This window comes from Lemur catta, chromosome 5 (assembly GCF_020740605.2).
Source record: "Lemur catta isolate mLemCat1 chromosome 5, mLemCat1.pri, whole genome shotgun sequence".
NCBI classification, from domain to species: domain Eukaryota; kingdom Metazoa; phylum Chordata; class Mammalia; order Primates; family Lemuridae; genus Lemur; species Lemur catta.
Window position 1 is genome coordinate 102618352 of NC_059132.1, and position 60948 is coordinate 102679299.

General features: G+C 46.7%; 1 protein-coding gene across 7 annotated transcripts; it reads left to right on the forward strand.

The window, feature by feature from the left end:
• Positions 1 to 4017: 4017 nt before the first annotated feature.
• DCTD (dCMP deaminase) lies at positions 4018 to 60745 on the forward strand. Of its 7 annotated transcripts, none has more exons than XM_045552457.1 (8): positions 4018 to 4072; positions 5650 to 5764; positions 6168 to 6303; positions 24699 to 24815; positions 26165 to 26261; positions 27866 to 27940; positions 55391 to 55491; positions 59381 to 60745. In XM_045552457.1, the coding sequence occupies exons 2-7, from the start codon at positions 5657 to 5659 to the stop codon at positions 55464 to 55466; spliced, it is 609 nt and encodes a 202-aa protein (XP_045408413.1). In that variant the 5' UTR covers positions 4018 to 4072; positions 5650 to 5656; the 3' UTR covers positions 55467 to 55491; positions 59381 to 60745. The 7 variants fall into 7 exon arrangements, with proteins under 7 accessions (XP_045408413.1, XP_045408415.1, XP_045408416.1 ...); XM_045552459.1 differs by having other exon boundaries at positions 4022 to 4064; XM_045552460.1 differs by having other exon boundaries at positions 4069 to 4091.
• The last annotated feature ends 203 nt before the right edge of the window (positions 60746 to 60948 follow it).

Sequence of the window (60948 nt, forward strand, 5' to 3'; positions counted from 1 at the left end):
CCCAGCTGCCTTTGGTTCTGGGGCTATAGAGGATCATTTTCAGGCCAAGACCAAAATCCTACGACTGAGATCCACAGCTCTTGAAAATGATTCTGTTCACCCTTGCTGTCCTGACCCACCCACCCCGACGTCTCGCTTATCAAGATGTCTCTCCAAGGACGCAGATAGAGAAATGCAACTAGCATTTACAGACCAAGACTTATTTTTATGGGTTGGATGTGCCAAACAATTTGGCATAAAGCAATTGTTTTCTACTAATTCATTTGTTTAGTCAATAAATATTTACCGATATACAATAGCAAAGCACCCAGCTCTGTGCTTATGCTAAGTTAACATTTCCTTATTGACCTTATTATAATTTTGAAGATGTGTAATGATGAAGATAATTGGCAGCCTTAACTCATAACAAAAATCCTATTCAGGGTGCCGGGTGCCGTGGCTCACGCCTGTAATCCTAGCACTCTGGGAGGCTGAGAAGGAGGATTGCTCTAGGTCAGGAGTTCAAGACCAGCCTGAGCAAGAGCGAGATCCCGTCTCTACTAAAAGTAGAAAGAAATTAGCTGGACAACTAAAAATATATAGAAAAAATTAGCTGGACATGGTGGTACATGCCTGTAGTCCCAGCTACTCGGGAGGCTGAGGCAGGAGGCTTGCTAAGCCCAGGAGTTTGAGGTTGCTGTGAGCAAGGCTGATGCCACGGCACTCTAGCCCAGGCAACAGAGCGAGACTCTGTCTCCAAAAAAATCCTATTCAGGAATCCTGATTTTTTTCTGATAGGAATATTCTGGCATGTGCATGTCAATTTGTAGTCTGTACACCTTTCACTGACCTCCTGCTCTAATATCCGTATAAAAATGTGTATACAGGTTGAGTATCCCTTAACCAAGACACTTACCGACCAGAAGTGTTCTGGATTCCAGATATACTTTTTTTATTTTGGAATAGTTGTATATACAGGATGAGGCTTCTTGGGGATGGGAGCCAAGTCTAAAACGTGAAATTCATTTATGTTTAATATACACGTTATACACATAGCCTGAAAATAATTTTATATAAGTTCTTAATAATTTTGTGCAGCTATCACATGAGGTCAGGTGTGGAATTTCCCACTCTTGGTATCACATCAGTGTTCAAAAAATTTCAAATTTTGGAGCATTGTGATTTCAGATTTTTGGATTAGGAATGTTCAACCTATACTGTATAGACAAGGCCACATATTTCATTTGTTTCTAGAATTTTTATTGACATTTTTGTGGTTTAACAGATATTACAGTCATCCCTTACTTAAGGTTTAAACCATTCTCCCTCGTTTGGACTGCAGCACAGAAACATACACAATTATTCCTTTGCAAAACAGTAAAAGTGGTACTTTGCCTCTAAGTGCAGTTGTTGAGTTATGAAAAGAAGTTTTTGGTCGTGGCAACCACCCAATTAAGAGCAAAGATATTCCAACAGGCAACTTACATTTACTTGTTCACTGGGCCTCCAATGAGGTTCGTTTATTCTGCATTTATTTGGAGTAGGGGAGTACAGTGAGGGCAAGAATTGGTTTATCTTGTTCATTATGGTATTTGCAGCACTTAGCACATAGCAGAGAATTAAAAATGACTGAATGAATGAGTGACTGTTGTTGGTTTTACGGAGACTCCAAGAACGTAAGTTTCTTCTGAAGGTCGCTTGGCTGGTAAGAAGTGGAACCAGGGTTCAAAGTCTGGTCTGACTCCAAGGCCTGTGACCTTTCTTTATGACAAACTTGACGCACACATTGGCTACTTTCCAGACTCCCAGTTATAGGTCACCTCCTTACCGTGGCAGGAGAAATGGCAAGTGGCATCTTGGTAGGACAGACATCCACAAATGCCATCAACACCCCTTCTGAGGGAGCCCCAGAAGAATCTTACCGGGACTTCTGTCTTTTCAATGTGGACCCCCCACCTTTGACATACTGAAATATATTCTAGGTTTTGCTCTAGATCAGACACACATAACTCTGCAGTCCTGTAAATAGAAGGGCCAAGCCAAAGCCTTTGACAAGAGTCCTTACAAATGTGCCGACTGAGTTGAACCATGGAAGTGCCCTCTCCTTGCTCAAGGAAACACAACCTAGGTATGGCTGAAAACATAATGAACCTCTGTATCTGTGGTAGGTGGAGAAAGATCCTCAATTATAAACCAAAATACAAGGTATTAACAAGGGATTTAACACCTACAGTCACACTTGGAGTTACAAAGCGTTAATGAGCAGGATATGCTGAGGAATGTAATTTTTTTCCCCATTGGCTGCCTGCTCTCACTGTTGGTGCAGAATATTTGAAACCTCAAGTTGTGAAACTATGAATCAGGAGGGTTTCCTGTATTATGAATGAAGTCATCTTTAAGACAAGGGACTTTCGCTGAAATGTAGGGACATTCAGGGTAATGTGTTTGCAGCAAGCAGGAGCTTGAATTTATTGCAGAGGGGAGTGTGTGAGTTGACCAAAATGGAGAATGATGAGAAGTAACTAAATTATGTATGACAGTCTTTACTGAGCAGAGGAAGGAAAAAAGCTTAATGACACTGTGGTTGAAGAACCAGCAGCAATTGGTGATGTATTGGTCATAGGTTGGTAGGAAGAGAAATGGATCTACGACGACCCAAAGACTATATAGATGAGTGTGACAAAGACCAAGCAGTGGATTTGGGAGGGGGAGGGAAATCAGGGGCTCAGGATATAATACATTTTTAGTGCCAACAAGACAGCCAAGTAAATCCGACTTGACATTAAAAATCATCATCTTAATCTATGTGGCTCTTTCAAGCCTGAGTCTTATCAGGGCAAAAAAAAAAAAAATCTATAGTTAACGATGAAGTATTTTTCTCTTTTGCTTTCCCGGCATCCACCAAGAGCAGTACATAATTTAATTATTGAATCTACAAGCTGGACCAAGAGATGAAGAATGATGTGTCCCCTGTAGTGAGAAATTAGATAGAACCAACTGTTTATTCTCATCATTCTTCCTCTGTTAGGCTAAATTAATATAGTTAACAAGCTTTTGTTTGGATTAGCAGTTCAGATCTGGGGTGTGCAGATCAGAACTCATGATTAGGATGGTAGCTATTATTTATGGAGCGCTGACAATACCCTCCAGCCTCATGTGGAAACAGAAAGGGGTTCTTTTGTCATTCTCTGTGCTGGAACCAATGTTAGGGGCCAGACGTCGGAATAGGGTAATGAAGTCCATGAAAATCAGATTCAGTTCCTTGGGACATAGGACCACAGAAATATCACCGATGGTCTTTCCTATGGCTCTGTGTCCTGTTTTTCTGATCTTCTAACCGATTATGTGCACAATCTCAGTGGACAAACATTAGTAGGGAATATCAAAAGGGGTGCGTGTGCGGTGACAAGGGTTGAGGGGGGTTGGCAGGCTTTAGCCAGCACCTCTGGCCCTTCCACACGTTTTGAGTCCAAACTTTCAGCCGTAGGGCGTAGGGCGTAGGGCGAACCGCAGATGCAAACGCAGCTTCGAGGCGTCTGTGCCCCGAGGCACAGCGCCCCCGCCGGAGCCCCGGCCGCTGCCCCAATCCAGCCCCTCCACTGTGAACTTGCAGCCGCCAGCGGCCGCCAGCCCTGCGAGGACGCGGCCACACGGCGGGCTCATTCCAGAGATCAGAGCCACGTCTCACTTCCTGCCCCTTTCGGTTTCACGAAACTAGATTCTCTGGGTCGTCTTGTAGTCACACGTGGCACCAATTTATAGCAATAGTTCTCAGTAGCTGACTGCAGATCCAGACGGGAAAGCAACCCCCCCACCACCACAGACGGCCACGCAGTCAGGGTTCGCGAGCGCCGGTCGCTTGCGCCGCGCGGGGCGGGAGCTCCGGGCCTAGCCGCGGCCGGGGGAGCGCGGGCGCCGCGCCGAGCTCGGCCGGGCCGGGCCGCTGACCGCGCCCGCCTCGCCCTCGCGCCCGCCCGGCCGCGGCCCCCTTCCGGCCCCGCCTCCTCCCCGACTTCCTTCCCCCGGCGCGGCGGCGGCGGGACCGGCGGGGACGGGCATCGGCCTGCAGGCCCGCGGGCCCGGAGGTGCACGGGTACAACCCGGAACGCGGGGTGCGGGGCGCCCGGCTCTCGGGTCGGGGCCGGGACCGGGGGCGACACCGGCCACGCGGGGCCGGGGCGGGGCGCGGGCCTCTCGCGGCCACGCCGGGGTGGATTTCACCGCGCGCCGCGGCCTCCGTGAGCCGGGCCCCCCGGGGTGGCTGAGCGAGGCGACGCCGGGAGTCGGGAGGTCGCAGGCCACGGCTGCGTCCGCGTGCGGGTGGGGGGCGGGGTGTAGGCCCTCGATCGGAGTTGACGGAGTGCGAGGGGCGCGGACTTCGCCCGGGCCTGTGACTAGGTGTGTCTTCCTGCAATGGTTGTATCTGAGCCTCAGTTCCCTGTCTGTCTCTGCAGCTGGGTTCAGCCCTCACCGGGCTCCAGTGGGCGTCAGACCACGCTTAGGTAAAGCGCCCAGTGGACGAATGTGTTCCCGTCCCCTCCTGCCCATGCCCCTCCCTCCCTCGCCCTGCTATTTAATAGTTGCTAATCTAGCACCCTGCAGGCATGATGCTGACCGTGAAGCCTGCGGGAAACCAGTCTATCCAGCTTCTGTCTCTTCCCATTAAGAGGGTTACAGGTTTCCCAGAATTTGGGCGACATAATCAGTGGGTAACCATGGTTCCCAGTACCTACTGGTTCACTGCATGCTAGTCTTCTTGAAGCAGAAGTTTTGGGAAATTCTCACCTCCTTTAGACCGGTTGTCTAGCCTTTCTCAGGATTTCTGAGTGATGTCTACCCAGTTCTTGTGTTGGCCTCCTTCCTTGCCCTGGTTTCATTCCTTTTGAAAAGATCTCCTTACCTGAAGTTCTAGGGCCCCTTCGTGTGCTCTCCCACTTGCCCTTTGTAGTGCCTTAGTAGTAGCAGCACTTGGCACTTTTCCTAGTCTCTCCCCATTTAATTCAGTACACAAGAGTTGATACCTTCTGTCCCATCTGGGGAAACAAAAGGGAAAGGAAAGGAACAAATTATCTGGTTAATGTCAGAGTTGGGATGGCTTCAGATGCTTGCTTTCTTTAGAATCCAACTGGCATGGATAATAAATAATCCTGTGTGATTTAGGACAAGGTCCCTAAGTTCTCTGGGTCTGTAAGATGGGATGTTATTGTCTGCCTTAGCTAGGAGTGAGGCTCAAGTGAGGTGATGTGTATAAACTTTAAGTGTCTGGAATCTATTAGAGGATCAATAAATGTCTCTTTTCCTCTTTCTTCCCTCCTTTGCTGACTCTGTTTTGTAGGGGAAAGAGAGGGGAAGGAGAGACCAATTTGTAGGCCAGGCATGTAGAGTTACTTGAAAAACATCGTATGCAAAAGCAGTAAATAGATGAAATATTTGAGAATGTGAAGTTATGGGTACCAAATCAAAATTTCTTAAAGTTTCATAAATTTCTTAATATTTTTCTTAAGACCAGAGACTGTCTAGGGCCCATGCTTTGTGGTTTCTGTTTATAAATGTAGCTGAAGTTGCCTCTGTGTAGAGATCCAAAGTTTCAGTGTGGTTGGGTCGAACTGGAAAGCAGATTTACCAAAATGCTTTTCTCAACTGCTGTTTTGTCGGGTTTTTTTCTTCCAGACCCAACATGAGTGAAGCTTCCTGCAAAAAACGGGATGACTATTTGGAGTGGCCCGAGTATTTTATGGCAGTGGCCTTCTTATCAGCACAGAGAAGCAAAGATCCAAATTCCCAGGTAAGTGAATTTCACAGGAGAATGTTTGAATACTCACATATAATGAGATGCACATGAATGAGCAAATTACAGAAAGGGGAAACTCAACCTGTCAACTTCAAAATGCAGAGTAAATCTGCTGCTTTTTGTGCTGCATGCCTACATGCTTACATTCTCCTGTGACAGGGTAAATTGTCTCGTGTTTTGTTAACTGCCTCTTATTCCCCTCTGGGGCTGGAGGTGCGCTTTCTTTGGCTTGTGGGAGCTGCCATGGAAAACAGGCAAGGAGTCAGAGAGCTCTCGGCACCTGCAGCAGCTGTGTGTGTGTTTTGAGCCCTGTAGTCTCTCTGGTTTCATTTACTGCCTCCCCAGTGGCAGACCATCCACTTGCAGTCACGAGGCCTTTGGGAATATTTCCCTCTAGGTCGGAGCCTGCATCGTGAATGCAGAAAACAAGATTGTCGGGATCGGGTACAATGGAATGCCAAATGGGTGCAGCGATGACCTGTTGCCGTGGAGGAGGACAGCAGAGAATAAGCTGGATACCAAATACCCGTACGGTAGGGCATGCTTTCCTGTTCCGTTCTGCTTGGTGACGTAGCCTGGAGAGGGCTTAATTAAGGAAGTTGGTCAGAAGGCATCCTCTCTCTTTTTCAGTCATCAACAGCGAGAGAGAAAAAATGACCCATTGAACTACCCCGATTTCCTGTCCCCTTAAGTTCCAGAGAGAGCCACGAGTGGAAGCATGGCAATGGTCACAGCCTGGCGCTGAGGTCCAGGGCTCTGTTGGCCTGTGGTGGGCCTGGCAGGCATCATTGGCAGCCTGCCAGCCGGCGTGACACCAGAGCATTGCTGATGGCCAAGGGATGTGCGTGGTGGCTCTGCAGCTTATTTCTTTACTACTTGGAAGCAGGGTCAGCTAAGCAAGTGCTGGCCGGGGCTTTGCTCTGGTGAGAAGCAGGCGTCATTCAGCCCCGGGCCCAGTGAGGGTGTCTCACTCCAGCTCATCTCTGGAGGGTGGGATCAAACTGTGAGTAGAGCTACACGTCAAGAGAGGGATGAGGCAGGTGCCTCCTCCAGTTCCAGGGACTCTGCGGTCCCACAGCAGGCTGTGGCCAGGCCAGAAGTGTGGCATCAAAAACCTTTGGCTTTGCCATCTCTGGATTTTCCTCTTGAAATTGGTGAAGGGTGCTTCTTAGAATGTGTTGCCTGTCTGGGGCTCAGGGCAAAAATCCCTTCGGAGGCTGTCCGGGAGGGACAAGCCACAGCTTCACTCTTCCTTTTTTTCTGTGGAGAATATGCAACTAATGCCATTAAAGAGGCAAATTGGGCTGCACTTACTTGGTTGCTGATTTTTCTTAATGTTAAGCCCTGTATTTTATGTCTAAAAATGAATAGACTGGCTCTGCTGGAAGTAAAGTACATTAAGGCCATTCAAATGGGAAAGATTGTGCCTTCAGGAAGCCAAGTTCAAGCCATGATGTAAGACCTTTCTTCTTGGTTGACTCTTTCCTAGCAGGTTTCCTCTGGGTTTTTCTCATGAAGAATTCCTAGTCTACATTTAATCTCATTTATATATTTTCAGTAATGTTCCTGGACCTTAATCATGTTAAATAAGCCCCATAAATTTCTTTTTAAACGGCTGAGGGGCAGTTCCTCCACATTTGAAAGAATAAGGACAAGGGAACCTGGGGGAGAGGAGGGACTGGGGCCGGAGGGTGGGAAGGCCTGCCGGCACTCAGGGTCCCCAGGCTGTGAAGAATAGCTGGGTGACGAGGCGGACTGATAGTCAGGTGTCGGTCTAACTTCGCCCTTGTAGGAGTGGGGGAGGGGTCAGAGCTGGGGGCGTGTGAGCCTGTCTCTCAGCCCTGCTTTACAGCTAGTGGCGGTGAGCAATGTGAATATGTGCTGACCTATCCAGGGAAGTTTATTTCATCTCGATTTTGAATCTGTAAGCTTTCGATGGTGAGAAAGAAAGGAAACGATTAGTTGTTTTTAGGTCCACGCAAAGATAAGTTTTCACGGTGCAGTTCAATGTCCCATAACACTGGTGAAAGTGCGAGTCTGTATGTTGAAGATCTGCATTGAAATGTATGACTGCCACAGTCAATATTTCACCAGGTCATGACAGTGAAATATTGGTCCTTGTACTGCACTCTGATGTGGAGGAATTGTTAGATGTTAGTCTGTCATTCTCAGGCTGGTTGCAAAAGATACCAGTGGGTGGGTCAGTGTAGAGGGGTCCTCAGTGGTCACTGAGTGGCTCTCCTAGCTGGACCTGGGCCTTCTTCAGTCACCAGGAGCCCCGGGCAGATTTGTAGCAGTGACCTGGAAGCCAGAGCTTTGCAGTACACATGCAACACCACCGCACCCCCCCCCCCCCCCCCCCCCCCGCCGGGACTTCCCAGTGCTCCGTAACTTCTCAGGTAGCTGGTTGGTTGGTTATGAGACACTGCCTTTTTTTCAAGTTGGGGAAAATACCTTTCAGAGCCCCTTTCCAGAAGGAATTAAGAAAAAAGCCCTACATGAGCATTTGTCCAACTTCACTGATTGCTTTTTATTGAATAGTTGCTGAGTTTCTGGGCACTGGGTGTCCGTCTGCGTCATTGTTTATGGTACTTCCAGGTTTGCAAAGCTCCCTGCCTTTATCAATTATTCATTTTATACGTAGCCATGTTAGAATGTAGACAGTTTTCTTTCACAAGAGTAAGCTTGTAATTTGATGTGCCATAAAAGTTATAGAAGGTACTAAATGGTTTTTAAAAGGCATTTAGCATTACTACCACCATAATACTAGTAACGATGGGCTTTAAGTCTAAATAACGATGACTGCGTGTAAACTGTACACTCATTCTAGTATTTTCAAGGCTCTACAGGCCACTGAGAAGTAGATGTTTGGATTGCCTGGAATGTAATAGAAATGTTTGGTGATAATTGACTAAAATGCAGAGTCCTTTTTTTTTCTTTCGGTATTAAGATTTCAAAAATTAATTTTAAAAGATAAAGTGATACTGTCTGGAGTTGGGTAGCTTAACTCTTTCTTTTCTCATCTACGTTAATGGTGACTGAGCTGCTGCACCAGGGAGGATAGATTCGTAGGTTATGTGTTAATCCCTGTAAAGGAGCTTTAGAGATGATCTAGAGTTCTAGGCTAATGATTTTTAACTCTTTTGAATATATGGGACTCTTTTTTAAAGTCAAAAAAACCTTCTAGGACCCCTACATAACGCTAAACTCTTAGTATCTTTTGAGTAAGAAACTCCATGATGACAAAACCAACTTCATATCAGTAATACTTTACATTAATCTGAACTTTATTAATCAAAGAGCATTTATGGGTGTTTGGGAAAAGTTTATACATGTGCTAGACATGGTATTTATCCAACTTCAGACATGCTTTCACACCTTGGAATGCCTCAGTAGCCTCAAGGTTCTATGCCCGTAGGATCTAAGCCTACCCCTTCAAGTAACTTCTGTAATGCCACACATGCAGGGTGATGTCTCCTAATTCCAAGGTCAGTGCTCTTTGTGCTACCTGACTCTGTATCTCTGCTGTGGGGCCCTGGAGTTCAGCTGTTCTGAAGTGTTGATCATCTCATTTTGCAGTTGATTAGACTGAGGCTCAGATGGAGTGACTCAAAGCAGGGAGCTTGGGGAGTAGTGGCTGTGCTGAATATTAGACAGAAAGCCACATGCACATGACTAAGACTTCTTCCAAGGGGACTGCAGCGGGATAAATGTTTTTGTCTTCCCCAAATTCATATGTTGGAACCCTATTCCCAGTGTGATGGCATTTAGAGGTAGGGCCTGTGGGAGGTAAGTAAGCCCTGAGGGTGGAGCCCTCATGGATGGGATTAGTGCCCCTATGAAAGGTACCCCAGCGAGCTCCCTCAGTCTTCCCACTGTGAGAGGATGCAAGGAGAAGATGGCAGTCTGCAACCCTGAAGAGGGTGCTCCCCAGAACCTGGCCGTGCTGGCACCCTGATTTCCCAACCTCCAGAACTGTGAGAGAGCAATTCTGTTGTTCATAAGCCACCCAGTCTGTGGGACTTAGTTATAGCAGCCCCAGGTGACTAAGACAGGGAGCTGGAGAACTGTGTAAATTTGAATTTACCAATAACGTACAACTTAATTCTACTTTATTAATTCTGGAAGTTGGAAGTCATTAGTCTTGATTGACACTTTGTGGAGGGGAGGGAACAGACTGCTTGTAATGTAATAGGAAGACAGAGCCTTTTCTGGGCCGTGTCTCTAGAGAGATATTTTTAAAGGGTGTTTTTGTTCTTCCAGCTTTGGGATCAAAACTTCATGAAACTATTTGATTATAATGTAGTATTAATATGGAAAATGAAAATTCCCTCTGCTAAAGAAACTGCTTTTTATTTCATCCTTTTCCTGAAAAATCCAAAAGACAGGATGATGTCAGTAACATTAAGTGGCAGGAAAAAGGCAGTGTTATTATACTGAGAACGTTTTCAGATGAATGACAATTAAAAAACGAGGAAGCAGCAGATTTACCTAATTTACTATATTAAAAAACTTTGGAAGGTTTTTATTTTTATGAGGGGGTGGGTTGCTACACCTGTGATGAAGTATTCAGTTGACATTTTTAGTTCCTTTCTCTTTGTGAAATTCATTACAGTGAAGCACATTTAATCAAAATACCAATTTTATAAAATGGAGGTAAAATACTCTTGGTAATTCAGATATCACTCTTTCCTTGGGTTTTTGTAACCAATTTTGATGATATAGTTTACAGACTGGAGGGTTGGAGAATTAACTTCTTCCCATGGTTACTCTTGAGGGAAGTTTTAGTAATGCTGGCTTCCTCACCAAGCTGCCCGGCATGGCCTGCTGGCTCAGGTCGCACGGGGCCTTGTGTGTGAGCGCCTCTGTGCTCAGCCCGCTCCTCCCATCCAGGGGGATCAAGGAACCACACTTCTTCGCCTGCTGCATCATGGAAGGGACCACAGAGTCTTGACTCCCCAGGAGTGCCCAGTGCACTCTCAGGGCCTTGGGCAGAAATGGAGACATGGGGCTCTTACCAGAGTCAGTTCCTATATCTACAGGAATACCCTAAAAAGGATATAATGCTGAGAAGGAAAATACTGAAAACCTTGGAATTATTAAGGCAGGAGAGTTTAGCACGGCAGCTTTAAACCCTATTGCCAGCATGGGGCAGTGCTTCTTTAAATTCTGTATTTAAATTTCATCTTTATTTTTCAGACTTAGCATATTGTTAAGCACGCATAGATGTCATTTTTGTGATTACTGAGCCATTTACCTTAGCCCCTTGAACACTGACATTTTCCTGACTGCCATGCATGTGATATATTTCTTTGGCATCCAAAAGGTTAGTCTTGAGAAACTAATTTATCAAGAAGTTAGGAGGCTGATCCTTCTTAAGCTTTGACTTCCTCACAACTTGTGAGAGCTTCTTAGTAATTAAGATCAAATTTGTTCTTTCAGCCAGTTGAAATTGAATGCTTTCTGGTTTTGTTAGGCAGCCCCATGGATTTGATGACTTGCTGTTTCTTTTCCTGCAGAATTTAATTTCACTTATAGCTACCTGCCATTCTTCCCCTGCCTGGCCATCTAGTCGTTGTGGCCTGACAGCAGGTTTAATTAGGGACTTTTGGACAAAACAACTCATATAGTCAATGGAAAACCTTTGAGCAATTGTACAGAAAAGAAATTAAGTAGATTATTTTTATGAATTGAGGGCAAACTCAGGTTTGATTGTGTGGTGTTTTAGATAAACAGAGGAACGCAACAGTGTATGTGTAAGTCTTTTCCTGCCCCCTAAAATTAACCAGCTTGATATAAGAATATTTCATTTTAAGGCATGATTGTGTATAAACAGTCTTCAGAAAAGAATAAATCATGATTTTCTTGTTAATTTATTTGATTTTTATGTGTGTATTTTTATAGATGCAGGGCTAATTATTTTTAAAGCACTAGAAATTACTATTTCAATATGAATACCTACAAGGGATGTATAGTAACAAAATAACCTCTCATTCTGAAGAGCAGATGCAGGAAAAGCTAAAATGCTCATCTCTGGGGATCAAACTTACCCACGAAAAACACACATATGTCTGCTTTTTATAAAAGTGATTTTCACGTTAGTTCACCTCATAGAAGTTTGAAATAAAAACTGAATTTAAGGTGGTGGTTCCGAAGTTGGTGATCAGAAGTAGGCTGAAGGTTATCTTTGTGCTGTAATCTCTCAAAATAAAGGTTTTGTTGAAAAATGAATAGGGTCCATAAAATTTCAGGGTGGAATTCAACCTACCGTAGAAAACAGTTGTGTTAAGTATTTGAGCACATTAATGATCTGAATGCAAATGGACATTCCTAGTGATGAATGTAACTTTAATTCTTTAGGTTTGGTAAGCTCAGTGTGGTTACAGTGGGCACCTGAAAATGATGACTCATCGTCTTTATTCTGCTGATCTGCTTTGTGTCAGTTGTGCCGATTTTTACTGATCTTCTCTGAAATTGGTCTGAATCACTATGGTTTTATTTTGAGTTTTTTTCCATCAAGAATTTCCCTTTCATAAACGTTGTTAGTACTGATACATTAAAATAGAATATGTATATATTGTTTGTTCCCAGAAATATTCAGTAAAACCTGGTTCCTAGAGATTTTTGCAAAGGTTTATATTGCTTTTTACTTTTGCTTTCTGAGGACTATTGTTTGGATAAGGATATGCATGTCTGTAACATGCATTATTAGCTAAGCAGACCCCCACGATGCTTAGAACGACAGTGACCACATTATGGGCAGCGTCTGGGTTCCAGGTCTGGTGTGTTTATACCCAGTGATTGTGAGGCTGGTAGATATGTCACTTGGCATTTATTTCTCAGTATCTTTATGAAATAAATGATTACTGCGGACTCCTTCAGTTCTTGAATATTGAGTAAAAATATACATAATATAGCTTTGATTAGATTAGATTAGTGTCTATTTCTCTGTTTACGGAGTTCTGAAAGCATCTCAGTCAAAGCTACAGAGCCGTAAAAAGCTGTTGGCGTCAGTGACAGGAGAATGTGTATACGTACATACCGGCAAGTTAATAGATAGAAACAGGCTTCATTCCTTCCCTCCCTTTCAGTGATTAAAATCTGCCGCGGTTTTAGGCTGAATGTAAACCAGATAGAGACAGTGTGAATAAATGGGAGAGGGTGGTTGAAAACTGTATGTTATCCCACGAACATGAAGATTAAAAGACAGTGGATGAAAAAAGTTTGGATAACAGCAATAAAGAAAAAGATCCTGTGTCCAAGTGAAAGAGAATATATGAATGCATCAGACACACACAACTCTTTGGAGATGAGGTTATTTTAAGACAAATAGAAAGAAAGGACTTTAGAAACCCTTTTGTGAACCAGTCAATGTGACAGTGTGTATTGAAACATAGACACTTGCCTGGTATTGGAGATCCTGTGATAAACACGGGACGTTGGCGAAAGCAAGGGAGTTGGAATGTGAGCGAATGCACGCTCTTCTCTGCTGGTGCTTCTGAAGGGTTGGTGCCAGCCGATTAGTGGAGGTGTAACTTTTATCTCTGTGCTTCTTTCAAATGATAGATGCCATAGCAAATTTAAAATATTGACTATGATAACTGAGCATGAATTTTTTAATTCTGCAATTAGAAGACTTTGTTCAAAATGCCATTAATTTTGAGTTTAGGTGAATAAAGGGAAGCAGAATTCCTCTTTGTCGTTTTTTTCCTTCTGTGATCGAGTTATCACTTTTTTAGGAATTGAAATAAATACCAGTGAGTCATCTATTCTTTCACCAGTTTGAGTTGTCTACTGGGAATGGGGGTGTTCTCTTGAGTAGTATTGCTTTCTTTTTAAAAATTATGCCTATTGCCCGGGCGCAGTGGCTCATGCCTATAATCCTAGCACTTTGGGAGGCTGAGGCAGGAGGATCACTCAAGGTCAGGAGTTTAAGACCAGCCTGAGCAAGAGTGAGACCCCATCTCTACTAAAAATAGAAAAATTAGCCGGGTGTGGGGGCACGTAACTGTAGTTCCAGCTACTCAGTAGGCTTGAGCCCAGGAGTTGGAGGTTGCAGTGAGCTATGATGATGCCACTGCATTTTAGCTGGGGCGATAGAGCAAGACCCTATCTCAAAAAAAAAAAAAAAAAATTATAACTTTATTTTATAAAGTGTAGGATTTTTTTCAGAGCACTTTCACACACAGTCATTCATTCATTCAGTAGATACTTCTAGGGCATCTATTATATGCCAGGCACTCTTTCCTAGTAAACAAAATGTACATGGTCTGGTCTCTGTTTTCAAGGAGTTTGCAGACTAATTGTGGAGGAGGAAGGCTTAGTGAAATAAGCAGATATTATTAAATATTCCTTTCTGAAACAATAAGTGCCTTTTAAGGAGTAGATGGGTACCATCAGGTTAGGATGCGTGAGTGGTGCTGGGGTGAGAAGAGCATTCCAAGCAGAGAGATTGCTTGGGTGAAGGCCCTTGGATGGGAAAGTGCTTGCAGTGACTGCAAGAAAAGACGTCGGGTCAAGCCTAGTGGGTAAGGGGTGGAGTGGCAGGGTGTGGTTGAGGGCCTTGTAGGTTCAGGAGTTTGGATCTAAAAGATTGCTTTTGTTGTGCTATGGACAGAATGTTTGTGTCCTCCCAAAATTCATGTTGAAATCCTAACCCCAAGGTAATGGCATTAGGAGGTGGGGCCTGAAGGTTCTTAGGCCTCATGAATGGGACTAGTGCCCTCATAAAAGGGGCCTCAGGGGGCTGGTTTGCCCCTTTTACAATGTAATAAGCCATCACCTTGATCTTGGACTTCCCAGCCTCTAGAACTGTAAGAAATAAATTTCTATTGTTTAGAAGCTACTGGTTTACAGTATTTTGTTAAGAATAGTCCAAGAAGACTAGAACAGGTTGTGTGTGTGAACTGGATTGTTCCAGACAAGAGTGGAAACAGGGACAGCAACCATGAGGCCTTCAGGTAGGTGGCTGAGGGGCCTCCCAGGGTGGGGGTGCTGGGGTTGGGGGGACGTGGCTGGATATAAGGTATCTTTTGGGGGTGGCATCAGGAGGGTGGGGTGGCTTAGGCTGGGAGAGGGAGACTGACTCCCCCGAACAGTTCTGGCCACAGCAGCCAGATGGGCACACTGAGGTGGAGGAGATTAAAGGAGAAGCGAGGTTTGGAGGTTTGGGGAAGATCAAGGAAGATTTGGACACTTGTAGTTTGAGCTGCCTGTGAGAGTTCCCAGTAAAGGCGTCAGGTGGGCATATGAGTGGGGAGAAATCCAGGCTGGCGACGTCAGTACAGGTATGTTTGACGTTTGGATGCTGGAATGCCGTGGACGTGGGTGGAGGGTCAAGGCGTGTGTGCAGAGGCAGGAGGGGAAGGCCCTGGCCTGATCCCTGACGCTTCAGTGTTTAGAAGCTGGGCGCAGGAGGAAGGGCCTGGGAAGAAGGTGTCCTCAGGGAGCACCCGGAGCCGTGTTTGTAGAAGGGGTATGATCTGTGCCAGAGGCGAGGTCTAAGGTTAAAACTGTCCGTGGGGCTCAGCAACATGGAGGTTGTTGCTGACATTGGCAGGAGCGGTTTCAGGGGAGCGGTGGGGTTGGAAGCCGGGGTGGAGCCAGGTGAAGGAAGAACAGGAAGTGAGGAAATGGGGACAGCATTATTTAGATGCAGTTTTGAGATGTGTGGCTGTGAAGAGAGCAGAAGGCTGGGGTGGTGGCTCGAACTGAGATGGGGCCAAGAGAAAGGTTTAGGTTGTTTGTAAGATGGGAGAACCTAGGTTTTGGTTTTTTTCTTCTTTGTGGTAGACATTTGCTGATGGGAATAGTCGAGAGAGAGAGAGAGAGAGAGAGAGAGAGAGAGAGAGAGAGAGATAGAGGAAGGTGGGCATATGAGTGGGGAGAAATCCAGGAAGGGAGAGAGGCAGGGTGTTGGAGGATGTGTGGGGACGGCCCCAAGCACACTGGTTGGTAACGGGAAGGACTAAGTGGCGCTGACAGCACACACAGGCTGGTGACGGTGGCCGTGGGTGTGGTAAATGACCGCATTTCCATGGAGCTGTGGCTGAGCCGAGAGAGCAGGAGCAGCCTGGGTGCTGGGAGGCAGGAGGAGGATTGCTGGAGGTGGGAGAGGGGCTGCCAGGGAGCAGCGTCCTAGGAATGTAGGGCAGTGGCAGGCTCTGCATCTTATCTGAGAACCCGGGGTTCGGGTGGTTAATCCCCACTTTCTGCAGGCTGAAACAGGATCAGTGCGTTGCCCGAGGCGGGCAGTGCGGAGCTGGGATTAATTAGAGCACTCATGTCCTGACTCCTCTTCCAGTGCTCAGTCCTGGTTCACCCTTTAAGAACTATTAACACAAGGAGGAAGCTTTTAAGCTTTATAATGTACATTTGCATTATAATACTGTCAACTGATGATTAGTGTTCTGTGTCTATTTGGTGCTTTTTTAATACATTTTAGGCTTCGCACACGTATTTCACATGAACAGTGGGAAGGGAGTTGGGCATGGCTTACCCATGGACGAAATGCAGCTATTTCCCTACCCTCCTCCTCCTGACCTGATTGTGTGCCCTTAGCACATAGGCAAGCAGTGTAATTAGAGTTCTGGGGGCTTTATTATCAATAATGGGAACCCCACAGTCAGAAATCTCTTTAGCCCTGAGCACTACCATTGGGGCTAAGTGGCTCCCCTGGGTGCTCTGCGCTGCTGCCAGCAGCTCTAGCAAGAGGCGGTGAGCAAGGGGGCAGAGGATGGGAGACAGAGTGGGAGAGAGAAGGCAATGGATGTTCTGTAGGCAGGCTCGGCCGGGCAGCCCGGGACTGCCTGGTCTCCGGCCAAAGCTGGACAGAGAGCGGGAAGCGCCAGCATTTATCAGGTGGGCCTGATCAAAGTCTTGCAGTGGTTCTGGGTGAGGCAGTTTTCTCTCCATGTCACATGACAGGGGGCTGGGGCTTAAGAAGAGGCCTAAAGTCATCAAACTAGTGGGGGGGGGCACCGTGTGAGGAGGTGGCTGAGTGGACGTGGTAAGGAGGGAAGCTTAGGGGACAGGCAGAGCTGGCGGTGGCCCCAAGAACTGGGGCTGCACGGTTCCAGGAGTGGAGACAGGAGTTCACGCTGGTGGCCTGGGGATGGGGCATCCTGGGGCCGGTGTCCACGTGGAGCATGGCTTCCTCATCCCTTCTTCCCAGGCCTGGCCAGAATTCCTTGTTGCCATTGTTTTCTTCTAGCAGAGACCTTTTCTCTGGGCACAGGGAAGATTCCAGACATTTTCCAGGCATGGGGCTGGCTTTCTCTGCACACATGAACTTCACTGTGTTGGCTCTTGAGTGGGACGTGGCGGAGGCCTCAGTTCCTCTATCTTCTGAGTAGAAAGGCCTCTAGCTGTGTGTAGGGCAGGGCTGGGGGCACGCGTTGTTGATTGGTGGGGACGCACTCAGGTGAGGCAGCAGTGCTGTCACCTGTCATCTCTGTGCAGGAAGACCCCGTTCCCGTCATCATCCGAGGACCAGCTAGGGTTGAGGCTGTCCGCCCTGACTGCTGGTCCAAAGGCTGCATTTGCATAGGTCTCTCTAGTTCACAGAGCTTTTCCAACCATGTCCCTCCGTTGCCCCTCACGTGACCCTCTGAGATGGGAAGGGGAGGGTGTCTTTGTGTAGACAAATCCCGGGGTTTAAACCCCTTTGTTCTGAAAAGGCATTCGTAATCCAAATACATTTTTCTACAGAAATAACATTATCTGAAGATTCAATTCCCCTTCTACCTTTGAGCAGTGCATTTAACCCCTCATTGTCTGAATTTTCTCAGCACTTCCTCGGTAGTCGTTTTCTAGTGCTCGCGGCTGCGCTCGGTCTGGTTGTTTCCGTGCTTGGGTACCTCCGGCCCGGCTGGCGGGAGCTCTGCAGGGACGGGACCCCCTGCTACCTGTGGCCTGGCATCCAGCTCTTTGAGCGCCCGCAGGCAGTGTTTGCAACTAGAACTTACCAAACCATACATGGAAAACTCTGGAAGTTTTAACTGTTTTCTCTCCCTGCTGCAGCCCAGTAGTATGAAGGGCTGCTCCTCTGGCTGGGCCGGGCTCTGGGGAGGGGGCGGGCGCAGGGCTGAGCAGAGCAGCCCGGCCGACTGTGCCCATTTCGTGGTCACCTTGGAGAGCTGATGCATCTGTTGATTTCCACGTTGGCTCTCCCTTCCCACCTCCACCTGTATTTCACGTGAAAACCCTGGTCATTAACCAGGTTGCTACTTCACAGATCTGGAAACCAGATGTGGTAGAGAAAGGGTAGATGAGTGGCATTGTTGGGGACCACATTCCAGCAATGTTTGCTTTAGACCTGGGGGTAGCCGTAATCGTGGCCACTTTATAACCTCTTGGGGGAGGGGTGGGCTGAGGGGCTTGAATTTAGAGGCTCTTCTATTAAATTATTGACTTGAAGGAGAGGTGCTCTGGAGGCTGGCAGTGACATATGAGGCCCTGTCAGGACATCTTTCAATAATTAAGAAACAAGTAGTTGAAATTCCATTTTAGTTCCAGAAGCCGTGAGACAGTTCCTTAAATGGATCTGTTAGGGGAGTGAGTCGTGCCCCACCCCGCAGCGGAAGTTTCCATCAGGCCTCCGCTGGCAGCGAGTGCCCGTGCCCTGAGAGGTGTGCCCAGGTTTAGCGACTCTGCACCGATAGGGCTCCAGAAGTAAGAATACTCAGGCCCCATTTCAAGAAGTAATGACAAAAAGCTTTGTCATCAGAGTGGAAATGGAATATCTTGTAAATTAACATTGAGTTGTTTTTTAAGATGCACAGGTTAACCTTGAACTTGGGTACCCCATTTCATGTCAATTGTTAATTGCAGGGGGAACCCCGTAGAAAGGATAGAAGGTGATGGTTCCCACCTTTTCATCCCAAAAGGCCAGGAGCTCTTGAGTCCTGACCCCTGGCTTGTCAGTGAACGGAACTGTCTGTGCTCTGGACGCCCCAGCCCTGGCTGGTGCAGAAGGGGGTGCAGGTCTGCTCTCAGCAGCGGCAGGTGCTCTGTGCGTGGCCCTCTGACCCCGACCCTAACAAGAGCTGCCATGCCATCCTGCCTGCCTCCGCAGTCAGCCTTGGCAGCACACCCCTCAAGTCTGAGGAAGTTGTTTTCTTCAAGGAAAATCCCTACCACAAAAAATGAAGATTTTTAAATAATCTGGAGAGTTTCTTTGACTGGAATAGGAACTTTGTTTTCCTGACTCCGAATTTTATCAGGCCCCATATTTCCTGTCATGTCTTAATAGCAGATGAAGATCAGTTGAGGGTAGAGTAACACTATTACTGCTAAATTATTTGTGTAGCAGTTAGAATTTGTTTAGCATTATTCAGGGATTTTTTAAAAACGTATTTGAGTAACCGTAATAATGCTGGTGTCTAAAATAGAGACTCAATTAGTCTTATATCAAAAGAGATGAAAGTCAAATCTATAAAATGTTGAATCTCTTAAATCTAACCAAGGATGGAATATATCCTGTTAATTTGTCAAACTTCTAGAGAACCGCCTACATGAGACAGTAAGGATTAATCAAGCCCTAGTAAGAGAGAATTTGAAAAATACAGTTTTCTAATTATACAATCTCTTCTCAGTGGTCCAAGGTTAATGCAGTTCTGAATTCTGACAGTTAGTAATAGAAAAGAAAAAAAAAACGCCAAAGCATATGAATTGTCTTATAATTACCTGAAACAGAGGTTCTCCTCTGGCAATCAAGAACTTAATAAGCTTTAATCTGATATTTTCGGCATTCGATAGTTTTCCTTTTAAACTATGTTGGGAATAATTGGAGGGTTTTGTGTCACTCTCTGTGCTTATCAAATATACTTGTAGTATTTGAGATTTCTTTTGCTTATTGCTTAGCCATAGATGTGTAATTTAGGTAGTTGAAAATTGTATCTTTTTTGACAATTTAACTTATGACTATTTCCTAGGTACTATATGTCTTTGGAATACTTAGTCCTTATTCCTACTGTGAATATAAAAACCGTGCTCAAAACTAACAGCTAACTCCTTGGTTGATTTTTGCATTCAGGTATATTTGTGGCTCTTGCTGCAGTTCTTAGGCAATACAATAAAAATGTTAAATTAACACTAGAGAATGGGAAGTTTATTCTGTAGTTTGTTGCTGTCAGATAATCTGTGGAATGTTTACTGTACAGGTTGAAAATCCCAAGTCCGGAAATTTGAATTTCAAAATGTTCCAAAATCTACAACTTTTTTGAGTGCTAACATGACATTCAGTGGAAATACTCCTTGAAGCATTTTGGATTTTGGATTTTTGGATTGGGGATGCTCAACTGTTAAGTATAATGCAAATATTCCAAAATCCAAAAAAATCTGAAATCCAGAACACTTCTGGTCCCAAGCATATTTTGGATAAGGGTTTCTCAACCTGTCGTGAGAAAAGGTGCAGAGAAGCCCCAGACCAGTGGAGAGAAGACCTGGGAGAAGATGGGAAATTGGGCTAGATGTGTAGAGATGTCAGGGTTTTACAGATAGATCTGGTATCTGAGATCTGTGAATAGATGAATTCTTACAGTTGATGACTATAGGAGGAAAAGCGAAGACTAGGATTCAAATTTGGGGAAGGGCCCAGAAAGGCAGGAGAAAGAAAAGGACTCACAGAAAAGTAGATGGCCAACACCAAGGGTGGGGTGGTCCTGGGGGCCTTAGAGGGGAGAGTAGTCCAGTGATCAAGTCCAAGACAGCAGGGGAATCTGAAAGTTGCAACCAAACAGAGATTTTGGTTTTTGGTAATGATAGGGCCATCCAGTGGCATGTGGGAGGCGCTCTTACCAGCCAGCTGTGCACAGCTCTTCCCAGCTTTGTGTCACATTGGAGCTTGAGATTGGCCATGTGGGAATATCTACACCACAGAAATTGGCAGATGCTGCAAATGAGGGCTTTAAAAAAAAATTAGTTATAAACATTTATCAGCATATTACAGAGGTCAGTAGGTTTCCATAGAGTAGTGATTCTCAAACTATACGTGGTGACCCAGCATAGGTTACACTTGAAGCACACACACCTGAAGCAGTTGTTAGGAACAGTACTTAACCTTGCATGTGAGATGCATTCTGATCTCTACTCTTCCCTTCTTATCTATTTCATTAAAAAAGAAAAAGAAAAAAGCTGGTATAACTCACTGAACTGGTTGCATGACCTACAGCTTGAAGACCAGTGTTTTAGAGAAAACTAGAAGTTATATAAATGCATTGTAATGTCAAGACAATTATTTTAAAAATTAGAATAGCAGTTGTAGACAGGATGATTTCATCTTGAAAGGAAGAAGAAAAGAGACCTAAAAGGCTGAAAAGATGACCTTTTCAGAATGGGGACTAAGTACGTGCTTAAAGGAGAAGAAAGATGGAGCAGAGAGAAGCCGGGGCCTCAGAAGTGGGGCCTGCGGTGGGCGCCTGGAGGGCAGGCTCGTGTTCTGTTAGTCAGAGCTTGCTTTGGAGGTCAGCCGCTCTGGAGTGCTGAGGAATTAAACTGGAAGACTTAGGAAAAAGCAAAAAATCAGATGCACTTGGTATTTTTTAAATTGCTTTATTTATTTAGTTGGAAATGCACTCTCTCAGAGCCCGTGTTCTCCCGTGCACTGAAAGAGCACTCTTGCACCTTGTCCTGAGCTTCTAAGCGCCAGACTGGGCCCTGAACCCTGGTGCTGCCCCCGTGGCAAAGCTTTTCCTCCATGCCTGCCTGCACGGGTGGAGAGGACAGTGGAAGATGCCCCGCCTTGTTGTGGTCTGGCTAGCCGGGTCCTGCGTGCTCTTCGTGGCCTGGAGCAGATTTGGCAGTTAGCTGGTGATCAGTGTAGAGGGCCAGTCCGAGTAAAACGAGCCCCCAAACTCCACTCTGACCAAAAGGGCGGTCGTCGAGTTAGTCTGCCCAGCTTCCTCCTTGAGGACAGTCTAGGGGCGAGGCCTGATGGAGGAGAGCCTCCTTACATGGAACAAACCCGAGGGACGTGCAGGGCAGCTCTGGCGGGATGGAGGGCCAGAGCTGCAGGGGCTTGGAGATCCTGGACCTACGAGGCAAGTGTCAGGCCAGAAAGGTGAAGCCATGGACAGACAGCGCCCAGGGAGGTCCACGGTGAGAACAAGTGGGCTGGCCCAGGCCAAGGTGGCGAGAGCTCCTCTGGGTTGGAATTTCTCCCCTTGGCCCCTTAGGTGTGGCCCAGGCAAGCTGTTATTCAGAGAGGGTTTGGTGGGCTAAGGGGACCGCGGGGAAGGAAGTCGGTGTTGGCCGTGTATGCAGCTGAAAGGGTGCAGGAACCAGCGAGAAAAACTAGGGTGGAGTTGACCTTAATGCTCTAGACTGAACACTTGAGTTTTGTTTTCGTCATTGTCTGGTTTTTGAATTTGTGGGATAGTGGATTGTGGACTGTTCCTTTTAAAAGTCTCGTGTATGCCTGACACTCTGTTCCTATTGCCCGGCAGACTTCATCTTTTTTTAACAAGAAGCTTTATATTTTTCATCTTGAGATTTCTTAGTAAGGAGAGAAGAAGTCTGTTTATAATCACGTGTGTTATTTCTATAAATCACCCTTTATACACAGGAATGTCAGATGCTGCCCAAGAGAATCTATTTCATATGGTAATTTTCACTAATGAATCCAGACCTATAATGTTAAATTTTGCCCCAGACTGCCTCCAGTGAATTAGAGGAAGATGGTTGCAGTCAATGTGAGAATTCTTAGAGATACAAAAGAGGATGCCAGAATAGTGTTTCATAACAGCTTCAGAGACTCTGCAGTTCTGAATACTAATACCAACACCATCAAAAAATATTTATTAGATGGGAAAGCATATTTTTGATATTTGAATTTAGGAAGACTTTTAGTATTTTCCAACATCACCATCAATAATTGGAATCTGCATTTCCTCCTTTATTCATTCAATAAATATTTAACACCCCTATTATGTTCATGGCCTGGCATTAGACTCTGGGGGAGTTACAAAGAACCTAGAAGGCTGGGCTCTGCCCTCCAGGGGGAAATAAAAGAAACAATTACATCTAATTGTTTTTAACCCTGAACAGCTTTAATCCCAGCTTCCGAACATCTTAGTCACCAGGGAAGAAGGGGCCAGGGAGCCTCTCCAAGGCCAGTGCCACACGGCGTGGCCAGGCGCCCTTGTCCCCCTCTCTTCTCTCCCGGCTGTGCCTTCACAGCGTATTAGACCTGTTGGTCTCAGGGGTGCGGCTAAGGTCCCTCTGTGGCCAGTGAGGATTATTCTCTGATGGGCTGTGATCTGATTAAGCACAGATCATTTGTCTCTTTAGATTTTCCTGCAATGCCAGAAGAGACTGCTCATTTTTACACAGGACTAAGACCTCCTAAAACATGGTATTCATAGACTAAAACTGAGTAATTACTAACATTTCCTGAGAGAGCTTTTAGTCAGCTTTCTGCCTACGAAATTACAGACCTTGTGCAGGGGATGTGTACTTATAGATAGTTGCATTTCCACCCAAAAATGGGAGGCTGGCTGAGGAAGGCAGGCTGAGGTCTTCATCTGTCTGACCGAGGACAGGTGCTCAATAAATGTGCATTGACTAAGCCAGTGAGTCCAGTCTGAAATGTATGAGAGCCACGAGTTTAGGCCACTGTTCGTTTAAGGCCTCAAAACTCCCAGAAGAAGGTGTTAACTACAGAAGGTTGGTGGGTTGGAGAGGGCAGGGGAGACCCTTGAAGATCTCCATATTTCTATTCTAGGCGTTTTGTATGATGTGGACCACGGTTAGATAGTCATTCATTCGTTTGTTCAACAAACATTTATTTTAGCCGTTGTGCACATAGCACGTGCGTAGCATGTGGGGATACCGGAAGAGCCCAGAGGCGGTGCTTCTTGAACTTGTGTGCATGTTAGAGTCGTCTGGGGAATCTCTTAAACATTCCCAGTCCTGGGCCATAGCCCAGACCATCCACTTTCCAGGCGTGGGGCACAGATAATCAGTATTAATATTTTGGAAGCTCCAACGGGGTATTCCAATGTACAGACAAGTGTGTGAGTCATTGCTGTAGCAGTTTATAATACAGATTTCGATAACACACCCAGAAAATTCAGGAACGATACAAGATGGCCATACGGAAACCCCACAGAGCAGAGTGAGGGATTCAAACCCAAACCTGTGAGCACTACTCCTTGCTGCTGGAGGGGGAATACTGCCTGTGGAATAGAGGCGGGAACATCTACCCCAGCGGAGCCTGGGAAATGGGTCAGTGTTGACAGATTCAGGAGAGAGAGGAAGGTGCTCCCTTTGACTTTGAACTCAGGCAAGTCGGGGGGTGACCCCAGATCATCATTTTGGGATCGTTGGTAAAATGGGCCAATATATCAAAAATTTGACTCTTCCTTGCCATTAAGTGGATGCATGTTTTTCTTACACAAGACAAACTGCAGGCCATCACCTGGCATTTTTTCTTGTGTGTATGTGGGCCCAGAATGATGATGTGAAGTGGATCCTTCCGGATGGAAATGCTCAGCTGCTTCACTTCTTGATTCTCCTGCTCTTAAAATTGCTCCCTGCCCTCTTAACAGCCACAGTGAATGTCCCTGTGTGTGCATATCAACACACAAATGAGCCATTTTATGTGGGCAATTCAACACCCCAGGGTCTTGTGGAGCGCTGAGCTATAGCTGGTGCCGGGTGGGTGAAAGCACTTGACCTCGGCCCCTCTGGCTGCTCCAGGTGCTTACGGACGGGGCTGCTGCGCCAGCGGCTTGGCGGCTAATCGCCAGCCCGGGCAGGCCACGTGGGTCTCCTTTGGTAGTCTCAGTACTTGATGTTTCTAATCAATTTTTTTTATTAAGTCTGTTATATGTTATTTCAGAGAGGGGGAATGAAATGCTTTAACACGTAGTAAATTCTTCATGAGCTGCAGCCTGAGTTTTCCCTTCTTTCTCTTTCAAACCCACAGTGTGCCACGCCGAGCTGAATGCCATCATGAACAAAAATTCGGCCGACGTGAAAGGCTGTAGTATGTATGTCGCCTTGTTCCCGTGTAATGAGTGTGCTAAGCTCATCATCCAGGCAGGTAGGAACCGGCCTTTGTGTGTGTCACATTTGCAGTGCTGCCTGCTCTTCAGTAGCTCTTTGCAGATGTGTTTGATCTTAAATTGCTATTGTTTAGATCTAAATTAATTGCACTATCAACTTTGCAAGATATTTCCCGTGTTTTGTTTTTGAATGGTGCCAGGTATTTTAAGACTAATTGCATCCTCTGTGATTCTTAGCATGTTTTTAATTTAGTTTGCAACTTCTTAAACTGCAAGCTGCCAAAAAACAACACAGGCATTGCATATAATTACTGTCAATTTACTATTCTCTGACATATTGTGCATAGATTAGGGGGGAGGGAGAGAAATGAACTTCTGTCAGAAACAAGGTCAGCTGGGAGTCTGTGTATGAAATTTTAATTTGTATCTAATACGTGGTAGATATTTGAGTATCTAAACATATCTTTGCATATAAATGTCATAAGACTCAAATGGTGTACTGCTTTAAGTTTTTCTTATATTACAGTTACCATAAATCTATACCATTGTATTCTGAATATTTTACCTTTTTCAAACTGTCATATCTAAGATTCAGCTACACTTTATCTCTGTAAAACTCTCGGCTTGAGATTTAAAGACTTAGCATGTTTAGCCAGATGTGTGGTTTAAAGGGGCTGTTTATCACGAGCCCCTGGATCTCAGAGCAGAAGAGGTCTGCTGGTACCAACCCAAAAGCCGCAGTCAGGGAAGAGTGTGAGCTCCCTCCCCGTCGTTGCCGCAAAATCCTTAGGAAAGTTTCCTCACCGGCCTCGGCCTCGGGTGTGAAGCAGAGGCAGGTGCATGGGAAGAACAGTGTGTGCTCCGCACGGCCAGCCTCCCAGTCCCCTCCGAGGCTGGTGGAGCAGCCCTCAGTGCAGGGCCCTCAGACTCCTGGCTCCCCAGTTAGCTCTGCCTGGTGAGCTCAGGCAAGGAAAACAGACCTGCTCTCCGTAGCTGCTCTTGGACGCACGTGGTACTTGCCTCTTGGTTTGCCAGCACCCTCCACTCCCCTCGCTAGCTTCTTGAGTTAAGCGTAGTTGCCTCATGAATAGAGTATTTAATTACCTGTAGTAAAGAAAATTTGTTAATTGGATCAAAGCTTGACTACTTGTTTTCCCTTTGCATTTGTCAAAGATCCATAAAGACTGGAGGGGAGGCTAACTCTGATCCACCCTCTGCTGTATTAGGAAGTGGCAGATATGTATATTTCAGTGACTGGACGTTGTCTGCAGGCTCGCTCGGAAAAGGTCATTAATCATAGACGGTGCGAGGGCTCCATCTGCTTCTGCATGTCGTTGCAGTATCTGTATGTGCATGTACTAAGGAGACTTCCCTGTTACCTTTTAAGGTATTAAAGAAGTTATTTTCATGTCGGATAAATACCATGATAGTGATGAGACAAAAGCGGCGAGGCTGCTGTTTAATATGGCTGGGGTGACGTTCAGGTGAGTAGGGAGAACCTGGGGAGGGTGGTGTGATGTGCTGATGAAGAGACTTATTTGACCTTGGCTGATGTTTAGTTTCTCCTCTGGCACCTGACTTCCACGCTTGGAAGTGTCTTTAGAAAGGTAGGAGCATAAAAATCTAAAAATTATTTTAGGGGGGAGATTTTTAAGAGCAATGACAGGAGTATCTGAAGACAATTTGTTTAACGATTATACTTAGTGACTTTCCAGGGCTTAAACTAATTATTCAAGTAGCGAGAAATTTAAAAATTCACATGTTTTATAATAGTAACACCAAACCTTTGTAAATTTTGCAAATGTAACAACTCTGACATAGAAAATTTAGGCTGAAAGTAACCTGCCAGGTTGAAACACCATGAATTCTTTTTACAGCAACATTTTGAGATTTGAAGTCTTTTGGATTTTTATGATTATGTTTGCTGAGCAAAGATTGTGAGGTATGTTTTACTTGCAAGTAAGTTCAACCACCTTTGATTCATGGTGGAAAATTTCTCTGGGACAGTGCAGGTTTACAGAGTTTTATGGTATTCATGGTGAGCAACAGTGGGGCTGTCACGACAGGGGCACTGCTGGCCCCTGTGCTAGTCATTAGGGAGACAGGTTATGCAGACCCATCTCCTGAATGCCACTGTAGTACCTTATGAGACTTTAAATCCAGGTTATTTACATACTCTCTTGTTTACTGATTCTTAAAAAAATATATATTTAGTCTCCAAATATTTTGTTTATAATTTTTGTAGAGGTAACCAGTAAGTAGTTAATGAGGGCCAGGCTCAGTGACTATAATCCCAGCACTTTGGGAGGCTGAGGCAGGAGGATCGCTTGAGTCCAGGAGTTTGAGACCAGCCTTGGCAACATAGCAAGACCCTGTTGCTACAAAAAATTTTTTTAAATTAGCCAGTTAGCCGGGCATGATGGTGTGTACCAGTAGCCTCAGCTGCTTGAGAGGCTGAGGCAGGAGGATGGCTTGAGTCTAGAAGTTTGAGGTTCCACTGAGCTGTGATGCCATTGCACTCTAGCCTGAATGACAGCGAGATCCTGTCTGTAAGAAAAAAAAGGAAAAAGAAAAAAAAGTTAATGAGTAAAAAAATATAGTTGGTTTATTTTACATTTGGATTCTTAGAACATAATTTCAACAATTACTCCTCATTAAAGCTAGTTGTTTTTTGCTATGTATAAGAGGCAAAAGAAAATTTCCTGTTTTTTACATTAGTGTAACTCCAAGTTGGCTGCAGAAATTTCCTAGAAAATGAGATAAATCTGATGGGAAAACTAGTAATCGGATATCATGTTGTGCAGCTAACTTGTTAGAAATCCTTTGACTCCCTGATAATTCGTGAAACTCAGGTAGCTGAAGAACATACAAACCACGCCACCCCATGCATCTCTTTTTGTCTTGTCTCTTCTGCTCCGTGTCTCTCCCGGTATGGTGTGGTGTAATTGGCTCCCATAGAGATAAAATATCAAGCAAATCCCAGGACATTTATTTCTCCACATAGAAAATATAAGTTAAGCCAAAGTAAACAAATTGCTTTAACTACTCACCAGATAATACCTTTCTATATTTTGTTTTTTATGTTTAGGAAATTCACACCGAAGTGCAGCAAGATTGTCATTGACTTTGATTCAATTAACAGCAGAGCGAGTCAGAAGCTTCAGTGAGTTACATCTCATTAAATCTCCAGAAGATTGGGATTATCCTCTTCTAAGAAGCTGCTAATGCCTTTCATCTTGAAGTTACACATAACTTTTTAATAGCCAGTGCAGCAAAAGTAGACATCTAAAGAATATAAAGCCTCAAATCTTCCTTACTGTGTCTCCTGTCACATGGAATCCCCATCTGTCTGAACTATTGATTTAGGGTTTAAAATAAGGGAACCTGTCGGTGGCCTAGAGCAAGGGTGCCTGCCCCTCGTGTCCCGGCTCGTGGGATGCTGGTGGCGCTGCAGAGGGGCCCCAGCTGTCTGTCATCCGCCGCATTCCAGCAGCCGCTCTTGGCTACTGCATGTGCTGGAAGGACAAATAAAGAATTGTTGTTGTGTTCTTAGCGGGGATGAGCAGACACACTGATTTGAACATCTGGCCCAAATGAAGCATGACATGTAGTGCCCTTGGAAAAAAATTAGGACTCAGTGACGATATTAATGTATTTGCTGCAGAGAGTTGAGAGAAGCCCCCACCTACCCACCCTGAAAACCGAGATAGTGTGGCACATCTATAATGACAGATGATGAGCATAACAGAACCAGGGCCATTTCCTCTGTCCCTGCTGTCCTGCTGTACACAGGGTGGTGGCACATTAGTCCTTTGGGGGTGAGGACCCCTGCTGTTTTGGCTTATTTTTGGTTTGTTGGTCACGTGGAGACCCTGCGTCTATCTGAATAATGAGTTGTTCCCAGAGCAGACAGCCTGTCTCCCTTGGTGCCCCAAGACCACACTCTGCTGTGGTGGCAGCTGGGGTTGTGTGGCTGGGAGGGGTCTGTCACGTGGACCTCGTTGCCTTTCCTCTGAATGCCAACATGGTTCATTTCCAAGGCAGCTCTGCAACCAAGAATCAATTAATTCCTGTCCTGTAAGTGAATTGTGAGAAATTCCGCCCACTTGGAGGCAGTGGATTGCGGAGCTGTTGGTGGCTGGAGCTCGTTTGTGCTCCTGGTGCCATGCTGTCAGCCGCACAGATACGGCTTTCCTCACCACTGCAGTCGGACGTGGGGCCCAGCCCTTTGTCTTTAATCTCGTCTAATTGTTATTAAACACGCTCAGTACCTTTGTTGAGAAAGTTTATTACCTTTTTTAAGTGCTCTTATATTTTCATGAGTTTTTATTTTGTCTCCGAGGTTCTGTACTCCACATTCTAGGGCATTTTGTAATTTGGCTCCGTCCTAATATTAAAATCTTATTAAAGTCTACCCCCACTGAAGCATGTTCATTTTTATGTTGTTACAGTTATATGGTTAACTCTTGTGTCCTTTATGTATTGTCTGTGAAGTACATTACGTATGTTTTAATGCTCAAAGAACAATTTGAGATGCTAAAGCTGTGTGCTTGCCCAGGGCTGGGGGGTGGTGCTTCGTTATGGGCCAGATTTAAGATGCTGAGAAAGGCTCTTACCCCTCTCTGTGTGCCCTGTGTGTGGTGTCAGGGGGGCCATCTGGTGGGTCCCGGGCCTCCGCCCTCCCGGAAGGCTTCAGTCCCGAGTTCTGTCTTCTGCTGACCTCTCATTGTGCTGTCTTTCCTTCTTCTTTAGAGACAGGGTCTCGCTATGTTGCCTAGGCTGGATTCGAACTCCCGGGCTCAAGCGATCCTCCTGCCTCATCCTCACGAGTAGCTGGGACTACAGGTGCGCACCACCACGCCTGGCTACCTTGTTCTCCTTCTAAATCTCTCTTCTCTTCTCTCCTTGATTTCTTTCTCTTTTCTCCTCCACACCCCTTACCCTCTGTTGTTTGTTTGTTTTTTTTCCCCAGAAGGTATATGGAAGAAAGAAGTCAGTAAAGCGACTTAAAGATAGAAAATAAAAGATTTTTATGGGTTGTGAGCCCTGTTAACAAAGAGCATGGAATTTTTGTCACATCACGTTTGTAAATATGTCCAGGGGCTGAAAGCCAGTAGAACATCGAAATTTTTAAAATTTTGATACTATCATATATTTTGTCTGGTTGTTACATTGAGTTTTAGTGAAAAAAAAATTTTTCCCCCTTTTTCCTCTTTGGGAGGAGGTTAACGGGGAAGTTCCACGCTAGGAGGCAAGTCCAGGTCTTGACAGTCTGTGGCTGGGGGAACAGTGGGGTGATGCTGTCGCTGGCGTGTGTACGGTTCCACCGATGATGCTGTCGCTGACCCTGACTTCCTGGTGACTGGAGTGTAAGTAATTGTGGCTTAGTTTCTGGGATCATGGCGAGAGTAGCAGAATTGTCCTGTCCAGAGATTCTGCAGACGTCAGTGTTCCAGTTAATAGAGGCTTGCTTTGAACGGTTGCCTTTGGGAGAAGCATTCCAGAAGGAAGGAGTCTGCGCAGTGTTTTGCCTGGCGGGCATTACTAGATAATTGTGGGGAAGGGAGACTGTATCTGAGAGAAGTGTTGCTGCCTGTCATGGCTAATAAATGACAATAAGGAAACCGTCTTTCACGGAACCCTTGGTAGAAGGACTACATTTAAAAGGCAAAATTTGTGAGTGAAATGATAGGAACTCCATTTCCTTGACACGTTTTATGCTTTTATTCCTTTTTTCTCTTTTAGCACTCTGTCATTGAAGACTTCTGAAGTCCGATCTAATATATTAGCCATCGTTTCCTAAATTAAAAATGAAGCAAAATAAGAGAACAAGCATAAAAACTGAGAAGAGCTCATGAATAAAAACATAGGCTTGTATGCCCAGTGATCGAAAGTTCTTGAGGGCCAGATATAATTTTTCCAGTATCCATATCTACCTGAGGATTAAAAATATTTCTGTTGGAGAACAGATTGTTGCAAGAAGGCAGTTTTCTTTTGGTGACACTGACAAGAAGTTTTAATATTTATAGTTCACTCTTTGTTGTTGCTGTTAAAGTAAGGGCACCCTAAAAATGGTAGTTTCCCCAAGTCATTAACCAGGAGGCCTGCCTTGGGGCTCAGTGGAAGGACCAGAACTCGAGGGGACGGTGCTCGCAAACTTACCTCCTGCCAGGGAGCCGTGATGACGAACCTTGCAGCACACCAGCTGTGGCAGTGCAGGCATGACCACCATTTGGAATGAGGGCACCCAAGAATTCTGGAGGTCCCGATAGCCAGCCCTATTTTTTTTTTTAGAGCTGTTGGAGGAGTCTAAAGCCATTTCATCATAAGAGTATGTGAATCTCCAGATAGTTATTGATTGCCGACCATGTATTGGGTTCTCTGGTGCCTCCTAGGTTAGGGTTAGAATAGACGCAGATGGCCAGATATTAGAAATGTTAGTTAAGGCCAGGTGTGGTGGCATGTGCCTGTAATCCTAGCACTCTGGGAGGCTGAGGCAGGAGGATCGCTGGAGCCCAGGAGTTGGAGGCTGCAGTGAGCTGCACTCCAGCCTGGGTGACAGAATGAGACCTTATCAAAAAAATGCCCCCAAAACCTCCATACCCATTAAACACTAACTCCCTCTCGCTGCCTCCCCAGCACCTGCCACCACTGTTCTACTCTCTGCATGAATTTGAGCGCCCTAAATACCTCATAAGTAGAATCATATAGAAGTTTTTCCTTGTGACTGGCTCTTGACTTGGCATAATGTCTTTAAGGTGCATCCTTAAAGCACGTGTCAGGATCACCTTCCTACTGAAGACTGTCCCATCATGTGCTCACACCACATTCTGTTGCCATTCCTCCTCCGATGGACACCCGGGGGCTGCTCCCACCTCTGGCGGCCGGTGCTGTCCTGAGTGGGTGACGCTCCTCTTGAGCCCGGCGCCGCCCACCTCCGCCCCGGCCAGCAGCCTCCCTCCCCACACCAGTCACCCCGATGAAGACTTTCTCATAAGTTGGAGCTGGGCCCTTGGCTTCTTGGTGAACTCGCCCAGGCCCAGACCTTCCTGGGCTTGAAGTGACTTTTTCTTTGAAATCCTGCAGTTGTTACTGTCAGCAACAATCTCTTTGGCAATGAATCATGCCCTGTTTTATGACATCTCTTCTACTGTCTAGAACTGTTACTGAAACATTTCATTTAACTTTGTATGCTGATCTCTTCCTGCTCCAACCAGGCTGTAAACTCCACAAGAGCGTCTGTGGTGCCTTGTGAGTCCTTGTCCCCAAGCGCCCCTCATCCTCCTCATGTTGCATGGCACCTTATGCAAAGGGCTTCTGTACATGTTTTTAATATTTCTACTTAAAAGTTATGAGCCTGATTATACTTTAATTCAGTGAAGTAGCTGATCAGGAGCCAACTTCCTAAATTATTTTTTCCATGCTGATTTCCTTATGAATGGCTTGAAAAAATTGTCATATAAAATGTAAGAGAAAGAAATCTTCCTGTTACCACCCAGGGTTAATGGGCACATTTATCTTTGAGAGAGAAGGGAGATTGCTATTTAAATATCTTATTTTTAACTTCTGCATTTCAGTTAAAGCATTCTTATGTATGGTTTTGAATTAGGAATTCGGCAATAATATACGCTCTTGGCAGAACACCCAGAGATGGTGTTTCCACTGAAACCCATCTGATTAAAAGATACCTTGACCTTTTCAGGTCTTAAATCACTGTAGAATGCTGTTGTAGTTCTTTATCTTAATTTTTGTTCGTGAAAATTGTTACATTGTGGTATGGTTAAAAACTTAAACATGCCATTTGGTCCAGGGTTCAAGTGGGCATTTTGGGGTTGCTCCCTCTGCAGATAAGCAGGCGTCAGTACGATATGCAGCTGTAAATAACAGACACCTGACTCTCAGTGGCTAAACAGTATATTTTTCTCACATAATAAGTACCGCAGTGAGCAATTCCTGGAGTTGGTTCAGCTGCTCAATGATGTCTGCAAAGATTTAGGCTTTTTTCTTTATTTTCACTTGGCTATCTTTTGCTTTATGCCTTCAAGCTTGTTTTGTCAAACTTCAGGTGTCTCATTCATGCCAAATGCCAGAGGAGATGGGAGTGAGTGGGGGGCGGGGATAAGACTTCTGCCCTATTGCCTGTCCCTTTGATCAAGAAAGCAGAAACTTATCCAAAAGCCCCAACAAATATCCTCTTCTGTCCCTTTGGCCACAGCTGGATCACATGGCCACTCCTAGCTGCAGGGAGGCTGGCAGGGTACTTGGCATTCCAAGATCTACATCAGAGGCTGCAAGGGAGACGGAGGTTAGTAACTGCTGTTACTAATGCTACTGGCCACAGCATACCCCTTGCTTGGAAAATTGTATAATCTAATTATGTAATTTCTACTCACCGGCTCTTCACATCGTCAGTGTTAAAATATTTGTTGAATTGAAAAATGATACTTGCTTCATAGGAATTTTGTGATCTTTGTGTTGACTTTCAAACTCTTGTGCAAAAAAATCGTAGTTTCTTAGTTGGTCAGAACTCTCGAAGAGTAATACGCACACACCCTCCATGTGAGAATAAGTTACATCATGGCCTTTGGCCCCTAAATACTAAGAATGGGGATGTTTTCATATGTAAGTATAGTTATTGATGTTAGTAAGTTTAATACTGTTAGAATACTTTACCATTCACGTTCCAGTTTTGTCAGTTGACTGAATAATTTTCTTCATAGCATTTTCAGTACAGGATGAAGTCTAGGGTTTGGTACTTTTTTGTTGTTGTTGTGTCTTGTTAGTCCCTTTAATCTGGAACAGTGACAGTGGCACTGCTTCTTAAGAGAGCCTCTGTCTTCTGCTTTGTTACGCTAAGATTCTATAGAATCAGCAGTTTTCAAACATTTTTGTCTCAGCCCCCCTTATCCTCTTAAAAATTACAGAGGACCCCAAAGGAGCTTTTGTTTTTGTGGGTTATATCTATTGATTTTTACCACATTAGAAATTAAAACAGAAATTAAAAAAATATTTTCATTCATTTAAAATAATAAACTCCTCCCATGTTAATATAAATAACATACTTTTATGAAAAATAGTTATTTTTCAGGACAAAAACTATTTGGTGAAAAGAATAGCAGCTGTTTTTAATGCCTGGCTTAATAGAAAACAGCTGGATTCTCATTTCTGTGCATTTTCTATCTGTTGATATAAGTTGTTTTGGCTCCAGTATGTGAAGAAAATCCAGCCAAACAGATATGTAGTTGGAAAAGGGAGGTGTATTTCGATAGCATTTTCTGAAAAGTGTGGATATTCTTTGATACCACACCACAACTTGATAAGTGAAAGTTTCTTAAAAATTAGTTCCAATGTGAAATCTGAAACCATATCAATGAACATTTCATATTATATTACATTAAAATCTGTTAGTCTGTCTTGCATTTTGAATTGTTTTGCCTAAGCATATCATAACAAGTGCTGATCATTTAGAATCTACTGGTTTACTGAGTTATGCAGTTCTTCCAAATGTTGACACATTTCATTAGACAATATCCAAAAATCGCTTTTGTAAATATCACCACTGATCTCATCAGAAAAATCTTTTTAAGTATTGGGAAGCTATCAAGTTCACAGTGACAGACAATAAGTTTTCCAAACTTTCAATTTTATCCTGAAAGCTTGGGTTGTATCACTTGAACAAAGTAAGCCTATCACTTCACTTTCCTTGATGTGATAGGCTTACTTTGTTCATTTTCCAGAAAATGTTTTGTCATGTACCCACATCTGAGTATCCATAGTTTGGCAGTCTTTCTTTCAAGTAAAAATGGCAGGTTGGGCACAGTGGCTCACACTTGTAATCCCAGCACTTTGGGAGGCTGAGGATCGCTTGAGTCCAGGAGTTCAAGGTTATAGTGAGCTATGGTCAGGCCACTGCACTCCAGTCTGGGTGACAGAGCAAGACCCTGTCTCTGAGGAATAAAAATGGCCATCCCTGAACAAAGAGGCTAGTTTAGCTTGCAACAAAAACAACTGCACAGTTCTTTTCCTGAAGACAACCATTGTACTTTGGTATGTGGCAAAAGTGCTTTATTCATACTTCCTGTTTCATTCCAGGGAATGTTAAAAAGATGGTCAAGGTTTAGTACAAGTAATACTTTTTTGCAGGCATCATTAAGAACGCTCTTATAGGAAACATCTTTTTACTTTTCTTTCTTTGTTGTCTCCCCTGAGCGTGTGGCAGTGAAGAGCATGCGTGTGTGTTGGGGCCACTGCTGCTGATTCCTGCCTGGCTTCATTCACCCTCACTTGTACTCACCATTACTTTCGTTGCATCAGTGCAAATGTCGACACAGTGAAAAAGGCAGAGAAACGTCTTAGTATTATAATGGAAACAGTTTTGACAATGCAGACCCCCTGAAAGAGTCCACAGGACCATGCTTTGAGATGCCAGTGGCCTTAGATGTCAGTGTGGTTCCAGCACTTTGGAAGCGTCTGTTCACTGTTGACTTTGCCTCCTTCTATTTATGCATTTCTTGGCCTGGATGACATTGCCTAAGGGGAAAAAAAATTGGATTTTTTTAAAGAGTTGCTCATTTCCTTTTCACCTGTAAAATTATCTGCTATAATATAGTGAATATGCAAAGTATGATTAATATCATTGCTTTAAGAGAAGAAAAAAATAGACAAACTCCTGATATATACCAGGCTATCTTGGTTGGCTGCAGCTGAACAAATGAAACAGTCTGTTATGGTTTTACAAATTAGAATATCACAGACTCTCTTCTTATTTAAGGCCCCTGTGTTAAAATGTTAATAAGAGATGGCGAATTGAGTCAAGTCACAGCAGTATATTTCAGGAGGATGAAATGTTCAGCCGTAGTCCTCCAGCAGCCCAGGCGGACTGCTGGAACGGTGGGCTCTGAGTTCTGATTAAAACGGTGTCCCCATGCCGAGAGCTTCCTGTTTCTTGCATCCTTTTTGTTGAGAGGGGACAATAGACTTTCTTTCTGAGCCCAGCCGAGGCTGATTGGCCATCTTCGTGGTGGAGCTTTTAATTATCTGCGGCAGCCCTAGCTGAGGCAATGAGCAGCAGAGCAGTCAGCGCTTGGGCAGCACATGTTGGCGCTGATTAGCTCGGCTGGTTAGAGCCGGGACTAATGAGGCCGAGGTCACGGACTTGGCCCCGCAGCCCAGGTAGCCCGGCCACCCTCCAAACGGCCACCCCCCGCCCCGTCAGCTGCCTCGCAGATGCTCGCCGCGGCCTGGAAAGGGGCCAGGGATGCTCGCGCCAGCAGCCAACACGGGCTCTTTGTGCTTAAAACCAACAAAATAAAAACAGGTTCTCTAATGTACCACCCCCTGTGATCCCTCTCTAGGAATATCAGACTTAATGATTTAAATTTAATTTGTTAGCCCTTTGGTGGTTAATTTTTTTTTGAAAAAACCCTAATGATTTATTAGCATTTTTATAATAAGCAACATTTAATATCTATGCATGAGAGTTCAAATGGATCAACTATTTAATTTCTTAATAAAATGAATCAGAAAAGTATTACTTAGAAGAAACTCCATACTGTGAGCATGTTCTCTGCACGTTTTGTGACCTTGGCTCGCTCTCTGCTGTCATTAGGGGAGCCGGAACGGAGGGAAACGCAGGGGCTGCAGCCTTGCCACCAGCAGCTCTGGCTTCCAGGAGGGTGGGGCTGGGACAGGGCTCAGCGGGGTTTCCATTTAGTTCCCCAGATATCACAGACAGTGACCACCAGGTCTGCTGCTTCCCCTCACCTCCCCTTTGCGTGTGTCCCGGTGCTGTTGTCTGAAGCAGGCCGGCCCGCATCGCACCGGGGACACACGGGGGGAGGATGCACACTGGCTTGAGAAAAGTGCCTGGCAAAAATATACAGATAAATGAATCCAGCCCTTTACTACCTGCTATGAACATGGGTCCTCACTGGCACATGTTGATTAAGCAGCCATGACTATCTTTAAAGGGGGCAGGGCAGGGAGGAGAGGGTTCCGAAAGGTAGGCCCTGCTTAGGACATTCAGAGAAAGAAGAGGTCCAGAACAGCATTAACACAGGTGCCTCCCCCCAAAAAACTGGGGGTTCTTTACCAAACAGCAACAGCACTTTGATTTAAAAGCAGCATGACAGATTCTCACTGAGTAAAGGTAAGTGGGCACAGACAAGGGGTACAGTGGAGTGTGCCCTCCTAGGGTTAAACATGCAAGTGAGCAGGAGCGAAGTGAACGGTCCACACACCCACAGCCGTGCTCAGTCCGAGTGGCACACGCAGGGGCCTGGGCATGAGCTCCAAGTTCGCCGGGTTTGCAGCCCTGGGCCTGGGCCTCAAAGCCAGCACAGATCACCAGGGGAAGCCCAGCGGCCCCTCCAGGGAGGAGCAGAACGCTGCCTTGGACACGCATTTTAATTGATTAAAGGATTAGTTGGTTTAGCCATTGGTGGTGGTGCGAGCGAACTTCAGAACACCAGAGGTGCTTTGGCCCAATTAGGAAGTTAGCTGGAGCCTCCGGGCGCAGGCAGCCGTGTTACCTGCTGTCTGATGTTTTGCCAACCTGTGTTAGTGCAATCACTCCACTGCACCGGGATGATGTTTCAATTTAGACTCCTGCTCAGTCAGGACTCTTAAGAGGCTCATTGTCTGGGAGTGGGCTTCCTGCCTGTTACCTCTCTCCTCCTGCCTCTCCTCTCTTGGACACGGCTGTGACATTGCTCACTGGCCAAGTGAGTTGTTAGTGTCCCTCGGCTGCGGGTTGGCAGGTTTCCACTCTCGGAGGAGCAGCAGCAAGGTTTGCAGGGGAAGATCCCAGACTCTTTCAATGCAAGCTCGACTCCTTGGCATTTGGAGTCCTAAAGAGGGTCTGGGTGATGCCACCTTCCCAGCTGCCTGGCGTCACGTGGCAGGGGCCACACCATAGCCCTGCAGGGAATACCAGCCTGCAGCGTTCTCTGTGCATGACACCCCTGCAGCTGCCCCACAGAGCAGCCCTCGGAGGCCGCCCTGTCTGAGGGCAGGGCTGCAGACCTGATGCCTTGACCGTGGACTTGGAGCCTCTCCTGGGGGCTGGGGGAGGCGCTGGGGGACAGGTCAGCTCCAGCTGCTGAGAGAGGGCTGGCCTGGGAGTCAGGCTGAGATGTCACTAAGAGGAGACATTATTGTGGGGAGGGGTTGAGGGAAATGGGAAGTCTCATACTTTCCACTCAGTCATTCTGTAAACCTAAAACTTGCTCTAAAGAATAAATATCAATTTTTAAAAAAATCTTAAAGAATGTAGCCAGTGCTACAACGAACAATTTGAGTGAGAAGCTACTCAGAAAAATGCAAAGGGGTCACAGAGGAAGAGCACACGCTTTGTTTGCTGCTTTTTATCATTAGAAAGACACATTTTTAGAATAGACTGTGCTCAGGGGACAAACCCTTCACGTTGGTGCCCGATGGCAATAGCAATGCATTGCGCTATTTCTGGGGGTGATCGGTGTACAGATGTCTGAACAAGGGAACAAAAAGCACCAAAATGCTTGTTGAGATCCTTACAAATTGTCTTTTTGTCTGTTCGGATCTGTTTATCACTGGGTGTGAAATCGAGGAAATTCCAGCAAGTCTGCTTTGCTCATACATTAATACTTAAAAGAGACTCTTGGAGTGGAGAGAGTTTGAAGAAAACTTTGGGAGAGGACAGGACAGTGCTTGGTGACATTCAGCAGAAGCGCTTGGTGGTGAAACAAGCTGAGGGTGGCAGATAGTTTCCAGGTAGAGGGAGAAATGGACAGAGACAGGTATTGCTGCCCAAAGCAGGCGAGACGGAGCCAGGAGCCTCGGGGGGAAGAAGGCAAGGGCAGCTCGGACCAGGGTGTCCGGGGCTGAGTGCTGAGGACAGGGGAGCTCGTGAGAAAAAGTCAGTCGTCAGCCATTTTGGGAGGAGCTGGCCGGGCAGATGGGGCAGACAGGCCGACCCGAGCACCGTCACGGTGCCTGACATGTGCCCTTCGTGAACAGCTGGTCCAGCCCAGTTCGCAGCAGCACTGCACGGGTCAGGCGGATAAACCAGCTGTGGTGCGTGTGTGAAACGGAGCACTACTCAGCCTCCAAAAGGAAGGAAATGCCCACATGTGCTCCAACATGGAAGAGGCTGGAGGACGTTATGCTGAGTGCAATAGGCCAATCACAGAAGGACACATGCTGTCTGAGTTCACTCCTGTGAGGCCCCCAGAGTAATCAAATTCACAGACAGAGAGTAGAATAGTGGTTGTCGGGGGCTGGGGGAGAGGGGAAAATGGGAGTTGTTCAGTGGGTACAGAGTTTGAGTTTTGTGCAATGAGAAAGTTCTAGGGATTGGTTGCGGGCCAGTGTGAATATACTTAACACTGCTTAACTTAGAAGTGGTTAAGATGGTAAATTTTACGTGATGTGGTTTTTTGGGTCACAATTAAAAAAAAAAAAAAGGACAGCTCCCCTTCCCCTAGAGCAGTCACCAGGGCCACCTAAAGGGTGAGTCTTCTCATGAGTTGTGTTCAGTTTGAACTGTCCCACCTGATTTAACCCCCACCTCACCCCATCTCTCTACACTCACTCCCCTGTCCTCCTGTCACTGCCCTGTCATCCTATCCCTGTCTGCTTGGGCTGCCACAACACAATGCCATGGACTGGGTGGCTTAAACAACAGACCTTTATTTCTCCCAGTCCCAGAGGCTGGGAAGTCGGAGATCAGGGTGCCAGTGTGGTGAGGCTGTGGTGGGAGGTCTCTTCCTGGCTTGCAGACGAGACGGACGCCTTCTTGCCATGTGCTCACGTGGCAGGCAGTCGGGGGCAGGGAACAGGCTCTCTGGTCCCTTCTTACAAGGACACTAATCCCATTGTGAGGGCCCCATCCTCATGACCTCATCTAAACCTAATTCCCGCAAAGGCCACACCTCCAAATACCATCACACTGGGGGTTCAGGCTTAAACCTATGACTGTTGGAGACACAGTTCAGTCCATAGCACATCCTTTCCCCCAGCTCAAGAGGTCAAAGAAGCACATATTCATGCAGTTCCTTGCCTTGGAACCTCTGCCCCTCCTCCTCCATCTGAGTGTCCTGGGCTGTCTCGGGAACACCTGTCCTGTTTCAGCCAGCTCCCTCCGACCTGCAGTGCAGACACCCCTGGGGAGGCCCCTCAGCTCCTCTGGGCGTTTTACCCAGGGCCGGGGCCAGATGGCTGCTCTCTCGGCAAAATGCGATTGCAGTGTGGCTATGTGGAACCCGGGCCCACTCCGGACCCTGCGCTCCAGAGAATGCGAGGCAGAGCAGCGTTTCTATTATCACTTAGTAATTGGAGTTTTGCAGGCCTGGGATTACTGCTAATGGGAAGCAAATGGGCTAAGAATCAAGAAATAAGCACTTGAACAGCCAGCACCACTCAGTAAAGCGAAGAGGCTATTATGGCACTTTATGTGGATAGAGATCATCATTTGTAGAAAGATTTGCATGAGTCTTACCAGCCCATAGAAATGATGGTCACCACGCCTCCTGGTGGCTCTGTCCTCCGTGCCAGGGGCAGCCAGGTGGCCGCCCAGGTAGGAGGCCTCCCCTGCAGCACAAGGCCGGGCTCTCCCCCTTGGCAGGAGAGAGATTTGCTTTTGCCTTCGCTGCCCACCTTCTCTGTGGTACACAGAGCTCAGAGAAGCTCCGGGAGCCCAAAGCTGTCCCACATGCCCTCCTGCAATGTCCTCAGCCTTCTTGCCAACCACGGCCCAGAGAACAGGCGGTGACAGGCCTGCCGTGGGCCACTGAGGGTGAGGAGCCTGGAACAGTGGCTCTTGACCCAAGGAGAGAGCAGTGGCTGCACAGAGTGACGTTTCCCGGGCTTTGCTGACCCCTGGTCTGCCGGCTAATCTCGCCCTCTCTCCTCACGGGGTGGCGTCAGCCACCATACATTTACATGAGGGGCCTTTTCTGCATAGATCACCCCACCCGCTTCCCGGTGGCTAAAAGGCGATTTAATATGCAGAAGCTCTGCTGGAACAGCATTGGGTTATGACATGAGGAAATGGGAAAAAAAACATCGAAGCCCAAACTCTGCCCTTCAGTCGTCCTCCTGAGAGGCCGTGCTGCGGCCGGCCAAGGACAGAGCGGGCGCGTGGGGGTCCTTGGGCTCAGCAGAGAGGAAAACCGAGGCAGCTTCCGCTGTGTGCAGGACACTGCGGAGACACAGAGAGTTCTCAGGGTCAAGTCCGTCCAGGGGCTCGGGGTTTCCCTCCCTGGCGCTGGCAGGTGCTGGGACGTGTCCCGGAGGTGGAAGGAGAGAGAGGGGAGCAGAAACTCTGTAACTTGGCCCCGTCAGGAAGGAGTCTCTACTCACCGGTGACTCCCTCACTTAGCCATTAAATGTCACTGCAGCCCATCCACACAGGGGAGAGAATCTACACCCAGCAGAAAAAAAGGTGATGAAATGAAAGAAGTTGTGAAATGACATTTTTTTCCAGCAGGCCTGTCATATCTCCTGCATGGAGGAAAATTGCTTTCTGTAAATCTTGGTCCAACAGAACAAAACACCTATTTCTTTCCAGTTGGGGAGACAGCCATTCTCATCGGCATAATGAAGGTATTGTAAGCTGTGACTTTTACAAAGTCTGAGGGAAACCAATCTGCAATCTTGACAGATATGATCTTTCCAGGATGCACCGTTCGTTTACAGCGGCGAGAGACCTCAATTAATTTATGAGGAGGACAGCAGGATGTGACCCCTTGTGCACAGTCTAGGTGGAGCTGTCCCTGTCTGAATTTATGTTCTGGTAATTTAAAAAGATTTATATTAAGCTTTTCTTTCATTTTGAGAGTAGATTAAAATTCTAATGGAAACCATTTGTATGCATTTGTTGAATTGAATAGTATTTATGGCTGTGTAAAAAAAATGCTGCAAAATTCTGGTGATAATAAAGTCAGTGAAGCAGGAATAAGTGTAAAAATAGGAAGGAAATACTCAATAGAAACCATACTGTATTATACAAGTGTAATGAGGGAGGGAAGCCAAGCAGAACAGGGCAGGGATTAGGCCCCCGGATGGGATAGTTTTCCTTATTTAGTGTAAGGTTTTTATAGCCCTTTTATGACTTAAAACCAAATTTAAATTTCGAAACAGGCCGGATCAGTTCTCGCAGACCCCACAGCCACATCGCCCTTTCCCGACATCCCTGAACTCCTGCCGGTGTCCAGGACAAACAAGCAGGACAGAAAACCAAGCAGCCTGGCAGGGACACATGCCGACGGCAGGGAAAGAAGCCACGTTACACGGGAGGCCAGCGGGCAGTGAGCACAGCCAGACCCGATTCCGGAGTGTGGTGCAGGTGGGGGAGGGGGAGCTCCAGCCCCTCTGGACAAGACCAGGGAAGTCGCAGTGCTCGGGTCTCTCAGGTGCGCCCGTGTTCGTTGCCACGGCCACTGGACTTCACCGGGCTGGGAAAGGAGAGACAGTAGCATGATGATCTGCAAACACAGGACAGCATCCACGCCACAGTGACCAGAGAAGGCTCTCTCCCTGTCACCTCTGCCAAGGGAATCGGCCTCGTGGAAGGTTAGAGCAATCTGGCTTTCTGTCAAGATGCACCTTAGAGCCGAGAGAGGTTCCACTGGGAGACTGACATTCTCTCAGCACCAGAACCGGGGTCGCATCCTGCAGTCTGGCCGCACCAAGCACGATGATGGTTAACAGCACCGAGTGAGGAGAAGATGGAAATTTCCTGAGCGCCCCTGCTCTGTTCCTGTGATGGTGTTTCCCTCCTGGTGTGGGCATGTTCCTCACCAGAGCTGCACGGATGTCATAAAACGCCTTACGTACGATGCATTACAGCAGATCACGCAATAGCAAATTTCACGGAGGTAAAGTGGTATTGCCTGCGTGGAAAATAAGGAATAACAGAAGAAAGTACTGTGTTCTGTCAAAATTGCACTGAAGCCTGACACGCAGGAGTTCTGGCATTTTCTGAGGCAAATCACAGAGCCAAGCTGCCCAGTGCACAGCCCCCTCCTGCCCCATGAGTTTTGCTGGCCTCAGTGTCCGGTCACTTCTGCTGTAGTTCAATGTCATGTCTGTGAGGCCATGAAATGGGTCTGTCTGGTCAACTGTGTACCCCTGGCATCTAGCACAGTTCCTGGCACATAGTAGGCGCTCAATATGTATTTGTTGAGCTAAACATATTCTAGGCCCTATGGGGGGACACAATAGGAGCGAGACAAGGTCCCTGCTCTAAGGGGCTGAGGGCCCATGCTGGGGGCAGAGCCTGCCCTGAGCCAGCACTCGGTGCTGGGTGCAGCTTAGTCCTCAGTGACCAGGGACACGTTTTCATAGCTTCTTTCCTATTAACTGTTCTTCACTCCCAGTATTACAGCACACCTTTATGTAATTTAATGGAATTTTTCCTATAAGCCAAGCACTAGAAGTTTTGCCTATTTTTACAATTGTTGGATTCCCAAATTAGTCCTAGAAAGCAAATGACATCATTATTATCATCATCATCCCATTCACAGGTGAGGAGAGCTCTGTGGAGGGATGTAATATCTTGTGGGAGGGGCAGAATCAAATTCATATTTGGTTCCAAGTCCAGTTCTCCTTCATTTACTCATCTGCTCAGCAACTACTGACTGGACGTCTGCTGTGCCTGGCACCGTGCCGGGGAGGTGGAGGGGTCGCAACACCTCGCGTCTGCCCCGAAGACACTCATGAACAACTAGGGAAACCCCCGTATGTAAACAAAACATCTCCACCTAGAATGGCGAGCATCATGATGGTGGGGTCGGGTATGCGGACGTATTCTCAGCCACACTAACTCAACAGGGGATGTAGCGGGTGGAGCAAGGTTTTCCAGAGGAGGAACACTTGAACAAGTTCTTGGGAAATGAATACAGGACAACTACAGGAATGCCAAAGGTGGGAGGTTCTACAGTCAGTTGCATTATCAGTGAGGCCTTCCTGACTCCCTTGTGTACAGAGCAAACCCACTCCTCCTCGGCTACAGTGCAGCACACGGCCACGTGACATCACGTGTGGTAGGCTGAGCAGTGGCCTCCAGCATGTCCACGCTCCAGTCCCCGGAACCTGTGAGTATGTGACCTTAAGTGGAAAAATGGACTCTGCAGATATGATCAAGGTAAGGATCTTGAGATTTCAGGAAGATCACCTTGGATTATCCAGGTGGCCCGACACGATCACAGGAGTCCTCATGAGAGAGGCAGGAGGGCAGAGAGGAGAGAAGATGCCACCGGCTGCTTTGAAGTCAGAGGAAGGGGCCATGGGTCACCACTGGAAGCTGAGAAAGGCAAAGAAATGGATTCTCTCCTGCAGCCTCCAGAGGAACCAGCTCTGCTGACACCTTGATTTCAGCCCCGCCAGACTCACTGTGGACTTCTGTCCTCCAGAACCGTAAGAGCATAAACTTGTGATGTTTTTAGCACCAGGTCTGTGGTCCTGTGTTACGGCAGAAATAGGAAATGACACACAGCACATAGCTGCTCGTGTACGTGTCTGTTTTCTGCCCTCTTCTGCTGGAATATGAACCCTGCGGCCAGGGACTGTTTTGTTGACTGTTGTATCCTTAGTGCCTAGAACAGAGCCTGGCGGGAATGGCGCACAATAAATACCTGTTGAGTGAACAAAGGCAGAGAGGGGCAGTCGCAGGAAGAGGGCCTACTGTGTGGATAAGGCCTGTGGTGCGAAAGCTCTGAAAGGCTGGTGACGCGGTGCTTTGCGAGCTGAGCTGGGGACGGGACGGGAGAGGGTGGCGGGGGCAGGTGCTGGAGCATTTTCCGTTTTATCCTGCAAGTGAGGAAGATTGGTTGATGGGTTTTATGTAACTTAGAGACATGATCATATTTACTTATTGCTTTTTAAGTAGTTTTAAAAAATGACTTTCCTGTTCATTATTAAAAATTGGAAATATATAAAAACATAGACAAAAAACCAAAAATCAGTCCATCTCATTCCCTAGAGTTAGCCACTGTTCATATTTTGGTATATGTGTATCTCTCTCTTCGACATTGGGATTATACTTTATATACTTTTTTGAAACTGGCTCTTTCCCCTTAATGTGAATTTCCACATGTCATTAAATATTCTCCTAAAAACATGATAATATTTAATAACTACATAGTATTCTATTATACAACCATAATTAAGTTTATTAACCACTTCCCTCTAACTGGACAGTTCTTTTATTACCCGATATTTTGTTATTATAAGTAATAGTAATAGCATATAGTAGGCATTCCATATTTGTTGAATGAGTGAATGAATGAATGTTTCAGAGAATATTCTTAGATATAAATCTTTGTATGTGTGTCTAATTATTTCTTTAGAAAAAAATTCTTGCAAGTGAAAGTGCTGGGTCAAAGGCTGTATTTTTTTTAATGGCTCTTGATACCTGTGGGCAAATTGCCTTTCAAAAAAGTTGTAAAAATTATAACCTCACTGGCAATATATGGGTGCATAATTTCACTGCACCAGTGGTGGTACTGTACTTTTTAAAGGCTGTATTTGCATTTTAGAGAAGTTTCCATGGGGACAGGAAGGTAGCAGTTAAGGGGTCTTGTGAAGTCCAGGCAAACACTGGTAAGAACCTGAACTATAGCAGAGGAGGTGGCATCAGAGAAAGATCCGGGAGCTGTTCAGGGGGTAGAATCTGCAGCACATGAATGGCAGAAAGTTGAGAGAGATGTTGGAATGATCCTCAGGTTTCTACCTTAAGTAGAGGATTGGTTAGGATTCTTTGTTACAAGTGACAAGAAACCAGGCAGAACTTTATTGTAGGTCATGGGGCAGCTCCCAGAGTCAGAGCTAAGGCACAGGCTCCAGAAACACTGGGGCCAGCATCGTTTTGGGATCTGAGAGGCAGAAAGGAATGGACAACATCTCCACAGGACTCCACTCTCAGAGTATGTCTGTTGTGGAGTCATGTTGTTTAAGGTTCAAATTCTAGGGAGAAGGGGCAGTCTGTCCTACTTTGGGTCATGTGTCCATCCTGTGGCCAGGGCGGGGGCACCGTGATTGACAGTCCTACCCAGAAGCGGGAGAAGTCTATGCTGTTGCCAACACAAGAACATTTAAATAAATACCAGGCGTGCAAAATCCAAGGCTGATCTCTCCGCGTGGGGGTGTGTTCATGGCAGCAGGGGATCAGGAGATGGGGTATTTGGCGGGTGCTCCAGAGCACATGCGTTTGCGGCTTCCCATATTTAGCAGTTCCTACTCACATTTCAGTCTTTCCTCCAACACAAGGATAACTCCCTTCTAGGAGGAAGAGGAAATGGGAAGGAGAGAGGCAGAAATCTCCCCTTCTGACCTTGTTGGGATCCCGTGCCCTGTGGCGTCCAACACACGGCCTTCCCTGGCCCCGCGGAGACAGTCAGCTAGTGACTGCCAGCACTGTGCTTCCTCTCTCCGGCCAGAAAGCTGCTTCTGGGAGCAGCTGCCGGGCCCGAGACGATGTTTCCCAGCCCGACTTGCGCTGGGTGGGAGGCATGTGATGGGTTCTCACCAACAGCAGGTGCAAGGCCCGGGTTTTTTTGAAGCAGATGTGCTGGGACCCTGAATTGCCACATGGGGAAGGCTGCGAGCCAGCCAGGAGCTCCCTCACTGGACTGTTATGTGAGTGGGAAATAAATGGCGAGTGTGTGCACCACTGGATTGTGGGGGTTTATTTGTTACCACAGCTAATTAAAACCCCCCTAAACACCTCTAGGTGCTTGTTTAATAAAGGCCTGAGAAGAATTAAATGAGCCATGGGTGAAAAGGGCCCCATAGGATTCCAGAGTAACATGATTTCTAAAAACATAGGAAATAACCCTGCAATTCTACTGCCGGGTGTATACCCAAGAGAAATGAAAACATATGGCCACACAAAAAACTTGCACGTGAATGTTCACAGCAGCATTAGAAATAATAGCCAAAAAGTGGATACCGAAATGTACATCAACTGATGCGCAGATAAGTAAAATATGGTATAATCCTATAATATTATTTGGCAATAAAAGGAACACAGTGCTGATACATGCTATGCTATAGATGAACCTTGAAAACATTATGCTAAGTGAAGGAAACCAGTTACAAAAGAACACATGTTGTATGATTCCATTTATATGAAATGTCCAAAATAGGCAAATCTATAGAGACAGAAGTGACAGTTCCCTGGTGGTGGGGGTGGGGGGTAGCAAGTAGGTTGGGAGAAAATAGGGGGTATCTTCTAAGGGGAATGGAGTTTCTTTTTGGGGTGATAAAAATGTTCTCAAATTCACGGTGGTGATGGTTGCACAACTGTGAATTTACTAAAAGTATTATATGCTTTAAATAGGTGAATTGTATGGCATATAAGCTGTATCTCAATAAAGCTTTTTAAAGAGATCAACATAGGAAAGAACAACAGAATGTGATACGAGAAGAAGACACAACTACATGGGACGGATCATCCCCACTCGTTCTAGCAACGCAGGCTCTTCCAGGTCAAAGGAAAAGCAAAGTGACAGCTTCCAAATGAAAATAGAGATGTGTCTCATCTTGAAACAAACTCAGCACTTGCTTCACAGAGAGAGTGAAGACTCTCTGGATTCCACAGGATAACAAAGCTTTACTTCCAAAGAAAGTGTGAATATGAAGACCAAAAGCTGACCAAGGGCCAATCCCAAAAGGGTTCATAGAGGCCATAGATCTTTGCTGGCAAAAGTATTAAAACAACCAAACTGAAGACACTTTGCAAGAAATTGAAATGTAAAGAAAAATGAGCTCATCGGTAGCAAAAGAACCGAGGGGAGCTCCACGCCGGCTCACGGGCGTGTGTCACCAGGTGAGGGGCGGCTGAGCCGAGATGAACCCAGACGCCCATCAGAGGCGCAGAAGGAAAACCTGTTTGGAAAAAGCATGAAGTGCTCTCCCGTGGGTTCCGTGAGTGAAAGTTTTCATATGAATGGAAACAGAGAAGCAAAAACCAGCCAGCAGGCCTTTGAAATATTTTACCATGAATGTGTACTTGGAAGGGACAATAAGAAAACGGGGCCGGGCGCGGTGGCTCACGCCTGTAATCCTAGCACTCTGGGAGGCCGAGGCGGGCGGATTGTTTGAGCTCAGGAGTTCGAGACCAGCCTGAGCAAGAGCAAGACCCCGTCTCTACTAAAATTAGAAAGAAATTATATGGACAGCTAAAAATATATATAGAAAAAATTAGCCGGGCATGGTGGTGCATGCCTGTAGTCCCAGCTGCTGGGGAGGCTGAGGCAGTAGGATCGTTTAAGCCCAGGAGTTTGAGGTTGCTGTGAGCTAGGCTGACGTCATGGCACTCACTCTAGCCCGGGCAACAGAGTGAGACTCTGTCTCAAAAAAAAAGAAAAAAGAAAAAAGAAAACGGAATTCATAATGACTGATCAAAACCTTGCCATTGTTCCCCAATGAAGATAAAAATCTGGCAAAACGTTGGTGCCTTAAATTTTCTCTTACCCCCAGTCTACAAATCTGGGACCTCTTAATCCTGCCGGTCTCAAATGCGCGGGCCGGAGCCCCAATGTAAGACAGGCTTGTTGCACAGATTTTCTGGTTTGCAGTATTAGCAGCTATTTAGATGCTTACCAAAGCCTGACTGATTCTAGATAAGAAAACCTGGACGATTTCTGGCAGAAGACAGAGGCAGACAGCACTGATAGGGAATTTCAAGTTCGATGAAAGTCAGAAAGGGAAGGAGAAAGACTAGCTTTGATCCTAACAAGCACACAATTTTATTGGTTTTGTAGGTTTTTTTCCTCTTGAGAAGACGCTTCTCGCGGCCTTCCTTGGTGCAGGATGCCTGCGTTTTATTACGAAGGAAGGAAAGAGCACAATGCTGTGGCTTTTCTGTGCTCATGCACTCGGGCAGGTCAGGTATTATTTTATAGATGAGGGGATTGGGACTTGGAAATGTTTATTAACTCTCCCAAGGCCCCCATAGTGAGTGAGTACCAGGGCCTGACTTCCAAGTTCATTGTCTTTCCATTGCTCCCTGCAGCCTCCTGAGAAAAATGATTTCCCCTTCTTCCCCTGCCCCCTCCAAAAATGAGTTTCCCTTGTTTCCTCAAGCGGGGAAATGGTGGGAATAAAATTACGATGACTGTGTTTTAGTAGATAATTCATGCTGCTGGTCACACTGAATTATTTTGATGGACTTTCTGACTTCCAAAGACCTTTGTTTATGGCTCGTTTTCGTGTGCACGTTGAGGGGAAGTTGGTGTCAGTTCTCTTTGGTTCTTCCAGATGCTCAGCTGGACCAAAGCTGGGGGAGGCTGTGCAGTGCTCCTTGCTGGGGTATAACATGGTACTCAAGATTTGGGGAGAAGCCCCGGGCATGGGGACTAGTTTTCTCCAGCAGCTTTTCTAGGACTTGAGTGTCGGGATTAGAAGGAGCTAGAGAGTGGCGCACTCGGGTTTGAGGCTGGTGCATTTATTTGCTAAACATAGGACTGGTCGCTCCCTTCACGGAAACCCAGACAGTGTAACCAGCATGTCTCTCTGCCGGTGTTGGCTGTACCCAGCCTATTCTCAGGCCATTTCTCTAGTATGGGTGGTTATTTTTTTCTACCCCTATCCCCTGCTGCCTGCTGTCACCATTAACAAAGTATTTTGGAGTATGGTTTTAAAGCAGGGATTCTTAAACTTTTTTTTTTTTTCACACAAGGGACCCCTTTTCAGAATAATGTTTTTAAAAGCATAAAATATTTTATAACATTAATACAGAGGATTATAATGGAAACCAGTTATATTGATATACAGTTATCAAAATATTTTTAAAGCTCATTTATGATAGAGTATACATGTGCTTTTATTAATGTGTTAAATAAGATCTCGCACAGGTTTAATAACCACCATAATTTTGGAGTAGTGATAAGGGTAAATAATATTTCAAGATATTTGCAGCAACTAGTAATGGGATATGAAAATATCTGTGATTTCTACTGGGAACAAACCACAGGAACTGCTAATACTACTGTGGTTCAATGCCCACATTTATAATTAAAGGAAAATGCTAAGTTTCAGCTAGAGCTTAGTGAAAATGAAAATGTAATTGTTTTCCTATCCACGTCTAGGATCCCTCTGAATTCACAGATCTTCTGAATTCCAGCACAGAGAAAGCCTAGCTTTCTTCTCGCATAATTTTAAAGAGAAACAACTAATTTATTATTGCTGTTCTTGTTTTGCATGTCTTAGTTCTTTTAATTTCCCAATTACTTTGATTTCTCTTGTTTTTCCTCTCCGCATTCTCAAATTCATCTCTCCATCTTTCTAACACCTCACCTTTCCTTTTAGAAAGTCTTCCTCTCTCCCAGTGCTGTAAACTCAACAAGAAATCCAAAGGAACACTTTAAAATATACAACAGGCAGAAAATGGGGAGTAGGCGGGGAGCAGGCAGGGACCTAACGCGCATGTTTCGTGATCTCTCTGTAGCAAGTTGCCCTGGTGTCACATCTGGGCACCACTGGCTTATTTGTCCTCGTGGGTGCCTCACTCTGCACTGTCCCTTCTCATCACACACAGCAGGAGTCTGGGGTCCTCCCAACCACCCAAGGGCCCTCCACCTGTGAAATCAGGCAGTGGCCCCAACATTTTTGCCTGTATGGCCCCTAAAAGAACTGTGAAAAACTGTGTATCTCTTCACACATCTTTAAGTAAACAGCTCAAATTTTTTATTATGACTTTAAATCGTTTTAAAAGATTTATTTTCCTGCATGTTATATATTGAGTCCCTCCTTTAAATACATTTTTGTTAAAACCTTGGAGTTGCAGATTTAACTCATCCAATTTATGGAAAATGCCCTCCACATAACCAAAATGGTGAAACCAGTCCTCACTGAATCTCCTTTTGCCAGCAGTCGGAGTCCCCATGAGGAGCATCTCGGGTCTGCATGTGAATCCCATCATGGCCTCAGACGGACAGCGGTGGGCAGAGAGGGGTGGACGGTAGCGGGAGGGAGGGACGGTGCTGGAGGGTGAGGGAGGAGCTGTTTCTTCCAGGAGTCTTTCCAATACTCCCCATGCTTGACTTCCGAGTGTCCTCGAGAACAGTGCATTCTGGAATTGCCCCTTTTTTGGTTTCCCAGAGGTGTTTACACTCCAAGGCAATTCAGGCTGGCTGAGAGGAAAGCCTTTCTTTTGCTCAGGGAGAAGACTGTTGTGCTAGAGAGTGGACAAGGGGAGCAATCCTGCAGAATTCGGGCATGTCCTTGGGCCAGTTAGTTTTAGGAAGTTGAGAACCTGGAAATTGATTAGTGACTCTCTTAAAGCAGCCCATGTCCACTACAAAGTCTTTGTGGGCTTTGGTTTCATTGAAGACCCATGATATTAAGGAAGGGCTTATTCCCTTAGGGATGGATCTCTTTATATCAATCCTGATCAAGCATTTTTGTACTTCGTCCATCACCAGTTATTTATTGAGAACTTACTGTACCAAACCCTGTGCTGGCTGTTGGGGGAAATGCAGCAAGTTTCTGCGCTCTCTGCAGAGCCTGGGAGACAGGGCTGGCAGGGGCAGGGTGGGGAGGAACTCAGCTCAGGCTGGCGGCAGGGGTGGCCAGGGCACAGGGAGGACTTGCATGGTGAGACGTGCTCGCGGAGCCTGCAGGGGAGGCAGAGCCAGCCAGGAGGAGGGAAGTGGTGGGGGGGAGGGCAGGGGTGCTGGGGCACCAGGGCAGGAAGGGCTCTGCGGGCGGAGAACTCAGCATGGGCAAGAAATAACAGAATGTGCCTAAATTCGCCAATCCAAAGGCAAGAAGCCATAAGGCAGCTCAGTCAATTGCCTGCCTTGCAGAGAAACAGAAATGTCAAGACCACACACTAAAATGAGTGACTAATCTTGAATTATGATCCTGACATCTTAGCTGAAAGGCCAGGGCAGTGACGCCTCTTCATGAGGGGTGCTATTTATTCTAGAATTTTCCATTTCAAGGCATTTAATCACCGTCCATTAATTAAGCTTCTAAAGACACTAAGGTGGAATTATCTCCAGTTCAGAGAGGGGAAGTTAAGGCTCCGTGATACAGTCTGGCTCAGACAAGCTCCAGCCCCGGGGCAGGAAGCCCAGAGCCTGCCTCTTGGCGGGTGGGAACGCCGTGTGGCTCTGCCGTCCTCGGGTGCTGCCTGACAGAGCTGCCAGGTGCGAGTGTAGCCGTGTTCGTTGAGAAAGGGACAGGCCTGGCCGAGGCGCTGCCATCGCTGAGCGGCCACCTGCCCATCAGCAGGACGGCCACAGCCTGGCACCTTTGTTCTCCCACTTGCTTTTCTTTCCTGAACTTGGCACAGCAAAGCCAGTCCCAGGAGGAGAACTCCTTCCCAAGAGGAGGTTAAGCTTTTTGGCTTTAGTTTCAAATACAACTTGCTTTACCTTTTTTTTTTTTTCCACTTCACAGAGATAAGTGAAAATCCCACAGGTAGCATTAGATCTTGCCAAGAGGACGAGCGTGCTCAGGTCTTGCAGAGAGGGCGAGGGGAGAGCTGGCCAAGGGGCCAGTCCCAACCAGGGAGGCCACCCGAGCCACTGGTCAAGGACACAGCACCCCCCCCCCCCCGACCCCGGGAAGGCTGCGAGGATACCCAGAAGGTTGTGTGCTTGGATGGAGGGTCTCCAGCGCGCCAGCAGCTGTGGCTTTTGCCATTTTGTCTGATCAGGCTGTCAGCTGGTGCGCAGCATGTGTCTGCTTTCAGTTCTGGTTTGCTGGAGCAGCTGGCTTTTGGATGCAGGTGAGAGCTAAGAACTACCCAACTTCTGGTGGCTGTGCTAATCCGAGTGTGGCAGTCAGAGCCACGCTCTGCCAGGACTTGGTAGTCGGCATGGGGGCCTGGCAAGGAGGCCTCCTTTTAGCCAGAAAGATGCATTTCTCTCCATTAGGCTTCTGAGCTGCAGCAGAGCAGGCGGCCTTCTTGGGACCAGCCAGGCGGAGGCGCAGGCCCTAATGTGGCTGCAGACAGGTGGATGCCAGGGTGGTGGGGGCAACGGCAGGTCTCCTGCCTCTGCTTGCCCCTGGCTAATCATCACGATGTGCTTGCAAATGGTTCTTCACCATTTACCCAGGAGACGGGCAGGTTCTGAAATGAAACATGATGCCCAGCTCCCTTCTTTGCCATCCTCCTTGCTACTTTTCAAAGCTTTGACAAAAACATCCCACAGCACCTAGAGCAGAGTAGGTGGTCAATAAGCATTCATTGAACCAGTTAGCAAGTTAAAATAAATGGCATTGACACACTGGCCTTGGACTCCACATCCCAGAAAATAAGGGCCGTGTCTTTTGATCTGCCTTGGGAGCCCTGCCACATTTTAGTAGGAATTTTCTAATATATTTGATGATGATGATGATGATAGATGCTGTGCCTGTGCTCTCTGATCTAAAAGAATAATGGAATAGTTAAGCTTGAACAGTAAGAGTTGTGTGTATTCATCAGGAAAGTTGGGACAGAAAATTTGAAATCAGAGCATCCTTGCAGGGAAGCTCTGATGCTCTTCCAGAAACTTGCTGACACCACAGACCCTCCGCCTGGGAGGTCCCTAGAGAACACACGAGAGTCTTTCTCAGTGCCAGTTTACCCCTATGCATCAGAAAAGTGAGAGGAAGCCTGTATTTCAACATGGGCATTTTGAGGGGACACGACTCAACCTAGGACAGAGCATAACTAGGTGTCTTTCGGTAATAACATGGATAACAGGCTAAATTTTAAGGAGTGAATACAAGCTATTTTACGCAGATCCAGGTGGGAGACAGCCCAGCAGACAAAACTTCTGGGATTATTGGGTCCCTGAGGCAGAATGTGATAGCCAGTGCTGCGCTGGTATTGTCAGGGAGAGCGAGGGGGCCGGGATGAACCGGGAGGACGTGTGTCACCAGGGAGCAATCCCTGGGCTGTAACACACACAGCGGAGGTCGGGCTCGGTGACCGGGCGTCGTGCCGTGCTTTGTTGCCTGAATTTTAAGAGCAACAAAGTAAAACTGCAGCAAATCACAAGCAGAAATGAGCAAAGGTTACAAAGGAGCTGGAAGTTGTTTAACTTGTACAAGGGGAATGTAAGAACCGTATAACACGAGCTTCTTCTCAGGTGTACGAGAACCTAGGACAAGGAGAGTGGGGGCCGCTGCTTCTCCACGGAGGACGCAGAGGTGGAAACCGCCCAAATTCCTGATTGAAGGGATGATTGAACGCCGTGTCCCTGCAGATTGTCAACATTTTAATTAATAGCCGTCTCCTGTGGAGAGGTTAGGCTGTAGGCAGGAGCTTGCTCTGGCCGGCACAGCGCCTGGCGATAAGTATTTGTGAGTCTACGAATCACCGGACGTTCTCTTGAGATGCTCCCTATTTTCATGACTAACATCTCCAGCTGACCCACTGTCACCTGTCGCCTGCCTCGGGCAGAATACCTCTCCTCCACTGCTCATGCTCCTCCCACAGAGGAGGCTCAGTCAGCATGACTCCTGCGCCCCTTCCACCTTAGGACCGAATTTTGGGGATTGTGGGAAATTTGGGGATTATGACCTGGACACGTGCCGCGCTGCCTCCCCCTGGTGCTCCCTGCTGCCCCTCCAAGGCCGCTTCTTCCCCATCACGGGGTCGGGGGCCTGCCCAGTCCTGGGGGTCAATATCAGGAAGCTCTGGTTCTTATCCCTGGTTCTTATCCAGCCTTTTCAACACAGAGGCTATTTCAGCTCCACTGCCACCCCACTGTTTAATTGTTTATTCTCAAAAGATTCCAAACTCAGGCAAGAAAGAGGAGTACTGTTTGGGGGCCCCTCCAAGAGCCCCCCAGGCTGGTTGCAACAATATCATAAGGAGCTCTCCATCCCTGCACCCCTAGAATCCATTCTCAATGCCTGTGGGAGCTTTATACAAAATAGAAATCGGATCATGCCGCTTCTTGCTTAAAATCTTCCACCGGTTTCCCATCGCAAGCAACTGGAATCAGACTCAACTCCTCTGCACGACCCCGGGATCTGGCCTCCTGCTGTCCAGCTGTGCTCGGGCCACTCTTCCCCTTGCACACGGGGCTCCTGCTTCATGGACGCCGAGCTGGGCAGGGCCTTCGGGACCCCGTCTGGAGCGTTCTTGGTTGTCATGCATGCCTCTGCCTACCTCCCCAGAGCCTTCTCATCCCCTGCCCCAAGCTGGTCCCCGCCCCACACCTTCCCACCACCCTTTGTCCTCCAGATAGTGCACATCACCGTCACTGCCTGGTGCTGACACTGTCGTGTGCATTTGCTGGCTTCCTCATTTATCGCCTGTCTCACCCACTAAAAAGGGAGCCTCCCATGAGCGCCAGGATCTGGTCTGTCCCTATCCCCTTTGCATTTCCCGTGCTGGCACAGAGTCATCCCTCAATAAAAGCCCCTGCAATGAAGGAAGGACAGAAGTGTCTGGGAGAAGCAGCCTGAAATCTGAGCCGAAAGATGTGGGACCTCGGACCTTGCTCACTGCTAATGAATTGTGTGCCCTGCACTTGTCACTAACCTCTGTTTATTCATTTCCTTCATCCCTAAACGAGAGATTCAGCTGGCTCCTGGCTAAGACTACTGCATTGAGGGAGCCTTGGGAAGGACAGACAGAGGCCACTGGAGGAATCTCTTGCTACTCCTTCTCTCTGCTGGTTTGCAGCTTCCCAGGAATGCATGCCGTGATGGCCCTGGACTCCCGACGTCTTTCCTTCGGCCTGCCCCGCTCCAGTATTTAGTGTTGCAGCTGAATTATTTAACTATGTAAGTGTTTGGGGACAGAGTTTGAAGGGCAAATAAGATAACAAACAAAGCAGCACTGTTTGCATCATTTTTTCTGCTGCCGGGGATTCTCGAGCTTTTATTTTTCTCGGGCATTTTGACTTCACCAACATAAAGAGTAAAACAAATCACACACACAAAGCAACCCCCCAGCCCCGCCAGCACCAGTGTGGCCGAACAGGAGCGATTTTCAATGAGAAGATTATACCCGCAGCTAATGGAGCAGGAGCAAGAAGCACTTGTCCTGGGCTGGCAGCGCCAAATGCCCCTTATCACCCTCAAAGAGCGGATTATTTTAATGTTAAACACAGTAAATTGCAAACTAGTAAAGTCACATTCAGACTTTCCTCCCCTCTGGTTGTCCGGTGACAGGCGCATGCATTAATAAGTTCCTTCTCATTGTGAGGTTTCTGTGCAGAGCGTTCTGGAGCCTTTATCTGCTTTGGTACTTTGCGTTGAACCATGCAATAAAGTCTCCTTTTTACAGTACAATACATTTCCCCAACCCTATTCTTCTGGGGCTTTTATGACTCACAATTGACAAAGCCCTCACTAATGGAAATGCAAATTTCCTACCTGTCAAAAACTGAAAATGCTTTCTGAAAACACTGGTGGGGCAGAAAGTACATTAGCATCTGCATATTAGGGAGAGAAGCCGCTTCCAATAAATTTGCAGGATAAAAATGTTTATTGGATGCTAAGATATAAATAAAATGGTACTGATAAGATCTCCCATGCAGACGGGACAGCTTCTTGGGCATTTTGAACTTTTTTAATCTCTTTGGCTTCAGCACAAGGATTATTCAGATTCAAGTAACTGGACACTGGTTTGATAAAGGCTTTGATTTGGGGACCATGGGGCAGGTGGGTTGTGTGCCCCGAATCTCAGTGCTTGCTCTGCTGTCCGTCTTGCTGAGTAAAACCGCCGAAGGTCCCACCGATGTATCTACCACAGGATTTGTCATTTCTGAGCAGTCGAGTATCTTTCTTCCTCTGCCTGGTTCTTCACCTTCTGTTATGGTCATTATTGAAATGTGTGTGTATGTGTGAAGAATGGGGAGTGAAATAGGGTATTTGCTTGGGATTTTGGTGGAGAGCAGGCCCCGGGGACGGGTCCTGGAAAGTGGGGTATCCTCCTGTGTTGGTTTGCTCGGGCTGCCCTGACAAAATGCCACAGATGGGGGGCTCAGACAACAAGAATTATTGTCTCAGCTCGGGAGGCTGGAAGTCAGAAAATCACAGTATCAACAGTGCTGGCCCCTTCTGAGGCCTGTGAGGCAGGGTCTGCTCCAGACCTCTCTCCTTGGCTTGGGGACACGGCCGTCTTCCCCGGACAGCCCAAAACAAGCAACCGAGGCAAAGATCTCAGCCGATGGAGGTTTATTAAGCCAAAGTTTGAGGTTGCACCCAGGAAAACACAGCCCACAGACACATGTGCGACTGTTTTTTCCAAAGAGGGGTTTGGGAACTCGGTATTTAATGGGAGGGAGTCCACAGAAAGTAGAAAGGAAAGGGGGGGGGGGTGGGCAGTGAGACAAATGGTTACAATCTTGAGAGACTTCAGTTAGTGCTCAGGAAATCTACATTTACAAAAGATAAGGCAATGTTTGAGGAGAAAAGGGGAGTGAGGGAAGAATTAGGCAGATGTCTCTGGGTGGAGGGATGATTGATCCCATCTTGTGTCTGTTCTACACCTAGAGCAACAACTGGCACGTCCTTATTTATGGGAGGCCGACAAAGAGAATCCATGTGAGCAACCTGTGGGGGCCGTCCTTGTAGATGCCTGAGGCCTTTGGTCTTTCCTGGGCCCAGGCTGACGCAGAATGTTAGTGACAGCTGTGTTGCATGACTCAGCCTCCAGACTTGACCTTCGCTTTTGCATAAGGAGTGTTGAGGGGTGCTGAGATTTTTATTTTCCTTTTATAGCACTATTCCTGTCTCTTGTGTCCAGATTTCCCTCTTTTGAAAGGACACCCATCTTATTGGATTAGGGCCCACCCCAGTGACCTCATTTTCACTTGGTTCCCTCTGTAAAGACCCAGTCTCCAAATAAGATCACATTCTGAGGCGCTGGGGGTTAGGACCCCAACATATGAATTTGGGGGCGGGGGAAGGCACAGTTCAACCTGATGACACTGCACGTCTGGAAGTGTGCAGGGGCTCGGACCCACGGAGCTCTTCTTCTGGGAGAGTGGGGAGAGGTGAGAGACGGGCGGGCTGTCCCTGCCCTTGGCCCCTGTTTCTTGTCACTGCAGCCTGCCATCGAGGCGACTGACTCTTTCCAAGGACCCAATTAGGGGCTTCTCCTCAGTGGCCCAGCACAAGTCCTGATGTTCAACACATTTTAATTACTTTTTAAATGCACCCTAATCACAATACACTGCAGGAGAGCCCGGCGAGAGTGCCTTGCCCCGCAGAGGGCCATTCTCTGTGAAAGAGGGCTGCTCTCGGGGACGGCAGAGGGGCCAGAGCACAGGCATGTCTCGGGACACGAGGGCAGGAGACCCTCCCATCCTCAGTGGGGAGTAGCAGCGTTTCCATCTCTTCTCCCTGGTTCAAAAGTGGCGGGGACGTGGGACATGGTGCCACGCAATGCTGCAAACAGATGGGTCAGACGCGGTGTGTTCTCGGGCAGTGCACAGAGCAGGCCAGGGTGACCGGCTCAAGCCCCTGTTGGTGTCCTCTGAGGCAGAGTGATTTGTCAAAAATGTAGAGCTGACAGAAAAATTAATTGTATCTCATTTACTTGGCCATGGCCTCACAAATGGGAAAGAAAAAGAGATCAAGCCCTCCTTCAGTTCCGGAGTAGCCCCAGGAAGAGTTATAGGACATTACTGTTATTATCACTCTGGCTTAGACAACAGAAATGTATTGTCCGTAGTTCTGCAGTCTAGAAGTCCGAAGCCTAGGTGTCGGCAGGGCCCCGCCCACTCCTGGAATCCACCAGGGAATCTCTCCCTGCCTCCTTTGGTTTGCGGCAATCTCTGACATTCCTTGGCTTGTAGCTGTGTCCCCTGATCTTCTACCTCCACGTGGTGTTCTCCTCTGTGTCTCTGGCCTCACGTGGCTGTCTTTTTGTATAACAATATTATTTTAAAAGGCTGAGGTCAGAGGCTAGACACTTGTGACCTGCAGGCCCAACTGAGATACTGCTTTCATTTTGATGAAGTAAACTCAAATGTTTTTAGGATCTGCTCTGGTTTGCCGCAGTCACCACCACTCCCTATTGTCACTCTTTTGGGATTCTAACCTGTCAAGTTTTGGAGGTGGGCACTGCTGCTTGGGGCTGGAGAGGGAGGGTGAAGGAGAGTGTCCACCTTGCACCAGGACGTGTGCAGGGGTGAACTATGAGGATGGCAAGGCTCTGTGTCTGCCCCTCCCAAAGCTCAAGAGCAGCAGCACCATTCTGGGGGAGGCAACAGGGGGCCTGAGTGCTGCGTGGCCTCTGGGATGTCCTGCTGGGTGACTTGCATGTGGGGAGAGAGATTGCAGGAGCCGAGGAACCACATGCCTGGGGCTCGTCAATGAATCTCTATGGGCTGCAGAACAAAAGTCTTCTCCAAGTTTCCTCAATTGCATGAACTTGGAGGTGCTTATACCAAAGAAGGACCTGGCCCCAGAGACTGAGGTAGGAGGGCTGGGTGAGGCCCAGCCACATTTATTTATATGTATTTTATTGATTTTTGCCTTATGATATTTGTCTTATAGAATTTATTATATACAATGTATTTATTATATAATAAAAGATGTGTTTATTATAATATGACATTGGATTTCCATATTCAGACTATAATAATGTATTGTAAAATTAAATATGTGAATATAACTAAATAATATATTTATTTTTATTTTATGTTATCATTTCCCACAGGACTTTTGTTCGGGGGAATTTTGAATGAACAAAAACAGAAGAAAAGGTTGAGATTGACATCAAGTAGATAGTTAGGAGACATGCCTGTGGTCCAGCCAGGAGGCAAAGGTGACTTGGACTCGCTGGTGGCTCTGGGGGTGCAGAGAGATAACTGAGAGATAAAACCAGCAGGGCATTGAGACTGTCTGAATCCTGGGGTCTGCAACTCAGGAGAGAGATGTTGGGGAGAATAAGAGAAGTCATGAGCATAAAAATGGCAATCGGCACCTTTTGCAAGACAGAATGTGTACATGGAAGATGGCCAGACCATATGTAAACACAGAACTCTGGCCCAGCACCGGCAGCAACCTGCCCAGGGAACAAACCCAGTATCTGCAATAATCAGTCCAGGAAGCCGGCTCATTTCCAGTCAGGTGTGGAGGAAGTCAGAGTGGGTGCAGTTACCCCGAATGGCCAAAACCCGATCGACAACTGACAGCTGGCCTCATTTTTGTCCCTGCTTTGGACCAGAGAAAGCCACATATGCACCCTAAGTAGCCACACGGATGCTGCTTCTAGTCACCTGCCTGCAGCCCCCATCGGGGCATGATGGGGGCTATGCCTGAAGCCCCCCTTTCTCCCACTGTGGAGCTGTCCCACCCTCTGCCTGCCTTCCAGCCTTTGCCAGAGCACAGGTGACGGTGGCTGACTCCCTTGCTGTGGCAAACTCGGGACAAATAGCTTTTGCCTCTTCCCATTGCGTTGGTCTTCATTTACTCTCCACGCCCTGAGCTTCCCTTTTCCTTTGCGATTATTGTTTCCCGGGCAGGCGCAGGTGCGCCTTGACTCCCCAAGAGCTGTGTGCGGCTGCAGCTCCCAGTGGAATCTCTTTTCCTGGCGTCCCCATGTTCCTTGGCTCACTCTTCCCGTTGTCCCTTTCATGTCACTGCCCTTTTTCCTCTCCCTGTATTCCTTCCTCCCCTCCTCATTTCTCAGTCGTTACTGGGTTAAAGGACTAAAGAACTGGTGACTCCTTGTCAGGGCGGGCTTGCAGGAGGGGTGGGAGATCAGGACAGAGGAACAGAGAGGCCCTACCAGGACCGGTCAGCCCATTGCCACCAGCATGAGCTGGGCGACCCAACTGGACTTTGGTATCTCCAGTGTCTTTGGTTATGTGGATATTGATTTTAGTTTCCATCTGTCACTTATGACTAATGTGGCCCTGGTGATGAACATGTTTTGAAGAGAAAAACAAACTGGGGACAATTGACTTGTTACTGAAAATTAATTAAAGCTAGATTCCAGCAGAGGAGAAGAGCAGAAAGATGTCAGGATAATTTAGAGGCATGGTAAAGGTAAATCACGGAACACTCAATTTCACAGCATGTTCAGTCCTTATCATAAAGGAGAATAAACATGTCCTTGTTAGTAATTTGTGGGCAGAGCTGACTTGGGCTTCCAGGGCTTGGCAAAGCTTGGCCTCGCTGTGTTCCTAAGATCCCTGCAAAAGGACTGGCCACAGGCAGATTTGCTCATTTTACCAGGGGTTATAACTTTCTCCCTCTGTTCTAATAAAAAAAAAAAGGCCT

Excerpts from the sequence above, each read along its gene's own strand:
- DCTD (XM_045552457.1), top strand. The coding sequence starts at position 5,657 with ATGAGTGAAGCTTCCTGCAAAAAACGGGATGACTATTTGGAGTGGCCC. Across the intron at positions 24,816-26,164 it reads TAAGCTCATCATCCAGGCAG|GTATTAAAGAAGTTATTTTC; the intron begins GTAGGAACCGGC and ends TTACCTTTTAAG. Across the intron at positions 26,262-27,865 it reads ATGGCTGGGGTGACGTTCAG|GAAATTCACACCGAAGTGCA; the intron begins GTGAGTAGGGAG and ends TTTTATGTTTAG.